Source organism: Euphorbia lathyris, chromosome 2 (assembly GCF_963576675.1).
Source record: "Euphorbia lathyris chromosome 2, ddEupLath1.1, whole genome shotgun sequence".
Lineage (NCBI taxonomy): Eukaryota > Viridiplantae > Streptophyta > Magnoliopsida > Malpighiales > Euphorbiaceae > Euphorbia > Euphorbia lathyris.
This window is the reverse complement of record NC_088911.1, coordinates 118,583,363-118,655,451: the sequence shown is the minus strand read 5'-3', so window position 1 is coordinate 118,655,451 and position 72,089 is coordinate 118,583,363. Positions and strand designations below refer to the sequence as shown.

Sequence of the window (72,089 nt, the reverse complement as noted above, 5' to 3'; positions counted from 1 at the left end):
CTCTGCTAGATAATGTACGCATCACTGGGCTGCTAAGGATACTTGATGTTGCTACGGCCATTTCTAATTTGAATTTCAATGAAATTCAAGCTCTACAGTTAAGTAAGAAAATAATGTAAATTAAAAACTTTGCAATTTCTAATTTGAGATACTGATTATGAAGAGGTGAGGGAGAATATATATAGGCTGATGATGAGCAGATGATATTTTATTTATTTATGGTCCACGTCGATGATATATGTTAGTGAAAAGTTTAAGTTTTGAAAGGGAAGACGTGGACCTATTTGTCCACACATATGGGAAAGTAGTTGACGTGGATACTTTACTTGTCGGCCGTGGGTGGATACGTAGCCCACTTGGCAAATTAAGAAGGTAAAGTATTACCATGGCAATTTATTTTTATTTAGACCAAGGCTGGTCTTCATTCCAGATGTCGACTGTGATCAGGGTTTAAACGACGTGGAGTTTGCTGTATAGCAAGAAAGAAATAGTGATAATTTTAACTCAGATCAAGTTAAACTTGAAAAAATTGTATAAAATCTCCAGATTGAAGACCTTATAATTCTCCTCTAAGAGAATTGTGACAATTTTATTGATAGATTATAAAATTATATATGAAGAAATGAAACCAAAGGTATAATCATAGAGTTATATAAAAAGTTAAAAACCACAACTTAAAAGATACAGAACACACAAGTAAGGGTACAAGAAGAAAATATTTTTTTAAAAAAAAATTATGGCATAGGTTACTCCACATACTTTTGAAATAATGAACTTATAATTAATAGTCTTTAATTTGATTCGGTGATTATCCAAGAGTCATTTCTGTATCTGTATTTATAGAGTGTCCAAGAGTTATTTCTGTACCTGTGTCTGTATCTGTATTTATAGAGAGTTAATGTGGTTTACTAAGAGTCATGTTTGTAATCTATAAATACCTATCAATACAAAGTAGTAAGGCAAGAGAATCAGAAGAGAATTTCTTCCAGCAATTATACTCTTCCTCTGTAACTCTGAAAGTTTATTTATTTGGTCCAACAAATTGGTATCAGAGCCAGCAAAAATTTTCTACAATGTTGAATGGAATGATCCCATTCAAATATCCACAATTATCAAAGGAAAATTATGATAATTGGTGCATTAGAATGAAGGCTTTGTTGGGTTCCCAAGATGTATGGGAAATGGTAGAAACTGGATATGAGCAGCCAGAGAATGAGGAGGAATTGACGAATGCTCAAAAAGCGAAAAGGAAGAAAGACCAACAAGCACTCTCTCTAATCCACATGTGTCTGGATGAGAATATGTTCGTGAAAATTTCGACTGCAACAACAGCCAAGGAGGCATGGGAGATTCTCGAAAATTCCTTTAAGGGGAAAGATAAAGTAGTCAAGGTGCGTTTGCAAACCTTGAGAAGTGAGTATGAGAAACTCAAGATGAAAGAGTCAGAGAAAATTGATGAGTTCTTTAATAGAACTTTGGTAATTGTCAATCAGTTGAAGAGATATGGAGAAAAAATGGAGGATGTTCTTGTGATAGAAAAAATCCTTCGTTCTTTGACTCAGAAATTTGATTACGTGGTGACTGCCATTGAAGAATCAAAAGATCTGGAGACTATATTTGTAGATCAACTCTTGGGTTCGTTACAAGCCCATGAGGAGAGATTAAAAAATAGAGAAGATTTGAATGATAAAGAAGAAAAGAAGCAATTTGAAGGTGGATATGGAAGAGGAAGAGGAAGAGGAAGATCAAGAGGTAGAGGCCGTGGCCGTGGCTGGAATCGTGGATATAATGGAAGAGGTAGAGGTGGCAGAAATTTCCACAATAATGAAGCCACAAATAATCAGCAATGGAATGCAAGAGGACGTGGTAGAGGCAACAATTTCCAAGGCCATGGAAATAATTGGCATGGTCGTGATAAATCTCGTGTGCAATGTTACAATTGTCAAGAATTTGGGCATTATGCTGCTGAGTGTAAATCTGAACCTTTTAAAGACGAACATGCCAATTTTACCGAGGAGGAAGATGAAGAATCAACTTTGTTACTGACATATAGCGAAGATGAAGTAAGGAGCAAGGAGTCTTGGTATCTAGACTCGGGAGCAAGCAATCATATGACGGGAAATAAAGAACTTTTTTATAAGCTTGATGAATCTAAGAAAGGAAGTATTTCTTTCGGTGACAAAACAAAAGTTCCAGTTGTGGGAAGTGGTGACATTCTTATCAAACTGAAGACTGGAGATCATCAATTTATTTCTCATGTTTATTATGTTCAAGCTTTGAAATCCAATATTTTGAGTATTGGACAACTTTTGGAGAAAGGTTATGAAGTGGAGATGAACAGGAATGGGCTGGTTATGAAAGATGGAAAGAAAAAAATGATTGCAAAAGTTCCTATGTCTGCAAACAAGATGTTCAAATTAAAAATCAGCAGTGATCGTCCTATGTGTTTGAAAGCCTCATCAGATTCTGCATGGCTGTGGCATCTCAGAATGGGTCACTTGAATTTTGGTGGACTGGAGCAAATGTGCAAGCAACAAATGGTGTATGGATTACCTTCCATAAATCATCCCAATCAGATTTGTGAAGGGTGTATGTACGGGAAGCAATTCAGAAGGAGTTTTCCAAAGGAGTCTTTGTCAAGCACATCAAAACCACTTGAATTGGTGCATGCAGATATTTGTGGTCCCATTAATCCGAGTTCACATGGAGGAAGCCGGTATTTCTTATTATTTATTGATGATTATACTCGGAAAACATGAGTTTATTTTTTGAAGGCAAAATCTGAAGCATTTGAAGTGTTTAAAAAATTTAAAGCACTAGTTGAGAATGAAAGCGGTTTGAAGATTCAAGCATTGCGAACTGATCGAGGAGGAGAATTCACATCTGAGAAATTCAATCAGTTCTGTGATTATAATGGTGTTCGTCGATTGCTTACTGTTCCAAGATCTCCTCAACAAAATGGTGTCGTGGAACGGAAAAATAGAACCATTCTTAACATGACCCGAAGCATGATGAAGTGCAAAGGTATGCCAAAAGAATTTTGGGCAGAAGCAGTAACATGTGCAGTCTATTTGAATAATAGAAGTCCTTCAAAGAAGCTTTTGCAAAAGACCCCCAATGAAGCATGGTGTGGAAAGAAACCAAATATTTCTCATGTAAAAGTATTTGGTTGTCTTGGTTATGTTCATGTTGCTGACGAATTGAGAAGAAAATTGGATGATAAAAGTGAGAAGATGGTGTTTATTGGTTATGCAAAAAATTCCAAAGGTTATAAATTTTATAATCCTCGGAATGAAAAAGTTGTGATAAGCAGAGATGCAGAATTTCAAGAAGAAAGCTTTTGGAATTGGAAGATTCCAGAAGATGAAAATTATGATTTTCTTCCTGTATATGATGATGATTTTGCAGGTCAAAATGAAGATTTAATTATCACACCACCAAACTCACCTTCCACATCTCAGACAAATGTGACAGACTCATCCCCAGAAAGTTCATCAGAGAGGCAGCCTCGAATGAGAAGCTTGAGTGAGATTTATGCAGAAACTGAAGAAGTAGATAACGCTACTTTATTCTGTTTGTTTGCTGATACAGAACCTGTACAATTTGAAGAAGCTGTTCAGGAAAAGAAATGGAGACAAGCAATGGATGAAGAAATAAATTCCATAAAGAAGAATGACACTTGGGAATTGGCAACACTGCCAATGGGAAAAAAAGCTGTAGCAGTGAAGTGGATTTTCAAAATAAAGAAAAATGCCAAAGGAAAAGTGGAGAAGTATAAAGCTCGCCTTGTTGCAAAAGGTTTTTCTCAAAAGGCCGGAATTGATTATGAAGAAGTTTTTGCTCCGGTGGCTCGAATTGAGACAATTCGATTAGTTATTTCTTTGGCAGCTCAACAAGGATGGAAAATTCACCAAATGGATGTCAAATCAGCATTCTTAAATGGAACTCTTGAAGAAGAAGTTTATGTCAATCAACCATTGGGTTATACTGTGAAAGGGCAAGAAGATAAGGTGTTGAAGTTAAAAAAGGCTTTGTATGGCCTTAAGCAAGCTCCAAGGGCTTGGTATTCTTGCATCGATGACTATTTCCAGAAGAATGGCTTCACAAGATGTCCATATAAGCATGCTTTGTATATCAAGGAGAATGAGGATGAAAAATAATGTATGTATGCTTGTATGTTGATGATTTAATTTTCACAGGATCTGATCAAAAGATGATTGAAGAATTTAAGAAGTTGATGACAAATAATTATGAGATGACGGATTTGGGGCTGATGTCATATTATTTGGGCATTGAAGTTAAGCAAAGTGATGAAGGTGCCTTTTTGTCTCAGAAGTCATATGTAGAAGCTATTTTAAAAGAATTCAAGATGGATAAATGCAATTCAGCTTCTACGCCAGTGGATTGTCGAAATAAGTTGTCAAAGCATGATGATGAAGAAAAGGTGAATCCAACTTTGTTTAGAAGGTTGGTTGGAAGGCTGAGATTTTTGACATGTACAAGGCCAGATATCTTATATGGAGTTGGACTCATTAGTCGTTACATGGAGGTTCCAACTTTAACTCATATGGAGGCAGCAAAATGAATACTTCGATACATCAAAGGTACACTGGATTATGGTTTATTTTACTCTTCCCAGAACAATTTCAGATTGTATGGATTCAGTGATAGTGATTGGGGAGGAGATGTTGATGATAGAAAAAACACAACTGGTTTTGTGTTTTTTATGGGAACTGCTGTTTTTGCTTGGAGTTCTAAAAAACAAGCAATTGTTACACTTTCAACATGTGAAGCAGAGTAAGTTGCAACAGCTTCTTGTGTTTGTCATGCAATATGGTTGAGACGGATGTTAAAAAGTTTGAAGTTTGCTCTAGATGGAGCAACTGATGTTTTTGTTGATAATAAGTCAGCTATTGCGTTGGCTAAAAATCCAATCTTTCATGATAGAAGCAAACACATTGACACCAAGTATCACTTTATTAGAGAATGCATTGGAAGGAAAGAAATTCAACTCAAGCATGTACCATCCAAAGATCAAGTTGCTGATATTTTTACTAAATCTTTGGAATTGGAAGATTTCAACAGATTGAGAGCTGTTCTTGGTGTTACTAAGGGATAAAAAAATTATAAGTTTAAGGGGGTGTGTTGAAATAATGAACTTATAATTAATAGTCTTTAATTTGATTCAGTAGATTATCCAAGAGTCATTTCTGTATCTGTATTTATAGAGTGTCCAAGAGTCATTTCTGTACCTGTGTCTGTATCTGTATTTATAGAGAGTTAATGTGGTTTACTAAGAGTCATGTTTGTAATCTATAAATACCTATCAATACAAAGTAGTAAGGCAAGAGAATCAGAAGAGAATTTCTTCCAGCAATTATACTCTTCCTCTGTACCTCTGAAAGTTTATTTATTTGATCCAACACATACGTAGTGCAGTTGTTACGGGCTCGGTCTCGGTCAGTACCATGGTTACTACGGCATGATTGGCTAAAATGCCTTCATAACCCTAAGTCTATGACGCTGGTAATTTCACATACATATATAGAGAGAGAGGGTAATCAGGTGGCAAACCTTTTGGCTAGCTACGGGATAAGCACTTCCAGTATAGTGTGGTGTGATATTTCCTTCTTTCTGTAATTCGGTTTTCTTTTGTAATTTAAGAGGTTTACCGATTTGCTTAGTTCCTGGATTGTTTCATGTTCCTTTTGTAATTTTTTCATTATTTTTAATAAATTAGTTTAAAAATCGGGTGTTTTTGGTAAAGGTGCCAATATAGTTGAGATGTCTATCTAATGTATTCCCTGATTGCTAACTTTTCACTAACAAAGATGTACTAAATTAAAAAATTAAAAAAATAATATTAAAAATATATTTTCTTTCAAAAATGATAAAAAAGATTAAAATTTATGAAAATTCATGAAACTCATATTATCAATAATTTTTCAAAAAAAAAAGGCTCCAACGTTTTCCACGAAAACAAAAATAAGTAATGAAACTCCATGTTTAGCCTTTTTAATTTTATTTATTTTAGATGTGTAATCTTAAGGTGACTTATGAATTGATTTATGTCATTCATCCTAAAACCTCTTATATCTTCTTTGCAACTCTCTTATTTTTTTGCTCTGCCCCCTCTCTCGACTGTGTTGGTTCTAACGATGTCGTTGCCATCTTGTTTGTCCTATCACTACTAGAAAATGACAGAATTTGCTGACAGGATGAATTTTGTTTGTAGATTTTGACGGAATTCCTTAAAATGCATTCGCCAACTATGATGGATTCTTTATGAAATAAAAATTCCGTCAAATATTATCGCGGGAACATTCTTGTTATTGCTTTTAATGTGATATTTTAACAGAAACGTATTCCGCTACTTACGATAGAATTGCTGATACGGTATACTTTTCTGTCAATAGCTTATGACACAGTTGCTGACAAAATTCCGTCAAAAAACAGATTATGATATTAGATTTTTAGTCAACTCCGTTTTAGATTTTTTTATTTTATTTTTGTTTAACTACTTTCTTTGGCTTAATACCTCCTCAGTCCCCTCAACTTGTCATTTTTTTATCACTTAGCTCTCCATATTGTAGTAGCCAACTTTTCAACCCCTACATTCAATAATTGTAACACATTTAGCCCATTTTTTCTTACATGACACATTTAACGTCTATAGGTTCTTTATAATTTTCAGGAAATGAGGCAACTACCCTGCCCTCTGCACCCCTTTCTACATCCACCATTTGAAAGGAGGGAAAAAGGGACCCACTTCCACGATTTATAAGCCAAACCATTCCCGAGTTTGTTGAAGAACCTATACTTCTCTAATAATTTCGAGACGAGCAAAACTTGATCAACCACTAATTTGTGGAAACTCTATAAAATTGCAGCATTACAAAGGAAACAAAGCCAGATGGTTGAGAGATAGTTGATTCTTTCGTTATTGTGAAAGAGAACTTGTGCAGATCAATTTTGATTTACGTTCACAAAAAGATCATTGTTTAAAACCATCAAAGAGCTGAGATGATGCTACTTCCAACCGGAGAGACCATATTGCTCCAATTTCATTCTATTATACCCATAGAAATCATATTTTTGTTTTAATAATGGTTTTAGAGGGGTTAGGTTGTTCTTGTCGGAGATAATAATAAAATTTACTCTTAGGTTTTAATTATTAGTAAGAAATGTATGACATTTCTCAGTATAATAAAAAACATTGCATTTTTGTTATTATCTAAGCGCTAAAAAATGGTGCTAGTATTTCATTTTATTGTGAGAATTTTATTCATTTTCGTCGTTAATTTTTTCCGGTGGCAAAATTAAAATTTTCAAAGATTAGACCTTACTTTGTGGCGAAATAAAAACTTCCCACCATAAATTATATTACCTATGGCAAATCATTGATTCACCTCTATCACATTTCTTTATGTGGCAAAAATTAAATTTTCCACCAAAAGTTTATTATTTAAGGAGAAAATGATTTACGCCACACGTGATAACTTTAGCCGGGAATTCACTTCCCCAACTAATTTCTCCCTACTAAAGATCTGATTTGTTTTAGTAACTTGAGCAAGTCTTGTTAGACGTGATTAACCAAAAAACAAAACCAACACAGAAAAATATACTAACAGTAAAACTGAAAATTAAAAGACAAGAGATAGACAAATCTGAGGCCTGTATTAGCAGTTTCCTTAAGACAGATGTCGTCGCTATTGACGATCGTCTTCGAGGATACAACAGATTATGCAAGCGAACTCAAACCGTGTGTAGTCTAGTTATCACCGGAGTAGGAAAACAAGAACAATGTGAACAGACAAAGAGTATTTGGAAAACTTCAACAACAGCTTTTTCAACATCTGTGAATTTGACAATCCATTCTATATTAATAGAACTTGAAAGGATATGTCTTTTCACGAACGAACATGATTGTACATGGACAGACATGACTGTTCACGACGGACACGACTGTTCATGAAAGGAGATGTTTGTTGGTATTTAAATTAATATATAATTTTATTCAAAATTTCCAACAATCCCCCACATGAATAAAATTAGAAACGAGACGATTACGAAATGGTGATAACTTTCTACAGGAGATATCTGCATAGGATAGGTAGCTAATGTGCCTTGTGTTGGTCCCTTATAACTTAACAAGTTATTTCCAATGGGGGGATAGGAACTATTTAAAATTTTAGTACGTTAAGGCTGACTTCTTTTTCTTTGAAAAAGGATTACACAGCGCGCTGAGTATATTAAGACACTAGCTTAGTCAACTGGTGACTAAGTCAGCTTCTTTTGTTAAGTCAGGAGATAGCACTTTAGTCTATTCCTGAACTTAGATACTCAATGTATACAACTCAACTTGACCTCTTTACTTGGTCAGTTTTGTTTAAGCAAGCAATATATAAATAAAGGAGTTTAAGGTTAGAAAGATATTACTCAGCAGATTTATCCAGGTTCGGCCTCCAAGCCTACGTCTTGTCCTCGGAACACGTTCCGAGATTTCGAATTCTCTACTGAGCTCTTTAACGGTAGAGCATCAAACCTTTTACAATCTTAGAAACTGAGTATAACAAGAGTACCTTCCTCTATACCTCTACTCAATCCTAATCTCTCGCTGAGTACTATAACCGAGTACTCAGCCTCTCCTTTCTAATTCTAGAAATGATAAGTGTTTGTCCTAAACAACGATTGCTAAGACACCTTAGATGATTGAATAATCACTCTAGACTTCTACACAAAAGATATGAAATTTAGTGTAAGATTGCTTTGCTTTTTCTTGCAGAACTTTGAGTAGAATTTTGGTCAGCGTAATGGCTTGATCAAGTTCTGTGTCGAATGAAGCAACTGAAGGGCTCTATTTATAGAGACGTCTGAGGCATCGGTCATTTCGAATTTCGAAATAACCGTTGGAGGGAAACGGCTTCCTGTCGTTGTCACCCAGTCTTGCTCAGAGCTCTCGGCCAATCAGATTTGAGTATCTTCTGTCCTCGGTCAGCTCGACAGAATGTCTCTCTATTTATGGTAAGGTCAACTAGACAGCGTTCTGTGTCTTCTGAACTTTACCCAAAGTGGAAACACTTTGTCTGGAAGTTGTTCTTGCTCAGTTGCTGTCTTGTACTCTTTGTCGAATCAACTCAGCGGCTTTGTCCCGAAGTTGTTCCACGAAGGTCTTCTAGATCCTTCTTTCGCTGAGCTGTGTTTTGTACATAATGACAGCGTTTTGACATACGCGGGCCGAGTTGCCTTAAACTGTTTGACTTGGGCTTTGACTTCCGTATTGGGCTTCGGGCCTTTTAATCTTTGTGTCTTATAAACAATTTAACTCAACATTGAACAAACACATTAGTAGAATAAATCAAAGCATTTAAACTTAGTGTGTTTAGAATATTTTTAATTACACTTAAACAATTTTGTCAAATCAAAATTATGTGGAAAGGTGTTTCAACAAACTCCCCCATTTTGATGTTGGCAAAACTATTCAGCGAAGAACTCAGTATTGAGCTCCCTCATGATAGTTGACCTAATATAACTTAGCAAACTCCCCCGTCAGGGTTGAGCTACTGACTTAGTTTTACTCTAAACATTTAAAGGTTTAATCGAGTAAGTCTAAGGTCAGTTTTCAGACATAGGTCAGCTTATGGAACATATTCTATTTTACTCAGTGTTTAAGCGGAAGTTTTAGCATTCAGAGGGTGCTGAGTAATTTGTTGTTCAATGAGTCTTATAAGACAATGTTTTATTATCATATAAGTCAATGTCAAACATATTATCAGCATTGGGTACAATCAATAAGTTTTATAAGCATTAAACATAGTTGATGTAATTGAAGATACATAATAACTTAATACTCAGCATCGTATATAATAACACATAACTCAGGTTTTGGATCAAAAGATGCAAGTATCGATATTAATAGAGGTAGTCAGCGTATACAGCAAAAGATATGAAGAAAAACATAGAGACTACACACTTAGCATATAGATATACTGAGCTATCCTATATCTATTTCTTTTTCTTTTGCTTAGACTGACTAAGCTCATGCTATGTTCTAGCTTGTTCTTTCTCCCCCGTTTTGTCAGCATCGGGAGGAGGAATCCTAAAGGCGTCGGTTAAGACGGCTCTGGTCAGTTCCGTGGACAGCTCCTTAAGTCTATCGGCGCTTTCATTGACGCCGTCAAAGACAGCAACTCCATCATTTGAGACCTCTTTGGGTATATTGAGTTCAGCAGCAATGGTCATGCTTACTATGAAAGCTTGAGATTTACCTACCCAGGTAATTGCATCGGACAGACCAGCAACGACTTGATGAAATGTCTTTAGCAAGGCTGTGTCGTAGTATTGACGCTGAACGTGCTGTGACGTACATGATTAAAGGTTTGTTTGGTTACAGACAATATCTCATTTTGCTTCATGGCGTCAGTGTCCATCTCTTGTTTGTTCAAGTTCAGCAATCGAACAACCTCTCCAATTTGCTCCACTGAGCATTGAGAATAGGAGACCATTTGCTCGTTGATCTTGATTTGCTCAGTGTGAAGCTGAGCAAAGAGCATTTTGACTTCATTAGAAGTTGTATATCGCGTGTTCGCAGCTGACAGGGTCTGAACTTGACCTTGAAGAGTATTGAGATGTTGAACTATTGTCAGCTGGAGCTCAGCCAGCTTTGTGATGGAATCCTGCTTAGGTTGCTGTGCTTGAATGGAGACTATAACACTCAGCAAATCCTTGAATCCCTTAACTTTATTGAGAAGCTGAGTTACGTGGGAGAGCTGAGTTGTCTCAACAGTAGAAGACCCAGCAGCAGGTGGAGTGGTTTGATGAAGGTCTTTAATTAATGTTTGCACCGAGTCGATGATCTTTTTACCAGGCTCGGTGGCATGCAAGTAGCTGAGAGAGCCTTCATGAACTTGCCTAGTTTCCTCAGTATGACCGGTTGGAAGAGGAGTCAGAGGAATAACATGGTCAGTGACTGGAAGTGTGTTTTCAATCTGCACTTGAGTCTCGGGTAGAGCTGATTGATCGGTAAAAGTGTTGATTGGAGAAGAAGTAATCCGAATGCTGTCTGTGCTGACTGGAGCAGGAATGTCCTGAGTCAGTACAATGCTTAACAGCATTGATGGGAATTTGCTCCATTTGGCTTGTAGAGTTAGCGGAAGCATTTAAGTCGGCGTGTTCCTTTGGTGAAGAAACAGAGGCTTGCTTTTCAAGAGAAGCCGATGGAGTAGAAGATGTTTGTTTTCTGAGAAATTTCAGCTTGAGTGTAGAAGGGTCTTTGGTCGGCTTCTTGATAACGAGGTCAAGGACAGTTGGTTGAATTGCCTTGACCAGTCTTCTCCTGCGATGAGGAGGAGTGTCAGCTTGGATGGACTCTATGGAGTGAGAGGGGGAAGTTTCTTCTTGATCAGCATTAAGCTGGTCAGCTTGTTCTTGTTCTTGATCAACATTGGGTTGGTCAGGTTCTTGTTCTTCTCCAGCAGCCAACTCAGTATTGGTTGGCTCAGCTTCAACCTCACTAGCTGTCTCCTCGGAGTCAGTATCATCACTGTGTTCTTCTCCTTGTTCATCATCTTCTTCATCATCGCCATCTAACTCATCCTCAACTTGTGCAATGAACTGATCATCCAGTTGCACATCATCTTCTTGTTGTTGCTCAGCAGTAGTTCCTTGACACTGTGTGTAGTGAGAATCACCAGGAACAACGATGTCAGTAGGGATAGCATCAATAGGGGTCAGCTTTAAAGACTTATTCTTCTTCAGGGGATGCTCTTCTGTTTCAGGCTCATCTTGCCTGCTTCTCTTTTCAGCTAACTTAGGTCTTTCCTGACCTTGATGAGCAGCTGACTTCTGCTTCTTAGTCATAGGCTCAGCCTTCTTCGAAGGACTCCCAACAGCTTTCCTTTTGCGGGCAGCTGGAGCCTTTGTCCTTTTGCTTTGCTTTGGAGCTGTTTCCTCAGCTTGTTGTTCAGCAACAACTTTTCCTTTCTTTACTGGCTGATTGAACTTCAAAGCCCTCAGCGAAGCAGCGGTTATCTCAGATCCTCTAGCCTTAGTTTCCTCAGATAGATCAATTTGATGATCTAAGAGGATTCTGGTGATGAGCGAGCCCAGCCTGAGAGTTCCAGTGCTCCTTTGGAAACCAGCAATCAAGAATACTAGCATGTTGATCGGCTTGTATGTCAGTATATGCCATATGAAGCATTGCTCAAAATTCGTTGCTGAGGTGGTGCAGTTGATCTTGGGATAAATGTAGTAGGTTAGCAGATAGTGGGCCATCTTTTGGTGCTGACCCATTGAGGTGCTTGAGATTTCTCCAGCGTGGCCAGCGGGCTTACAGAAGGTGGTATTGTACCCAGTTCCTTCATGATCCCCAGACCGCCTCAGTTTTGTTCCCTCATTCTTTAACTTTAGCAAGTTAGCAAGGTAGGTAGGGTTTATAAAAATGGTCTTTTCCTTTACCACAGTTACCAGATAGTCCTGGTTATCATCAGCAACTCGGAGATTGTGGTAGAACTCCCTCACTAGGTCAGGGTAGGTGTGATCTCTAATGGAGAACAGCTCGGTCCAGCCATTCTTTGATATCCATTCGCAGAAGGGTTGCTCGGATGTCACAAAGGCCTCAGAAAACCATCGTGAGAAGTCTATTTTGCATTCCCTAACGTCTTCGAATACCTTGGTATAGGTTCTGGCCTTGGTCGGCTTTCCCTTAGAGGAGGTAGCTTGGCCAGCTTTGCCTTTACTCGGCGTAGTGACCTTTGTGGTTTCAGGCGAAGTAGTTTGCCTGGAGGGTTCATCGGAACTGGTCTTAGGGTGACCGGCACCGAAGATGTTAACGGAAACTCTAGTCATAGTTTCAGAATAAGATTGGGAAGCTTTGCGAGTTTTTAGAGAGAGAATGCTTTGCCAGAGAATTCGATAAATGTAAAGAGATAACAATGGGGATTTGCCCATTATTTATAGCGGTGAAAAGTGGATCTTATCGAATCCATGTGTCAGTTTTTCCTTGGGATTGTGAACCGACAATAATCCTGGCTTTTATGACACATTCGGCGCATACGTCATCCTAGGTGGCTATTCGCGTGCTCTAGCATTAATTACAACGGATCTTATACTCAGCGTTTAGAATACTAAGCGTTTTAAATTCTGAGTGGTCAGTTCTATACATACGGATGATTTCTCAGTTTGAGACAACTACTCGGTGCCAATGTTTGCTCAGTATGTGATATTCATTCATTTAACATTAAACACTCAGCATGCATTTATTCACTCAGCAAACAATAGATCATTCAACATGTTAATTCACTTAGCATGAGTCTATATTAAGAGATGGAATTTACTGAAGAGGATTAAACATACCAATGGCTTCTCTCAGTATGCTGAACTGTTCACGAGCCAGTGGCTTTGTGAAGATATCCGCAAGCTGCTCATCCGTTGGGACGTAGGTCAGCTTTATCTCACCCTTGAGTACATGGTCTCTAATGAAGTGATGTCTTATGCTGACATGCTTCATCCTGCTGTGTTGAATTGGGTTCTTTGATAGATCAATTGCACTTTTGTTGTCGCATTTGGCCTCAATTGTCTTTGTTTGAACACCATAATCTTCAAGCTGTTGCTTAATCCATAGGACTTGAGCAACACAGTGTCCAGCAGCAATGTACTCAGCTTCAGTGGTAGACAAGGCTACTGACGCCTGCTTCTTGCTGAACCAGGATACAAGACAGCTTCCTAAGAAATGACATCCTCTAGAGGTGCTTTTTCGTTCTAGCTTGTCTCGACCATAGTCAGCGTCAGTGTATCCAACGAGTGTAAAGCCATGAGTGTTGGGATACCATAAACCTGCGTTCACTGAGCTTTGCAAATATCTAAGGATTCTTTTTACAACTATGTAATGAGATTCCTTAGGGTTAGATTGATATCTAGCACAGTAGCATACTGAGAACTGAATGTCCGGTCTACTTGCTGTTAAGTAAAGTAGAGAGCCTATCATACCTCGATACAATTTGCTGTCTACCGACTTACCATTCTCGTCAGCGCAGAGGACAGTGTCAGTGCCCATAGGAGTGGATATTGGCTTGCAATTTTCAAGATCATATTTCTTCAATATCTCCTTGGCATATTTAGCTTGACTGATGAAGATGCCATTTTTCCATTGTTTGATTTGAAGTCCAAGGAAGAAGTTGAGTTCTCCCATCATCGACATTTCAAACTCAGTCTGCATTTGCTTGCTAAATTCCTTGCACATTGACTCATTAGTAGCACCAAAAATAATATCATCAACGTATATTTGAGCCAGCAGGGTATCTTTACCTAGATAAGAAATTTGCTCGGTTTTCGGAAATCCTTAGTAGACTAGAAATCAATATTCCATTAATGGAAGCATTAGAGGAGATGCCGAACTATGCAAAATTTCTTAAAGACATGTTGTCGAAAAAGAAAAAGTTTGGGGAAAATGAGATAGTGGCTTTAACAGAACAATGCTCGGCCATAATCACCCATAAATTACCCCCCAAGCTTAAAGATCAAGGGAGCTTTACCATCCCGTGTAGGATAGGCAACATGCACATAGATAGGGCATTATGCGATTTAGGAGCAAGTATTAATCTTATGCCTTTATCAATTTTCAGGAAATTGGGACTCAGAGAGCCTAAACCAACAAACATGACACTGCAGCTAGCGGATAGGTCGATCGCACGGCCTAGAGGCATAGTTGAAGATGTATTGGTGAAGGTGGACAAACTGATCTTCCCGGTCGATTTTGTGGTCCTCGACATGGAAGAAGATGACTCCGTCCCCATTCTTCTTGGGAGACCGTTCCTTGCAACCGGTAGGACACTGATAGACGTCCATGGAGGTAAATTGGTCCTAAGGGTGCAGGACGAAGAGGTAACATTTAACGTTTATGAGTCTATGAAATTTCCTCAAGAACGCTCCAAAAGTTGTAACTTTGTAGATTCGCTAATAGATGAATGTATTGAGGAAGTTGACCTTAACATGAGAAAAACCTCTTTAGAACTCGGTCTAGGTGGTGAGGGATGTGAAAACTCGAATGAACCATTTGAAGATCTCCCACCTGAAAAATGTTATTGGGTCAAGGGTAGAAAAGAGGATCTTGATCACGAGATCAAACCTAAACCCAAAACCTCGTTAGAGGAACCTCCAGAATTGGAGCTTAAGCCCTTGCCCAACAATCTGAAATATGTTTTTCTTCAACCTCCCACAGATTTACCCGTTATTATTTCTTCTTTGTTGACAGTTGAACACGCTGTGTTAACAGCTTCTCCCCAAAAGTACTTTGGAAGCCTATGCTCACTCAGCATTGTCCTGGCTATTTCAACCAAGGTTCTGTTCTTCCTTTCAACAACCCCATTTTGTTGAGGCGTCCTAGGAGCAGAGAAATTATGGTCAATGTCGCTGGCTTCACAGAATTCAACAAACTGTTGGTTTTTGAATTCTCCACCATTATCACTTCGGATGTGAGCCAATTTTAGGTCTTTGTCATTTTCAAGTTTTCTAACCAAATTTGAAAATGTCTCAAAGGTCTCATCCTTGCTACTCAGCAAGATGACCCAAGTGTACCGAGAGAAGTCATCTACAATGACCAAGGAAAATCTTTTTCCACCCAGACTCAGCGGCTGGACTGGACCGAAGAGATCCAAGTGTAGTAACTCTAACGGACGCTTAGTTGAGACAACATTTTTACTATGAAAAGATTGTTTGGTTTGTTTTCCAGCTTGGCAAGCGTGGCATAGTTGATCTTTTTCAAATTTAAGTTTTGGCAGTCCCTCAACCAATTGCTTTCTTGCTAATTTGGCCAGGAGGTCCATGCTTACATGACCAAGTCTCCTGTGCCATAGCCAGGAATTTTCTTCCTTTGAAACTAAGCATACAGTTTTTGAAAACTTTTTCTCCAAGCTCAGCATGAAGACATTATCAATGCGAGGGACAGTTAAAATTAACTCATTAGTTTTACCCTCGAATATTTTACATCCAGTGTCATCAAATATAACTTTTCTCCCATTATCACATAGCTGAGCTACGCTGAGTAAGTTATATTTGAGTCCGCTGACTAGGGAGACTGACTCAATAGTAGGATTACCTCCAATGGTTCCTGACCCTACTATCTTACCGTTTTTGTTGTCTCCAAAACTTACACTTCCTCCTCGTTTACGCTCGAATGTGATGAATTGAGTTTCATCACCAGTCATATGCCTTGAGCATCCGCTGTCAATATACCACATCTTTGACTTCTCGGCACATCTCAGGCTTACCTGCAATGTAACTAGTTACTTTTAGGTACCCAATTCTTTTTGGGTCCTTGCTTGTTAGGTTCAACAGGTAAAGCATCATATTTTATTTTATGGCGACATACTTGGACGGTATGGCCATTCTTTCCACAGAAGTCACAGCTGACTTTTCGTTTAGGATTTTTCACTGACTGGTCAGCACCCCAGTGTTGGAAATTAGGCCAAGGAATAGCAGCGGAAATATAAAAATTTTAGCCTACTTCCTTTTAACCATAGGATCCGTTAATCGTTATTTCATATAAAGAGGGATAAGAAGAAATACCTTTTGAAGAACAATCTACCGTTGTTAAAGAAGCGCCCACAATTCTTCTCCGAGTTCCCAAGCACGAAGTATAACACGGTGAGGTTAAGTTAGAATCAACCGTATGAGATGCAACCAAAATAGATTGCCTCTAATTAACCAACACAAGATCAAAGAGAAAAGAAGATGAATGAAATTAATCAAATGATGAAAGCCGTATTAATTCTCGTCCACGAACTAGGGGAGTCGAATTCTTTTTCTCTCTCTAGATGTAGGTTTCGAAAATCACATAGAGGGGAGGGTTCGAGCTTAGTCGAAATTCATGTATAGAGGGGTATATATAATCGCTTGTATCTAAACCTTAGTTAGATAGGAATAGGTTACTTAATAGGAATTCAATTCGGAATAGAATTTCCAATTATTATCTCATTATATATCCAATATATCTAGGATAATAATAAATAACCTAATTGGATAATAATAGGAGTATATTAATCTAATTAAAACTCCTAACTTAATTATCTCTAAATTAATTTAATTCACAAACCTAATCAAATTAGGATTAATGGAATTAAAATAATTCCTTATTTATTATATATAAATTTCGGCCCCCTCTATTTAAATGGGCCTTACTGGGCTCAATTGGGCTTCCATCTATTAATGACATCCATCTCTCTTTTGGTTCCAAGTCTTATGTGTGATCCATTAGGTTCTTACTACTTCTGGCCGTATGCAACTATTAAATTAATTTCTTCAAGAATTATATTTAATCCTTGCATAACGGAATGATGTACTGAGTATGTTATTGGCAAGTCTGTAATCATTCCCCCAGAGTCCGTTAAGAAGACAGGTTGATTCTGTCGTTAACCTTTCCGTATTAGTTACGGTATAATTCGATCCTTTATCAACTACATCCTTGAACTGAATCTTATGACTATGGGTGATGTCAAGTCACATATAGCGAGACGTTCATTTTACTTGTATAGGCCGAGTCAACTCAAATAGATAGGTTAAGTGAAATCTGTATTTCTTACTCTTAAGCTATCACCTTGCAAGGATTTAGAGTCGAGTCTTCCACAAGCGATCCTTGGATGTATCTCCCATTAATCGGTAGTGATAAATGCTCAATCCAATGTATAACTACCCTGACATTACCTCCTGTGACACCCAACCTTTGCAGTTCACACCCCAGAGTCATCTCTGTTAAGGATCGTGGGACCGCAGGATCAAAGTCTCACATTCAGTAATTCAGGATGACCAATTAACATTCCTTTGAGTCTGAGGATTAGTTATACCTATTAATACCAATGAGATGAACAGGTGACAATGATGAATCTACTCATCCTGTTATCTCAAATCGGATCCCCAATCCTAATGAACGACGTTTCATCGGATCTATGTAACTGTCCAGATATCTATATATATGAAGCTTGTGAGATCAGCTTTCTGTCGGACAGAAGACATTGTTACATACAAGTCTCAACCGTGATATATCAATCCTAAACATATCACTTGACTTGGGGTGGTTTTAAGTTTATTAGTTTATTATAAAGTTTTGTCTCACTTCATGCTTGTATGAACACTTTATAATCACTTTAAACAAACTTACGGATTTCCTTTTATTAGACTTTATTTAATGCTTAAAAGGGATTGCCTTTATATAGTTATAAAACATACATCTCATTAAGACAAATGATATAAAGAACAATTCATTTACATTAAGTTTGTATCCTGCAACAATTGTCTATAGGACACTAAACCCCAACATACTCCCACTTGGACTAAAGCCAATTGTTTCTAAAAATTATCCCAGTAGAAGTTAAATGACGATCATGTACTTTCTGGGTTAAAGGCTTTGTCAACGGATCTGCAACGTTGTCCTCTGTAGGTACTCTTTCTATTCTCACATCTCCTCTAGCCACAATCTCTCTTATGATGTGGTATCGCTTTAGGTAGTGCTTGGATGCATTATGAGACCGTGGTTCCTTTGCTTGCGCAATGGCTCCATTGTTATCACAGTACAGAGTAATGGGATTAACAATGTCAGGCACCACACCTAGTTCTGTAATGAACTTTCTAATCCAAACTGCTTCCTTTGCTGCTTCCGCAGCAGCGATGTACTCTGACTCGGTCGTAGAGAAAGCTACGCTTCCCTGCTTGGAACTCTTCCAACTGACCGCGCCCCCATTCAAGATAAACATGTATCCTGATTGGGATTTAAAATCATTCTCATCTGTGAGATGACTAGCGTCTGAAAATCCTTGTATTTTCAGATCTCCTTCTCCATACACTAGGAACATATCTTTAGTCCTTCTCAAGTACTTAAGAATGTTCTTGACGGCAATCCAATGCTCGTCTCCCAGATTCCCTTGGTAACGACTCGTTACAGATAACGCGAACGCTACGTCAGGTCTAGTGCATAGCATAGCATACATAATCGAACTGATCGCGCTGGCGTACGGGACTACAGCCATGTGTCGTTTGTCATCATCAGTTTTAGGACATTGATTATTGTTTAACTTTACTCCATGTAGCATGGGTAAGTTACCTCGTTTCGATTCAAGCATGCTAAACCGATTTAACACCTTTTCAATGTATGTAGCCTGTGAAAGACCAAGCAGTCTTCTCGATCTATCTCTATAGATCTTTATACCAAGTATATAAGCTGCTTCACCAAGGTCTTTCATTGAGAAGTTACCGGATAACCATACTTTTACCGACTGTAATAGAGCAATGTCATTTCCCATTAACAGTATATCGTCCACATATAGTATGAGAAATGCTATAGAGCTCCCACTTGCTTTCTTGTAAATGCAAGCTTCTTCGCAATTTTGTTCGAAACCAAATTGTTTTATGGTTTCGTCAAAACACTTATTCCAGCTTCTAGATGCTTGCTTGAGTCCATAAATGGATCTCTGAAGTTTGCAAACTTTATTTGCATCCTTTGATATGAAACCTTCAGGCTGCATCATATATACATCCTCAAGCAGGTTTCCGTTCAGGAAAGCTGTTTTCACATCCATTTGCCAAATCTCATAATCAAAATGAGCGGCAATTGCAAGCATGATTCTGATTGATTTGGACATAGCAACAGGAGAGAAGGTTTCATCATAATCAACACCTTGTTTCTGACGATATCCTTTCGCTACCAACCTAGCCTTGTAGGTGCTAACCTTTCCATCCATGTCAGTCTTCTTTTTGAAGATCCACCTGCATCCAATGGGAATTATCCCTTCGGGTGGATCAACCAAAGTCCACACTTGGTTAGTATACATGGAATCCATTTCAGAATCCATGGCCTCAAGCCATGCTTTAGAATCTAGACTAGTAAGAGCCTCTTCGTAGTTTTCGGGTTCGTCGTCTAACACGGGAACCTCATTATTATCTCCCACTAGAAAACCATATCTAGCTGGGAGTTCACGAACTCTTTGTGATCTACGAATAGGTGGCACTAGAGTCTCATCTAATGGGACTCCTTCGGGTACCTCAACCGCCTCTGTCGTTTCAGTTGGTGTTTCTTCTTCTTGAACTTCGTCAAGTTCAATCATGCTTCCCTTTTGTGTTTCTTCGAGAAACTCTTTCTCTAAGAAGGTTGCGTGCTTGGATACGATTACTTTCTGATCATCTGGATGATAGAAGTAATATCCCATAGTTTCCTTATGGCATCCAATGAAGAAACATTTATCAGATTTAAAATCTAGTTTGTCGGACGCAATGCGTTTGACAAACGCTGAACAACCCCATACTCTCATTAATGAGAACACGGGTTTCCTACTAACGAACAATTCATATGGTGTGGAACTAGTGGATTTAGTTGGTACTCGATTCAGGGTGAAGAGGGCAGTTTCTAAGGCATAGCCCCAGAACATTTTTGGAAGTAAGGCCATGCTCATCATGGATCGTACCATATCTAATAGGGTACGGTTTCTCCTCTCGGATACACCATTGTGTTGTGGTGTATAGGGAGGTGTCCATTGTGAGCATATGCCACATTCAGTTAGATAATTCAGAAAAATCATCAGAAAGATATTCACCACCTCGATCGGATCGAAGCGTCTTTATTTTCTTTCCTAATTGATTTTCCACTTCATTTTTGAAGCATTTGAACTTGTCAAAAGCTTCTGATTTGTGCCTCATCAAGTAGATGTAACCATATCGAGTATGGTCATCTATGAAGCTTATGAAGTATCTGAATCCTCCTCTTGCTTGGACCGATATAGGACCGCATACATCTGAATGAATAAGTCCTAGAGTGTTTGATACACGCTCACATTTATTGCTAAAGGGTGTCTTTGTCATTTTACCTTTTAAACATGATTCGCATGTTTCCAATGATTCAGAATCGATTGGATCTATAAGCCCATCTGAATGTAGCTTTAGCATGCGTCTCTTGTTTATATGGCCTAAACGACAATGCCACAAGTAAGTTGAATTATCTAGCTTATGTCTTTTGGTATCAATTGCAAAAGCAGGAATTTTGTTATCTAACACATAAATCCCATTTTGTGAAATTCCTGAAAAATAAAAGATCGAATCTTTATAAAAAATGCAACTCTTGTCTTTTATTGAAATATGAAAACCGTCGTCTACAAGACGGCTAATAGAAATATTGTTACGAGACATCTCAGGAACGTATAAACAATTCCTTAATTCTATTACAAGCCCAGAGGGCAAATGTAAAACATAATCTCCAATTGCGAGGGCGGCAACTCTTGCTCCATTTCCAACTCGCAAGTTTATGCTTCCTTTCTTTAGTTCCTTAGTCTGATTTAGCTCCTGCATATTTCACAGTCTGAATCTTGGGTACTTGATACCGGATGTGGATCTCATATTTGTACAAATATGAGATCCACATCCGGTATCAAGTACCCAAGATTCAGACTGTGAAACTGTATTTATTTCAATATAAAACATACCAGATGTAGAAGCACCGCCTTTTCCCTTCTTGAGGGTGGCTAGATACTCCTTGCAGTTTCTCTTCCAATGCCCATCTTTACCACAGAAGTGGCACTCTCCTTTGGGCTTCTTCACTTCCTTTCCCTTGGACACAGCTTTCTTACCTTTCTTGGGATGTTTAGGATTGGGAAAATTCCCTTTCCTTTTCTTCGATCCCTTAATTACAAGAGCCGATATGGTCTTGTCTTTCTTCATATTGGGCTCAACTGACTTGAGCATATTCGCAAGCTCTTCAAGAGAGGTTTGCAAGTCATTCATCTGATAGTTCATAATGAACTGTGAATAACTTTCTGGGAGGGATTGAAGAATTAAGTCAACACTTAATTCGTTATCCATCGCAAATCCAATACTAGAAAGTTTGGTAATGTAGCCAATCATCTTGACACAATGTGTCATGACTGATGTGCCCTCTTGCATCCTGCAACGATATAACAGCTTGGATATCTCGTAGCATTCGCACCTGGTTTGTTTCCCAAACAATTCCTTTAGGTGCATGATGATGGAATTGGCATTCATCTCCTCATGTTGCCTTTGTAATTCCGATGTCATCGATGCAAGAATGATGCATCCGGCATGATCGTCATCAACCTTGTGCTTCTGATAAGCATCAATTTCCTCGATGGGAGAATCATCTTCAGGGACAGGGGGTATCGGTGTATCAAGTACATACCCAATTTTCTCGAACTTCAAAACAATTTTGAGGTTACGAAACCAGTCGGTGAAGTTTGAACCATTCAGTTTGTTATCGGTAAGAATGTTTTGCAGATTGGTTTTAGTCATGATTTTAAGAGTGTGTGTTTAAACAAAACCTGAGAGTGAGAAAGAGTAAACGTATGTCATTCATTTTCTTTAAAGTATAACAATCTAAAATTATAGACCTTTTAATTTATTTCAGATTGCTCCCACTATTTTGCCAAATTAATAGCCCTCCATATTAATTCGAAGAATTTCACAAATCCTTTAGTGAGCTAGGATCCTAACTCCTGAGATTTCTCCTTGAGTTTACTCAACAAGCTAGTCTCATTCATTAGGTAGATTCATATAATCAATCATATCTCTAATATGATTCCTAGGTTATTGGGTTACTAACCACATTAGTAACTAATATGTTATTCATATTAATCCCAACCATCTTGCCCATTAGTTTATGACAACATGAGTTTACTCATCCAATTATCATAATCTAATTTAAGTATTACCCCATATTCATGAAAAAATGATTTTCGATAATTCAGGTGTTACCATAAGACCCCGAGCTTGAGTTTACTCAACAACCCAAAGGCCCCCAGTACTGCCGGCTGAATTATAATATTAGGGAGGGGCAACCGATTTTAATAACTTACTTATTTACTTAACATTTTAATGAGGGATTTTATTTTAGGTCTCATAATCTAACTTAGTCTTGATTTGCTTTAGCATACATCAAACACATACATTCACATACATTGGCGTTATGGACATATCATCTAAATTATTCCGTCGAGCCAGAGACGGAATAAAAGGGCAAACCTAAGGAAATACTAACTATTACATATTTCTCTTTAGGTCCTCCGTCTTCTCCATGGCGCCTTGAAATTACATATTAATTTCTATACTACTAACGAAAACTTCAATTGAATTGAAGGGAATCAGATGAGAGGAGAAATTACAATAGATAGTAGAAAGGCAGGACTCGCAGACCCTATTTCAAAAATACCAAAAGACTAAAGAGAGGGTCCAAATATGTCCATAACTCCAAACATGCATAGACTCAATTAAATAAATTTAATTGGCTGATTACATAACTATCTTATGTAATATTTATGTTAATCACATTAACTTATCAAATTAACTTTCATCCAATTTTACTTCTAATAGTTTCGTATCCTTTTATATTAAACTTTTAGGTTCATATAACTATACAAAACTTTAATGCATGTTCCAATTATTTAGATTTTAATTCATTTAACATTTTGATTTACAAATTGGTAAAACAAACTTTTAAACAAATTTTCATTCGATAATCAAAACAGAAAACTATCAATTTCTGAAATATATATATATTTAAATATAAAACGATTTTAAACCATTTAAAATCAAGTGGGCATCGGCAGCGGCCCTTAGGGCGCGCGGGACGCCGCTGCAGCTGCTGCCGCGCGCGACAGCGGCCAGTCGCGCCGCGTGGCGCGACTCGGGCTGCTGTCGCGTTATATTTTTTTATTTATTTATTTATAAATATATATATATATATATATATATCAGAATTTAAAACGGTTTTAAAAACGACTTTCAGAAACACGGAAAAACTACAATAGGTTTCCGTTTTATCTTTAGTATTAATAAAACTGATTTTATTAACCTGACTATAAAACTAATAGATTTTGTTATAATGATTATCAACCGAAATAATTAGGAATATACGCATAATCAATTTTAATTAACAATTAATTAAAACTTATTTATCCTTAGGATTAATTAATCAAAACTATTTGTTAATTAATCCTAACCATAAATATTTATTCAATCCTATTGAAAAACTTCTAAATTTTCATATATGAAATAACGGATTTAACGATGGCTCTGATACCACTGTTGGAAATTAGTCTAAGGTATAGCAGCGGAAATATAAAAAATTTAGCCTACTTCCTTTTAACCATAGGATCCGTTAATCGTTATTTCATATAAAGAGGGATAAGAAGAAATACCTTTTGAAGAACAATCTACCGTTGTTAAAGAAGCGCTCACAATTCTTCTCCGAGTTCCCAAGCACGAAGTATAACACGGTGAGGTTAAGTTAGAATCAACCGTATGAGATGCAACCAAAATAGATTGCCTCTAATTAACCAACACAAGATCAAAGAGAAAAGAAGATGAATGAAATTAATCAAATGATGAAAGCCGTATTAATTCTCGTCCACGAACTAGGGGAGTCGAATTCTTTTTCTCTCTCTAGATGTAGGTTTCGAAAATCACATAGAGGGGAGGGTTCGAGCTTAGTCGAAATTCATGTATAGAGGGGTATATATAATCGCTTGTATCTAAACCCTAGTTAGATAGGAATAGGTTACTTAATAGGAATTCAATTCGGAATAGAATTCCCAATTATTATCTCATTATATATCCAATATATCTAGGATAATAATAAATAACCTAATTGGATAATAATAGGAGTATATTAATCTAATTAAAACTCCTAACTTAATTATCTCTAAATTAATTTAATTCACAAACCTAATCAAATTAGGATTAATGGAATTAAAATAATTCCTTATTTATTATATATAAATTTCGGCCCCCTCTATTTAAATGGGCCTTACTGGGCTCAATTGGGCTTCCATCTATTAATGACATCCATCTCTCTTTTGGTTCCAAGTCTTATGTGTGATCCATTAGGTTCTTACTACTTCTGGCCGTATGCAACTATTAAATTAATTTCTTCAAGAATTATATTTAATCCTTGCATAACGGAATGATGTACTGAGTATGTTATTGGCAAGTCTGTAATCATTCCCCCAGAGTCCGTTAAGAAGACAGGTTGATTCTGTCGTTAACCTTTCCGTATTAGTTACGGTATAATTCGATCCTTTATCAACTACATCCTTGAACTGAATCTTATGACTATGGGTGATGTCAAGTCACATATAGCGAGACGTTCGTTTTACTTGTATAGGCCGAGTCAACTCAAATAGATAGGTTAAGTGAAATCTGTATTTCTTACTCTTAAGTTATCACCTTGCAAGGATTTAGAGTCGAGTCTTCCACAAGCGATCCTTGGATGTATCTCCCATTAATCGGGAGAGATAAATGCCCAATCCAACAATTGTCTATAGGACACTAAACCCCAACACCCAGTGATGAGCGTGCCAGCACACCTTTGTGGTGTGTCCTTTCTTCCCACAGAAGTCACACTGGATATTCCGCTGGGGATTCCATCTCTGCTGACCAGTACTTCGGTACTGAGCATTCAGAGGAATATTTCTTTTGTTTTGAACCTTTAGTTGGTTCTGGATATTTGTGACGTCCTTTCTCAGTTTCTTTGAATCTGATTGGACTTCAGAGACAGACTTATGTATGATCTCCATGTTATCATGCAAAGTTGAGTTGTCCTGAAGAAGGAATCTGAGGTCACTTAGCTTGACCTCTTCAACCTCGTCACAGCGCCTGCTGAGTGCTCTAATTTTCTTATTACACTTTTTGACAAGTGTATAGAGGTCACTCAGGGCATTACCCATTTCGTTTCTGAGCTGGGGAAGTGATATTACCTCATTTGATTGCTCCTCATCATCAGATGCAATGGAGGGGTCAGCATGCTCAGAAATGCATGGCTCAGCAAGTTCGTCAGCCATAAAACAGAACTTTGCTGACTCAGTGGCATCAGCTTCTGATGATGAAGACTCATCACTATCGGTCCATGTTGCCACCATTGCCTTTTTGCCGTTCTTCTTTTCTTTCCTCAGCGTGGGGCAGCTTGACTTAATATGGCCAATTTGATGACATTCAAAGCATGTAATGGGCTTTGAATTGTCCTTCTTGTATTTGCTGTCGCTGGACTCAGCTTTATACTTATCAAACTTTCTGTAAGGCTTCTTAGAATATTTGTCATTCTTTTTTAATAGCCTTTTCATCTTCCTGGTGAACATAGCCATCTCCTCATCATCTGTTGAGCTCCCATCAGTGGAGTCAGCTTTCATGACAAGAGATTTTTGCTTCTTGTCTTCAGACTTTTCCTTCACCTTAAAATTCTTCATCGAGATCTCATGGGTCAGCAGTGAGCCGATGAGTTCATCATATTTATAGGTGGTTAAGTCTTGAGCTTCCTCAACAGTTGTCTTCTTTGCTTGCTAGTTTTTAGGAAGACTCCTAAGAATCTTCTTGACTTGTTCTTCTTCGGTGAAGATCTTACCAAGTCTCTTGAGCTCGTTGATGATGTTTGTAAACCTTGCATTCATGTCAGATATACCTTCATCATCGTTCATTTCGAACAGCTCGTATAATCTCATCTGCTGGTTCACCTTGGACTCCTTCACTTTGTTGGTTCCTTCGTAGGTGACTTCCAGCTTCTTCCAGATCTCTTGCGCCGACTCACAACCTGATATCTTATTATATTCTGCAGCATCAAGCGCACAGTGAAGCATATTTATAGCCGAAGCGTGATTCTGTAGCTTCTTGAGATCATCCTCTGTCCATTTGGCCTCAGCTTTGACAACTATTTGGCCAGCCACAACTTCAACAGGAACAAACGGGCCTTGGACTATTGAAAGCCATGCACTCATGTTTGTTGCCTGAATAAAGTTTTTCATCCTATTCTTCCAGAAGGTATAGTTAGACCCGAAGAATAGGGGAGGCCGAGTAATGGACAGCCCCTCAGGTAAGATCTAAGTTGTTTGGTTTCCTAGGAGAAACCGAGTGCTATTTTCAGCCATAGTGGGGATCAGCTCAAGGTAGTTAAACCTTTAACAGTGAGCTTTTAAGCTTTGATACCACTTGTTGGTCCCTTATAACGTAACAAGTTAGTTCCAAGGGGGGGATAGGAACTATTTAAAATTTTAGTACGTTAAGGCTGACTTCTTTTTCTTTGAAAAAGGATTACACAGCGCGCTGAGTATATTAAGATACTAGCTTAGTCAACTGGTGACTAAGTCAGCTTCTTTTGTTAAGTCAGGAGATAGCACTTTAGTCTATTCCTGAACTTAGATACTCAATGTATACAACTCAGCTTGACCTCTTTACTTGGTCAGTTTTGTTTAAGCAAGCAATATATAAATAAAGGAGTTTAAGGTTAGAAAGATATTACTCAGCAGATTTATCCAGGTTCGGCCTCCAAGCCTACGTCCTGTCCCTAGAACACGTTCCGAGATTTCGAATTCTCTACTGAGCTCTTTAACGGTAGAGCATCAAACCTTTTACAATCTTAGAAACTGAGTATAACAAGAGTACCTTCCTCTATACCTCTACTCAATCCTAATCTCTCGCTGAGTACTATAACCGAGTACTCAACCTCTCCTTTCTAATTCTAGAAATGATAAGTGTTTTTCCTAAACAACGATTGCTAAGACACCTTAGATGATTGAATAATCACTCTAGACTTTTACACAAAAGATATGAAATTTAGTGTAAGATTGCTTTGCTTTTTCTTGCAGAACTTTGAGTAGAATTTTGGTCAGCGTAATGGCTTGATCAAGTTTTGTGTCGAATGAAGCAACTGAAGGGCTCTATTTATAGAGACGTCTGAGGCATCGGTCATTTCAAATTTCGAAATAACCGTTGGAGGGAAACGGCTTCCTGTCGTTGTCACCCAGTCTTGCTCAGAGCTCTCGGCCAATCAGATTTGAGTATCTTCTGTCCTCGGTCAGCTTTTGGTCAGCTTGACAGAATGTCTCTCCATTTATGGTAAGGTCAACTAGACAGCGTTCTGTGTCTTCTGAACTTTACTGAAAGTGGAAACACTTTGTCTGGAAGTTGTTCTTGCTCAGCTGCTGTCTTGTACTCTTTGTCGAATCAACTCAGCAGCTTCGTCCCGAAGTTGCTCCACGAAGGTCTTCTAGATCCTTCTTTCGCTGAGCTGCGTTTTGTACATAACGACATCGTTTTGACATACGCGGGCCAAGTTGCCTTAAACTGTTTGACTTGAGCTTTGACTTCCGTATTGGGCTTCAGGCCTTTTAATCTTTGTGTCTTATAAACAATTTAACTCAACATTGAACAAACACATTAGTAGAATAAATCAAAGCATTTAAACTTAGTGTGTTTAGAATATTTTTAATTACACTTAAACAATTTTGTCAAATCAAAATTATATGGAAAGGTGTTTCAACACCTTGAACCTTCCCTTGTGAAAGTATATTTACTTTATTGGCTGACTAGTAGACGCGATGTCTTTGAACTATTCTGCCGTTTGTGTAAACGATGATATACCCCACACAGATACAAACATAACACGGTATGGTTCTCATGGTTATGTTCGTTATGGTCATGAACATCGCCTGGTTCTGCGAGAGTTTAAGAGAACTAGGCCCCACACTAGTCTCCATCGAAGCGACCCCACTTCACTCTGACATAGGTGATTTATTTGCTAAGAATACTGACGCACAATGTATCATTAAAAGCATATAGCTTAACCTTTTTCCGTTGGTGTCACTGTTTACATCTAGGAATGGACGAGGGTTTAACCCCCACAGTGAACGCGCAAGGTTTATGCAATTAGGTTGTCCCTTTAAACCTAGATCTTGGGATCTCCAGTCAACTAGGTAGGGTTTTCCTTCACATAACACCTCTTCTCTATGGGCTTTAGTCGCATTCCTTTCGATGATTTTTCAATTTGATCTCGGTTTAACCTCTAGGTTAGCGGATCCGCTGTGTTATCCTTTGATTCTACAAAATCAACAAGGATGACACTCGTTGAGATCAATTGACTAACGGTGTTATCACACAGAAGCTTTTCTACCTGTAACTCATCATACAAAAGCTTTTTATACCGCATATTCACCGACTGATATGATATTTTTCTTCGATTCCATCATTGAGACGTACTTATTTTAAGGTGATTTGATTTACTACATTTTTAGTGACTTTCATAAATTAAATCTAGCCAACTAATGTTCATCTACCAGCGTCTAACTCGGCTAGATAACATCACTGCTCAGATTTGTCAATTTATGACATTTCACATTTCTAATGTAAATCCACCCTTACGCCACTACAAGAAAAGCAATTTTTTTATGGGGAAATTATTTGCCACAAAAGGCTAGAAATTCGCCACTAATGGTTTTTGTGGCGAAAATAATTTTAGCCACTAAGAACGCGACACTAAAGCCTTTAGTGGCTAACAAAATTGATTGCCACAATACCATATTATATAGTGAGGAAATAAAAAATGCCACGAATGATAGTCTATAGTGGCCTTATATTATCGCCATTATACAAGATATTTTGTTGCAAAAAATATCGCCACAATATAGAAGTATTGTGGCAAAATCTCACGCCCCAAAAGCATATAGTTTGTGGCATAGTTGTACGCCACAAAAATACGTATTTTTGTGGCGTAGTTGTACGCCACAAAATATGTATTTTTGTGGCGTAAATTTACGCCTCAATAGCATGTATTTTATGGCGCAATAGGACGCCACAAAAGTATAGATTTTGTGGCATAATTATACTCCACAAAAGCATGTATTTTGTGGCACATATAAACGCCACAAAAACATATATTTTATGGCGTGCAATATTGCCACAAAAGTATATAATTTTGTGGCAGGAAATAATGCCACAGTAGAGAATCTTTTGTGATGAACAATTACTCCATATTTGAGTATATTTTATGGCAAATCATTTGTCATTATATCATGGTTGTTTCCATATAAGGCTTTCGTGGCACAAATTTTGCCATTGTAATATTTTATTTATATATAAATTTCAATTATAGATTCTATTTAATAGAGATCTTCATTTCCCATTATATGTATGTATTTTGTAAAAAATACACAATTTAGTGAAAATTAAAAATTATAAGTAATTATTGTTATAGAAATTAAGCTATAAGACTAAATATAATTTTGAGAAAATACATAACAAGAAATAAGCTATAAGATTAAATGTAACTTTGAAATTAAGCTCTAATGTTATGAGTTATAGGTTATATCCATTACAAAGTTACTAACTCAATCAAAATAGTATATTATAATTAACATACAAAATTAAATTCCTCAAGAGTTTGGTTGTTTGGATAACTTGTGAAAATAATAAAGTAATTAACAATTAAAGAATAAAATTGTTAAATTGAATGTAAAAGTTTATGGTTAAAAGCAAGAAACATTACCTTGGTAATAATAAAAAACAGCTAGTTTCCCGACCAATACTTGTCTATATTTTCACTTTTCTTTCTTGATCCTTTTGTCAAAAGTTAATTGTTACGATAAGATACTTTAGTTGATAAATCAAAGCCCCAATTTCTATAATTAATCATACCTTGTCACTGATTTGATTCGCCCACCTAATGTACCTAAAATTATGTGATCATGATAATAACAAAGAAGAACATTAAATTTGTCCAAAGTTTTAAAATTACACACGTTTGATATCTTTCATGTGCTTCATATATGCTTCTATATTTGGCATGTTGATTTGACAAACTACACAAAGCATCCCAGCCTGACAACAAAAAAGGAAATAATTCAAGTAAGATGAAATAAAAAAAACTACATGTAATAAATAGTAGAGAATGTACTTTACTTCATCACTTTCTTTTGTTGTACAAGTTGCATCATTAACAAGTTTCGGTGTAGATTTGATAGTGTTCACAACAAGAGTTCCGTTCACAGGGACTTTAGCAGACTTATTTTTAGGAATTGAAGATGAATTTTTAAGCTGTAAAATTGAAATATAGCTTCTGAAGTCAATAATTATACACATACCATAATTGAAGAAGACAAATGAATGATAGTACAAAAATATCAGAACCAAAATATGTTTGTTTTCATTTATGAGTCAATAATATACACTATTGAAATAACTTCTTTCCCTCTGAGTGACACTTGATGCAAATTCACTAAGCCACATGAATTATACTGTATATAAATACTTAAATCCATTATCTTTTTCCACTCCTACAACATGTATTGTGTTGTCAAGTACATATTCCATATTAAAAATTCCTCTGCTACTCAAAACTAATTAAAACACTTTCTCCTAATCTGCTAGTATAAGTTTATGTGCAAAAAAGTGAAGCAGATAAATCATTAAGAGAAAAATCGAAGTTGGAATTCATTAAGAGACAAATCTATAATGCAATCCAAGTAACTTACTCTGAATTTATCTGAACCCCAATAGCTCACCAACCACTTCCATTGTTTAGGATCAATGCCAGATGGACATTTACTCAACCGTTCTTTGTCAGTTTTGCATTGGCGATAAATAGTTCTCAAATTAAAACGCCATCCTCTAAATCATCTCATAAGAACCAGCCAGATAGCACGATCAACATGAGGTTCATTTGGGAGTATGTAATTTTCCTAATGTTCAAATTTAAACAAGTTTTTAGATGTATAACTCTATATGGTACATTTTTCTAGACAAAAAATCAGATTCTGAAAATTATTAGTAAGATTAGATTTTTACCTTCACAGTAGTCATCAATATATCTTTCACATTTTGATCAATTTCGGCCCAATTTTTTACATCAAGTGGGCAATGATGTCTCACCCAATAACCAGTTTCAGTAATGAATTGTTGGGTCCAACAACTCGTTGCAAACACTTTGGTATCTCAACCTCTACCCTTCCTTTTGCCGACTCCCTTTGCTTCTTCTATTTTTCCGCCCTAGTCTTTCCACGTTTAGCTTTTGTAACTACAAGATAATTAAATATATATGCAATCACTTAAGTAGTTACCCCAATATAATTTTCATGTCAAATTATCAACTATTTAAATCAATTACCTGCTTGAGAATGATCACCCTCCATGTTAAAAGAATCCTTTGAGACAGTCAGTAACTCTGCCATATTTAACAAGCAACAATAAGAAATGAGAAATACACAATAAGCAACAAGCAATAAGCAATAGACAATAAACAATAAATATATATTTGTTTACTTTATACATATATTCATATTGAATAAACGCTCATTCATCAATTTAAAAAATTATAAAACATTTGTGTCTATTTAAATATTAATCTCACCCTGGTATGTTTTTTTTATTAAGAATCACTATCAATTGCATCACTTTCAAATTCAACTTCATCACTATTTTCATGATCATCATGGATAGACACCCCATCTTCGTCAGTTGAATACATGATATCTCTCTTTTTCATCCTCGTTGACATGTCATCCACTATTTTTGGCTCCATATCCTCTCTCACTAAAGGCATTTCTATATTTTCTTCATCAACTCTATAATCTAAAGTTTCACCATTGAGTTCAACAGTATCCATATATAGTTCCATGTCATCATCATTGTCATTACCAATAGGCATATCATAGATATTTTGAGGTGTTGTTTTCACAACAACTCGCCAATTTGGGTTCAATTGGTCATTCACATAATAAACTTGCTCAGCTTGGTTTGCTAAGACAAATGGCTCATCACTTTGCAAGAATTTTGAGACATTTAATGTGATGACCCCATTTTTTTCTTTCTGTATACCTCTTTGATCATCATAAATGTCATACCATTCACACTGGAATAATACAACTTTGAAATGATCATTATATTCTAATTCAACAATTTCTGTTAGTATACCAAAGTAATCTTTCTCTCCACTGCGGTCATCACCCCTTACAAGGACACCACTATTTTGAGTTTTTCGTTTGGATGCTCTTTCCCTTGTATGAAATCTTAACCCATTAACTACATATCCATCATAGCAAGTTACTCTACTCATAGGACCTTGTGATAATACTAAAAGTTGTTTGCTTATACTTGTATCACCCCCATTCGATAAGCTTCTCACCTATTCAATGCATAAGGTTAATATTTATGATATTAGTTATATTAATGTAATCAATATAAACAAAACTGATGTTCTAGTTACTTACAGTGTTTTCGAACCATTTCACGAAGTCCTTATCTTTCAAAATGTTCCCACTTTCATACAACCTATCGTTTAGGTATGATGTTTTATCATTTATCTTGTAAATATGAGGGGAAAAAATCAATCAATTTTGAAAAGAGTACTTACTCTAGATATGGTTGTACCTCCTCACAATTTCTTAGAGCATATAAATGGGCTGATCTAGAATCTTTATAACATAATTCTCTAGTCTTGCCTTTACTCAAAGGTTTTCCTTTGGCTGAAAAAATAGATATGTCCGAGTTTTGAACCTTTGCACCATCAGAATTTCGATCCAGCCTATTAAACCTTGTCTCTGTCCTTTCTAAATACCTAGAACAAAAAGTAAGGCACCCATTTGCTATGTAGCCTTCAGCTATCGATCCTTCAGGACGAGCCTTGTTACATACACTAATCTTATATGTTTGCATGTCCCTATTCAAGAAAGAACATTATTTAAAGTACATGTCATATGACTTTTTAAATTGTATGAAAGAAACTAATATATTATAAAGCATTACCTCTCAAAGGGAAACATCCAATGATATTGAACTGGACCAGTAAGCTTGGCCTCATCTGCTAAATGTATTGGCAAATGAACCATTATATCAAAGAAAGATGGAAGAAAAGCCTTTTCAAGCTTGCAAAGTGTTTTTGCGATGTTATCTTCTAATTTATCCAAAATCTCCAATCTTAATGATTTGGAGCACAATTGCTTAAAGAACATCCCCACTTCAACCAATGGCTCATATACATGTTTGGGTAAGATACCACGAAATGTTGGAGCAAGTAAATCTTGTAAAAAGATTTGACAATCATGACTTTTCATGCCGCCAATTTTTCCCTCAGTAACATTTACCCATTTGGCCACATTGGATGAGTATCCATCAGGAACTTTGACATTAGATAAAAAATTGCATACATCTCTCCTTTCTTTCAATGTCAAAGAGTATGAAGCTACTGGCATTTCAGCTTTTCCACAACTTTTGGGTATAAGATGCAAATCTTTACGAATACCCATCAATTCAATGTTCATTCGAGATTTGTCATTATCTTTAGTTTTCCCAACAACTCCCATTACTGTTCCCAAAATATTATCACAAATATTTTTTTCGATATGCATAACATCTAAGGTGTGACGGATTAACAGCTTACTCCAATAGGGCAATTGGAAAAAGATGCTTTTTTCTTCCAGTCATATTTCAGTGTGGAATCAATTTTCTTCCTTTTCTTTGTAGACTTGCCAAATGTTATATTTTATCTTTCCTCCAATTATGATCTTCTTCTAAGAATCTACGGTGCCCCATATAACAAAATTTGTGACCATGTTTTAGATATTGAGAGCATGTGTCAAGATTGCAAGAAGGACAAGTAAGAGCTCCTTTAGTACTCCAACCTGACAAGTTTGCATATGCTGGGAAGTCACTAATGGTCCATAACAAAACTGCATGGAGTTTAAAATTACTTGAACTTGAAGCATCATATGTCTCCACACCAGCTTCCCATAACTCTTTTAATTCTTCTATTAGAGGCTCTAAGTAGACATCTATATTATTTCCAGGAGCCTTCTCACATGGAATCAATAAAGATAACATGATGAATTCGTTTTTCATACATAACCAAGGTGGTAAGTTATATGGAACTAATACCACTGGCCATATGCTATATGTGGAGCTCATATTTCCAAAGGGGTTAAACCCATCGGTGGATAAACCAAGTCTCACATTACGTGGTTCCAAGGAGAAGTTAGGATACATTTCATCCAACGATTTCCATGACTTTGCATCAGCAGGATGCCTCAAAACTCCATCATCTATGCGTCTTTCTTTATGCCATCGCATATGAGTTGCTAATTTAGATGACATATATAACCTTTGAAGTCTAGGTACTAATGAGAAATGGCGCAGGATTTTCTGGGGAATTTTTTTCCTTTCGACCACCTTGGACGTCCCATGAGTGGTATCAACTTCATTAACATCCTTCCACCTAGAGCAATCACAAACTAGGCACCTTTGATAATTAACATACTGCTTGCAAAACAAAATGCAATCGTTCTTACAAGCATCAATCTTGACATAATTTAATCCAAGATCACGTGAGTACTTTTTGGCTTCATATGCACTACTTGGGAAATTTTGATCATGAAGGAACACTTGCTTTAATAGTTTGAGCAACATGGTGAAAGAATTATCGCTCCAACTATTAATGCATTTTAGATGGAGCAGATGCACTATGAATTCTAACTTTGAAAAGTTTTTACAACCAGGATACAATTCTTCATTAGCATCTTTCATCAACTTAACAAATGTTTCACGGCTCTCATCATTTTCTGTTGTTTCACAACCAATCTCATCTCCATCTTTAGATATATGTGCATCTCTAATATTAGTAACATCATGAATCAAAGAAATTGTGTCATCATAACCTATTGTCTCTTCATCACCCTCTACCTCTCTCCTATGTGCTTCAACAACACTCACTTCTCCATGTAAATTCCATATTTTGTAGGTCCTCAATATACCATAAACAATCAAATGGTCAAAAATCGAATCTCGTGTTTGAAAGACATTATTGTTACAAAAGTTGCACGGGAACCTTTTTTTTGCATTCTCTTCCTACTTTATCAAATGCAAAATCCAAAAATTTGACAACCCCATCACGATATTCAGATTTCATTCTGTCTTTAACGGAGATGTAATCCATCCATTGTTTATCATCCATTTCGCACGGGTGGAATTAATCAAATCTTGATAAACAAATGAAACAAGCATATCTACAAAAATAAGTAAGGTTTCGAAATTTGACCATCCTGCTTATAACTAACCATTAACAATTAATTTACATATGACAAAACATCAATAAATAATTTACATAGGACAAATTATATGAAAAATCACTCTACACTCATTTTATGAGATTTGGTCACTTTTTTTTGTTGCTGTTTCTTTTTTTTCCTTGTATCTTACAAATTAATATGTTTGCTATTCATACTAGTTTCAAACAAACAAGACTACTAACGTCCAAAATGGTGCAATTTTACCCTAACGTCCAAAATGGTGCAATTTTACCCCTAATATCTAAAATGGATTAATTGTATCCCTAACGTTGGCCGTCCAGAGCAATTGTACTCTTAACGTCCAAAATGGTGCAATTTTACCCCTAACATCTAAAATGGTGCTCATAAGGACAAAAGGGAACTTTGTGATCTGATATTCATTATATTTATGTCGATCATTTGGGAACTCAAGTTAAAAAAAAGTTTGCTATTGTCAAGTCTCAAGTAGTTAAATGGTATGAACTATTGTCTGCAAATTTAACAATAACATATTTATGGTTCAACTAGTGAAATTGTATGAACTATTGTCTATTGTTTTCCTATCATAAAACACCTCTCAGTAGCACAATTAGAGATAATTATTAATTAACAACAAGTCCAATTAGCATTAGTTAACGTTCCTAATTAATTACTAATAAGGAATTTTAAGTCCGGTATGATGAAGTTCCAATGCAAAAGATATCTTAAGGGCTTAGTATTAATTACGGTTTGGTAAAAGTCATCTGTTATGTCTTTTTGACCAGATGGAAAAGAAAAAAAAACAAAAACCTTAGTTAAGTTGGGTCTAATTCCAAACCTAAAAGCATACAGCAAACAAATACTTACTAACTTAAGATTGAATTGAAGAATATATAATAAACAAAACAAAAATAAAGAGGTTCTAACTGTACTTTGCCCATTTTCATTAATTACATAGGAGAAATAACTTTACACTCAAGTCTAAACGCGCGCACAGGAAATCTTTCCTCGAGGCTTTTGCTTGCTTGGGTAATCGAAGAAACTAATCTATTCCGAACAGATTGAAGATGATTTCCGCCTAATTTGTTCGATCCATCTTATCTCCATGCTGTCAATGAAAATATATAACATGTTATTTAGTGGATTAACAAATTAAAGATCAATGGTATAGGAGTTAAAACAATAGCTAATTAAGGTTTTCCTAACTAATCAAAACATTCAACAACGTAAATGTCTTTAAAGTGGTATCTCGATCATCACTCATTAGCATCTTGCAAATAACAGAGCCAAACCCTTTGGGTAGTTAACAGCTATAGAAAAGACTCGACTAAGTTTGCTTCCAATTAATATCTTTTGTTATTTCGAAATCTACTTTATCTGCAACCTAGGTAATGTACCTAGTCATATTGCTAAATCAATGGTTGTTTACAAACATGAATGAATTTGAATTTGTAAACTTGAGATTCTAAATTGACATTGATTTTATAAACTTGCTTTAACTGCAGGTTTATCAACATGAAAAAACTTCCCATCAAAACCAAAAGAGTATTAAAGAGATAAAATTTCTACTTCTATATGAACTAAATGAATATGCTCAATATGTAACACTTTAGAACAAAGAACCCCAGATTGACAGGAAAATGAAAAATAGAAAATTACAATTAAATGGAACCCCATAGCATATGTCTCACCATTGATGGAAGACTTCCTAAGATAAATTTGGAATCTGCAATGGTAAATTAACAAAAAAAAAATATGTCATGTAATTGATGACTTAAAGAAAACTCTTTGTGCTGTAATCTGCATTGGTAAAAAGAAACCCTAAACTTTCGTCTAATCTACATTGATAATTTACCCCAAAAAAATCCATAATCTGTCCGTTGATAAATTACCAAAAAAAAACCCCTAATTTGTCCTGTAATCTACATTTGTAACCCTAATATGTTCTGTAATCACCATTGGTAACTTAGGAAAAGGAAAACCCTAATACAAAATTACTAATCAAAGGACTAATAGTAGAGTAGGGAAGCAACATAAAACTCAAAAACATAAATCAGAATAAAACATGGAGACCCAGCAAAGCAATAATATCACACAAAACCATGAAACCCCAAGTCAAAATTACGTGAAGATAATCCAAAATAGAAAATCACTAACTCTAAAGCACGCAAAGGACAATGAAGAGATTGAGACAATAATATATAAACAAACCCAAATTCATCCTAGTTTGTTCTCATCGCACTCAAAACAGGGAAAATGTAAAACCGACGCACCTTATTTTGAGACATCAAAGCTTTATCGTGTTTTTTACTGATAGAGAAATGAGCAAATGAGGGGTCACGTTGGATGGCAAGGGACCATGTTTTCAAAAATCCAGAATCAATAATGGAGGAGAGGGATTTTCCTAGAGACTTAAATGGAAGAGAGAGGGGGTGAGCCTTTCGATGTATCAGTTTTTAGCTTTTTTTCTTTTTGATTTTTCACCAAATTTTTAGCGCTTAATTTTGCCGCCTTCTTTTGTGTGGCAATTTTATGAAATTTGCCATTAATTAGTATACAATTTAGTGGGGAGCATAAAAAATCCCACAAAATCCATAGTCTTTTGTGGCAATTTATAAATACCCCACAATATATGGACTTAATATGACGAATTTTGAATTCGCCATTAAAACTTTAGCATCTGTGGGGATTTCAGTATGCGCCACAATTGCTTTACATATAGTGGGGAATTTCCCCACTAAATTTTCCCCACAAAAAATCTATTTTGTTGTAGTGCGCGCGAGAATATCAAATATGGAATTTTCGCATATCATCATCATTTTGACCATCTCTGAAGAAAACCTATTTCTTTCATGGTCAAGTTTTAAAATTCATACTAATAAATTTTCTAGACTTTCATTGTGGCTTTCACGTTGCCACTGGTACAAGTAGGCTTACTGCCTCTAAAGTGACCGTTGTAGACACCGAGTCGGAGGACCTGTGACGAAAACCTATAACAAGACGGTTGAAGCGGTTGGTTGCGGGAGTTTTAAAAGCAAAAAATATATAATAAAAAACGAGAGGTCAGTAAGAGGTGCGGTCGTCGAGTGGACGGCTCGCGAGTGCTCAGCGACGTGGTGCGAGCGCCTAGCGGCAGTCGGCGCGCGCACGACGACAGTTGGACGCGCGCCCGACAGCGCGGGGCGCACGCCCAACGGCCGCTGGGCGAACACGCCCGACAGCCGTTGGGCGAGCGCCCAACGACGTGGGGCGAACGCCCAACATCGTTGGGCGGACGCCTAATGGTCGTTGGGCGAACGCCCAACGTAAGTTGGGCGCGCGCCCAACATATGTTGGGCGTTCGCCCAACTGACTTTGGGCGTCCGCCCAACATTTTGGGCGTAGGCCCAAAACATTTTGAGCGTAGCCCGACGCCCGTCGGGCTACGCCCAAATTTTTTTGGGATCCGTGCCTATAAAAGGCATGGATCCCCATGCATTAGAGGGAGGATTTTGGAGAGCTTTCTCACTCTAGACATTTTTAGAGAGAGAAAGTGAATTTTTTTGAGAAAAATATTTTTTTTCTCAAAAAGTCCGAATTTCCTAAAAGTTAAATTTTTACTAAAAACCCGAAAACACCGAAAAATCACGATTCGCGGAATCAACCGACTTCGACTATCAGATACCGATCTTGAGGTATTATCCGAGGACTAGACTCGTTTTATTTTATTTAATTTATTTCCTTTATTTTTATGTTATAATTTTATTTATTTAGTTATTTATTTATTTATCACGTTTTATTTAATTTTTCGTATTTATTTAATTTTCGTCTCGTATTAAATAAACGTTCGGTTTTGTTTTAAAATAAAAACCTCGTTTTACTATCCCAATACGAACCATGATCCGATTCAAAGGTAGTTCGGGATTAAAAAAAATGTTGCAATTATAAGTTTTGAAAATATTTCTAAATAACGTTTTAAAATAAAACATCGTTTTAGGAGTCCCCGTTATAGACTATGATCCAATTTTGGTAGTTCGGGGACCCAAAACGATAGAATAGATCTAATCTAAAGCTTTTGAATAAATCTGGAAACTGTTGGACTAATTCTGTAATTTTCCGTTTTCTGTCACTAAAGGTACCGACGGATTTTCCGTCGGTAAAGCTGAATATAAAAAATGCTGTTTTGATCCCTCTTTCTCAACTTTTAGACTTTTGGTCCTTGTATATATATGTGTATAATTATGTAATGTATTTATGAAAATTATTTTGGGTTATATAACTATTAATTACATATTATTTATCTATCTAATTTATATTTTAAACTTAATTTACATCAATTTAGTTTTGCAAAGTAACATATTTGTACATATATATATAGTTTTTTGGTTTATTTGAGTTATATTAGCCTTTATTTAAGGTGGGAGTTATTTTCTATATATTTATTATGTAAAACTATTTTGGGATGAATTTAACTTTCTTATTTATGGATTTTATTCTCTATTTTTACATTGTTTCTTAAATCAAAATCAAAGTGTATTTTAATTAGTATTATCTCTATTTTCACTTATATATATGTACTATTATTTTGTTTCTTACCATATATTTAACCTACATATATTATTACTATTTTTACCATTCTTGTATATATGTATAAATATGTATATTTATTTTCCTTTTAGGTTTTCTATATGTACATATTCTATAAATATATTTGGGTTGATTTAGACTAAATTTCTTAATTGTTATGATTAGAGGTTAATTGAGTGAAAAAAGGGAAAACAAAACCACAAAAAGAGAGTTTAATTTGCTTATTTAAACTAAAAGTTTTTCTAGATATTCCTAAAGAGTAAATAAAAGGCTTTTTCTATCATTTCAAACGATCTTCTTAAACATCACGTTTTAAAACCTTAATTCGTTCCAACGACGGATTAAGCGAACCTTGTATTTAAAATTGTTTCTTTTCATTGTAAATAATGAAGTTTTGAATCGTTTTCCTAACTAAACAGTTTTATACAAAATGAATGAACTTGTATGCTTAATCACGTTTTTGGTTAAAACTTCTTGTTCTAACGTTTTCAAACGCTCGAGTCGATGTCATGTAAATTAACGGGGTTTTGAAACGTACCTAAATCGTTCCAATGGCGATTAAGGTACGAACCGTGTAAATAAACTCGTTTTTCGGGGAGTGAGATTAGCTTAGAGTTAGTGTATAGTCTAAAGCATAAAATCACACTGTGAATAAATCAATTCTCTCTTCTCCCCCTCTCTCTCCTGTATACTTTAAATTTATGCAAAATGGGTGATTCTTTACTAAAATGGCTTTCAATAACATGCTCAAAACGGTTTTCAAAGCGAGAAAGAAAAGGTTTCAAATGAATTTTAAACTTAAAGAAATATGCGATTAGTCCGTTATCGCCTAACACGCTGAGTAGGAGGCCGGTGGTTCATAATCGGGCGATGTCGGGGTGCCTAGTAGCCTTTCTCTGGAAAGGAGCTAGCCTTCTCGGCTCGTACCTAATTTTCCCGAACCCTCACCGGTCTCCCGCAAGGGATCGGTGTTCATTTTCCCATTCGTGGGTGGCGACTCTTCCATACTCCGAGCTCCGGTCCTACCGAGCAGCTTGATTCCACGATTGGTTGCTTTCGGTGCCAATCACCGCTTACGTTGCCATAAGGTGTCCACCCCCCGGTCCGCCCGGGCGAGGCCGTTCGGCACCTTGTCTAACAAGTGGCGACTCTGCTGGGGAAGCGAGAAATTTGATTCTGGAAGGCGTGTATTAAGCCCTTAACGGGGACGGATCGTATTATTTCTTTTCGTATGCATTCATAAGCATTATTGCAAACCTTTTGGGTAATTTCCGCGAAACCTCTAGCGAGAGTCCATTCGTCGCTCAAAAGAGGCTAGTGTAAGTTCCCCCTTACAGTAAGGCGCCAAAGGGTCCCCATCCATTCGTTAGGGGTGAATTTGTGCTGTCCTGTGAGGTCTCGCGATCATCCGTGTCAGCATATAGTAGCCTTAGAAGTTGCCATAGGATTACCCGTTACCATTTTTGATGTGATGAATGAATCAGTTCGTGTTTTCAAATTGCCATGATACGTGTCTAAATCCTAAAATATGTAAAGGAAATGAAACGATACGTTAATATATACTCTTAAACCGATATACAAACTACCCCAAAACATCGAAACGATTCGAACTAAAGACGACTTAGTCATCTCGTATGAATGAACTTGTGCGACCCGCCTGGTCCCTTTTCGTGTCCCGAAGAAGGCACATGTTCAGGAAATACGTTGTGACGTAAGCACGTATTAGTTCAAGTCGGTTTGATATTAAGGATAGTTATAGCTCGATTCAAAAGACTATATTAACGACATCCGTTATTCACATTCTTTAAATACGTTGGGAAAAACGAGATTATGACAAAATGAAAATGAAGAACATTTCTGTTTTGAACGACCCTGTTGTAACGTAAAGAGTTTCATGAACTTGGCCCGTCTCTTCCGAATATAAAATGAGCTCTTACGTTATGCCTTGCGTCGTTCTAAGGAGAAATGGACGTATCCGCCAAAGTGACTAAGACAATAAAAGAAAAATAAAAATAAAAACGACCAAAATCATTCCGTATCTACGATATATGTCAATCCCGACGGTAGTTAAAGAAAATGAACCAATGCCGTTAAATACGTGCCTCGAGCCGGTATGTACACCGTTTAAAATCATAAAGCCGAATTAAGCTAAAACCGCATAATTGCGCCATATGGACGAGACTGTGGGTTAGATTAATGGCTCGATCATTTCGACCGTTACCAAAACTACAAGAAGTATGGCCCGATCTGCGTGTTTGCTTGACTCGTGCCTAACTGAAAAAGAACGGTAATATCCCCGATTCGAATAAGCATGCGATTCAATGAAAAGTTGATTTTCTATAACCACGCTAGGGTGGTATATCCCGTAAATTGGAAGAAATGAAAACTTGTTGCTAGCCGAAAGATTAACGTGCGCTCAAATAAGACTCGCCGTCTTTTTACGTAGCCAAAACGAGCAAACGGATTCTTAACGCTAAAAACAAACACGTTACGCGATGAGTCCGTTCCTTAAAATAAAAAGTGCTTTCATCACTAAATGAACACGTGGTTACGTCTCTCGATAGATCCAAAAAGATCCCGTTGTAATCCAAAAATCGAGACACGAACCCACGCAAATAAAAGGGAACGAGTCATTATCAATAACGAACGATTGAACCAGAAAAATAACTCATACCACGTCTAAATCCGATATACGCTCAAAAGGGAATCAAAACCCGAACTAATGCATCTCGCGAAATGACAAAAGACGAGTTATTCGAAAGGACAATCCATTTGGTCGATATCTTAGTCACTGGATATTGATACGTCAAAAACAAACTGTATTGTCTGATGGATGATTTACTTTTCCGCAATAATCGACTGCATCACGCGTCCCCTGGACCGCAATGTGAGCCCCAAACCAAAATCCTAGGAAAGAGACTTGGACCATCGAGTGTGTGGAGGAATAAGGGTGGAAGAGAGATGCTGTGATACGTGTAATTAGACTGACGTTTGTTCTTCTTATCTTATATATCCATAAATAAATAAACGCACACACCACGAATCATGCATATAAACCATGCATACATACTAATGGATACCGTTCGCGCAGACTTCATCATTAAGCGGTTGTGGTTTCGCGAGAGTAACCGGCTAGTCAGGCAGTTTGATCATCTACAGATTGACAATTCCGAATCGGTAGTTGTGGCTTCTGAATCATCTTCATCCGAGTATACTCAGTCTTCTGCCAGTATGTCTACGACCGACGAAAAAGTGGCCGAATTAGAAACCTCTGTGAACAACATTAATGATCAGTTGGCCGCAATTTTGGCCCAGCTCGCTGAGCTAGCGTTGAAGGATAACAAGAGTGGTAGCAAACGTGCTGAGAATAAAGTGAACACTGGTCCCCGCTTTGGGAACGAGGATGACTATCAGGATTATATCCAGAAACAGCTTGAGAAAGAGAAGGCTAAGGAAGAGGAGTGGAAGCAGCACATCACTCAAGAAGTGCAGGATCTGCGTGGGGGAAGTTCCGGGAGGCAGGACTTTTATAATTTGAAAAACTGCTTCTCGGCAACTGCTTTGCCTTTGAAATTCCGGCTTCCGGACATGAAGAAGTTCGATGGAACTGGAGATCCCGCGGCTCACATGAATCAGTATGTCGCGGTAATGAAGCACACGATCCTGACTGAGGATCAAGTCCTGGGGCTGTTTAATACTTATCTGGAGGGGGCTGCCCTCATATGGTTCCATGCGTTGCCGATGGTTACGAAGAGAGATTGGAAGGAGTTAGCGAAGTCATTCATCGCTCAGTATAGCTTTAACACCATGCTTGAGGTTACTCTGAAGGAGCTAGAGAGCACTAAGCAACAGACTGGGGAATCTTTTTCCGATTTTGTGAGGAGATGGAGGGCCAAGGCCGCAGTTATGAAACAGAAGCCGCTTGAGCAGGATCAGATCCGAATGGTAATTGGCAACACGTTGCCATATATTAAGAATGAGCTGCGGTATATGCCTTTTACCGATTTCAGTCATATGTATAGCTGCGCCTTGACAGTTGAGGGGGATGGAGAGCCGAAGAAAGCTTATACCAAGTGGACAAAATCTGGATATAGTGCCGGAGGGCCAAGCGTGAGTACAGAATCGGCCGCAGTGAAAGTGCTTGATCTTAATGCTATCGAGAAGAGGCAGTTTGCCAAATTTGATCAAACCTATGCAAAAGTTTTCGGACGGTTGCAAAAGAAGGGATTGTTGAAAGCCCTCACTCATTATAACAAGGCACCGCCTGCTCCGCAGATACAAGCTAGGGGATACTGCGAGTTCCACAGTAATTATGGGCACACCATTGAGAACTGCGAGAGACTGAAACACGAGATTCAGGATTTGATTGAGGAAAAGAAGATAGTTGATCCTTCGTCAGCAAACCCTTCCACTAGGCATAATCCATTGCCTAACCATAGGGTGAGCATGATCGGGTCTAGGCTCGAAGAGAGTTTGGTGATGGAATCCTTCGAGGCAAACGAAGAGGAGTTGTTGGTTTCCGATGAGCAGAGTAATGTGGGAAATGGTTTATATGTATCCTTTCTGGGCAAGGATAAGGAGGATGAACCGATGGATGAAGAATTAGATGGTGGAGCGCCGTATGACGAAGATAGTACCGAAGAGACTGGGGAAGGGTCGTCTTGAACTATTGTGCCAGAGTTGAGTCTATTCAGTGGGGTGGAGGATCCCGATGTGCACTTGCGCGAGTATATGTATGATATGTTTGTTGAATCATTCGGGGTGGACGAGATTGCTCAGTGGTTCCACCATTCGCTAATAAGCGAGCCTTTGGGGTGGTTCCACTCATTACCCGACTCTTGCAAGCATGATTGGGAACAGTTGTTCGATCTATTCCTTGAAAAGTACAAGAACACTAAGAACAGGATGGCAGAGCGCTTCGCGCTGCAGATTGGGCCTATCAAACGCCCATTGCCGATGGTCAGTAAGTATAATGGCAACAAGGATCCAATGGAGCACCTTCACTTCTACTTATCGACCATGGGGACTTTGGGTTTTAAGGAGGAAGAGATCACCAGTCTGTTTTGCAATTCACTGATGGGGGGAGCCGCTGATGTGGTATATGTCTCTCCCGATGCGTATTAAGTGCGATTGGGCCGCGATGACTAAGAGGTTCATTAAGGAATATACATTATGGATGCTTGCGGAGCAAACCCCGGACTCACCCTCTTATGAAACACCCGAAGCGGTGTTGGTAATGCCCTGGTATGGTGGATACCAGGATCCTGTTGAGCATGCAAGGTTGTTCCACAACCATATGTATGACGCTGGATTCCCTCAATGTGAATTACATGAACACTTCCCGGAAACTCTCATGGGAGAAGCCTTGTTGTGGCACCAAGGCCTATCAAAGGAAGAAATGGGTCATTGGATACCTCTTAGGGATGCTTTTGTGTCGAGATATGAGATGTACGTTCCATGGACGGGATCCCTGGAAGATCTGGATAGGATCAGGCAATTCCCCGAGGAACCATTCGTGGATTATGTTAGGAGGTGGAGGTACCGCTACGAGTTATGTCATGAAACGATGAGCGATAAGGTGCAACTCATGTGCATACAGAGAGGTGCTATTCCGATAGCAGCAAGAAGAATGAACAGGGTGTTTCTCCAGAACTATGATGAATTGATAGGCTGGGCTATGTATGGATCGGCATATCCCTTGTATTTAAATCTAAATGTCCCTCACGTGATGGACCTAATGGTTGTGGACATTTGGGAAAGTTCCTCGGACGAGGAGGACGCTGATTGGAGGATTCCTATCAATATTTGGGATGAATCTGATGATGAGCCGGAAATTGCCGTTATGACAAGATCAGGTCGAGTGGCCGAAGGGAAGGCGCCTATGGTTGAGACGGAAATAGGGGAAGGATCGGCTCCCAAGCCAGATGACCAAGTCCTCGAGCAGTTGAAGAAAACACAAGCTAAGTCTACGGTGTGGGAAGTCCCATGCCATTCTAAGTACCACCGTGAGAATCTGATGAAGGAGCTGCAAAATTTGGTCATTTCTACCGAAACTGAGCCGGCGACGTTAGTAGGGGAAATTATGGCCCGGAAGAAGACTGAAATCACTTTTACCGACGAAGATCTCCCGGAGGAGGGTAAGGCTCACAACAAGCCTTTGTACATCCGAGCTGAAATTAACGGGAAGAAGACTAGCTGTGTGATGGTTGATGATGGATCGGCCATTAATGTTTGCCCACTGAAACTCTTGTCCAAGTTTGGAGTAGAAAGAGGAGATCTGACGGCCTCGGAAACCGTGATCAGGGCTTATGATGATAGCCGTAGGCACATCGAAGGAGTCTTCAAGGCTAAGCTGAAAGTAGGGCCGCATGAAGAGGAGACTGAATTCACTGTGCTGGATATACCGGTGACGTTTGCCGTGTTGTTGGGACGTCCATGATTCCACAAGTTGGGAGGTGTGCCCTCCACGCTCCACCAAATGATCAAATTCCCCTTCGGGGAGGAGATAGTGACAATCAGAGCTGAGAAATTGAGTTCAGTGGCGGCATTGGGAATTGAGCCTCAGCTTTTCTCCGGATTCCAAGTTTCTGGGATCTACGAGTCTAGCATGACCACCGATGTGGTGAAGATGATGAAAGGAGGCTTCATCCCCGGTATGGGCTTGGGAGCACACCATCAAGGGTTGCCAGAGTTTCCGGACTTCAAGAGTCAGAAAACCCGGAGGGGTTTGGGATATGAGCTGGGAGGTCCGTCCAACACAGGTGGTGAAGGAAAGTTGGGCCTAAAGAAGTATTTTGTGAATGAGGGGTACGGAAAGGTTTATTCGGGGACTCCCGAGTCATGGACTAGCACCGAAGGAAAGATCCTGCCAGGTTTTGAGATCTTCAATGATGTTACCAGTTGGGGCAAAGGAGAGGCGAGCTGCTTCGTCGAGGAGATCATGATGTTAGATCTGAATGCTGAGGAGCAGGTCATCACTATTGAAGCAAATGTGGGAGCGGTGGACGAGACCAGTACCTTCAAGGCCTATGAGAAACTCGGGAACCCCGATGATGACAATTGTATTACTGCTTTATTTGAATCCGATGATGTACTCGCCAACACTATCAATGAAATGAATTCTGATTTTGCTTACTTGCTTGATGTTGATTCTGATCATTCCATGCATTCTCATTCATATAACATGCCTACATTTGAAATCAATATAATAGAAATGTCAACTTTCAATCTTGGCACGGATGAAAATCCTAAACTTATACAAATTGCTCAAGAATTAACTACTGAAGAGAGGAAAGAATTTGAGAGAATAATTAAAAAATACGAAATAGTTGCTTGGACATACGAAGACATGCCAGGAATCGATCAATCAATCGTAACTCACCGTATTCCGACATACCCCGATGCTAGGCCCGTGAAACAGAAACTCCGACGCATGAGGCCGGAATGGGCAGATAAGATCAGAGAGGAAGTGAAGAAACAGTTAGAAGCGGGGTTCATCGAAGTAATTGACTATCCCCCTTGGGTCGCAAATGTAGTGCCCATCGCGAAGAAGGACGGCAAAGTGAGAATGTGCGTCGATTATAGAGATCTTAACAAGGCGTGCCCCAAAGATGAATTTGCATTGCCCCACATCGACGTATTAATCGACAGTGCAGCATCGAGCGTCTTGCACACAAATATGGATGGCTTCATGGGCTACATGCATGTTCAAATGGCAGAAAAGCACAAGGCAAAGACCTCGTTCACAACTGAGTGGGGAACGTACTGCTATAGGGTAATGCCGTTTGGTTTGAAAAATGCCGGGGCAACTTATCAACGAATGGCCACGGCACTGTTCCATGATATGATACATAAAGAGGTAGAAGGTTATGTGGACGACATGATGGTCAAGTCGGAGACAAGAGAGGGGCATTTCGCGGCACTTGAAAAGTTTTTGGCCCGAATTGCAGAGTTCAAGCTAAGGTTGAACCCGAAGAAGTGCTTCTTTGGCGTTTCATCGGGGAAGATCTTAGGCTATGTGATCAGTAACAAGGGGATTGAGGTGGATCCCGATAAGGTAAAGGCCATACAGGAAATGCCAGCACCCAAGAATGAGAAAGAAGTGAGAGGATTTCTGGGGCAGGTTCAGTATATCAGTCGGTTCATAGCACGACTCACTGCGATCTGCGAGCCGATCTTTAAGCTGCTATGGAAAGATCAACCCACGGTTTGGAATGATAAGTGCCAGCAAGCCTTAGAGAGTATCCAGAACTATTTGTCTAATCCACCGGTTCTGAGACCGCCTAAACTTGGAAAACCGCTTCTCCTCTATGTAGCGATCGAGGAGCGATCTATTGGGGCAATGCTGGCCCAGGAAGGGGACACTGGTGTGGAGCACGCAGTGTATTATCTGAGTAAGAAGTTCCTGGAACATGAGCTTAAGTATAACATGATCAAAAAGACGTACGTGTCAGTAGTATGGCTAACAAAGAAACTACGACACTATTTTCAATCTTACAAAGTGATCATTATTTCTCGGATGGATCCCGTGAAGTATCTGTACCAAACACCGTCTCTAACAGGGAAGCTAGCCCGATGGTTGTTGCTCTTGTCCGAATTTGACATCGAATATGTAACGAAAAAGGTTATTAAGGGAAGAGCCGTAGCGGAATTTCTGGCCAATCAGCCTCTAAATGCGGAAGAGGAAGAGATAAACTATGATTTCCCCGATGAGCACTTGAACGCGATAGAAGTTATACCGTGGAAAATGTTCTTCGATGGAGCGGTTAACTCAAATGGAGCCGGAGTAGGAGTGCTACTTATCTCACCAGAAGGAGAAAGGATCCCAATGGCAAAGAAGCTATCCTTCCCTCTCACCAATAATATGGCCGAATATGAAGCGTGCATCTATGGGTTGGAGTCATTAGCAGCACTGGGAGCATCATATGTTGAAATCTGGGGCGACTCAAAACTGATTATCGAACAAGCGCAGGGAAACTGGGAAGTAAGGGAGGAAAGGTTGTGTCCATACCTAGACCAGTGTTGAGCGATTTCCGCAAGTGCACGGTATACGCTTGTAGTAATAAAAGATATCGAACCCACAGGGAACGCTTTTTAACTAAAACTTTATTTAATTCGGTTTTAATCACGTGTTTAGGTTTAATAAAAGAAATACGTTTTAATTGATGGAATTGGTTTTGGTAAATTAGGATTAGATAGAAGGATTATATCGAGTTTAGAGAACAGTTCTGTTTTGGAATTTTGATTACAAAACAGATACTTCCGTGATTGGAATAAATAGAAGGTATAAAACTTATTTTCATAAAGCAAAGAAAGCAACTTTAACTTTGTAAAGATTATGGACATGTAACAATATAGCGATTTATTCAATTAAATGGCTTTGAACCGTAGAAATCTCTCTGGATCGGAGCAGATTGCTACCTTAATCAAACTAGTATTTTATGTCTGATAAGCCGCGATCAGCGATCATATCATCCATAAAAACTAAATATGTCAAGTGTTCAACAAAGTTCTTATATGAATAAGATGGAATAGAACGTTTTAATAAAAACACCGATTTATCATTTTGAAAATCATTTTGTCAGAACAATATCAAAATAACAACAGTAAGAATTTATTGAATAAATAAGTATATCATTAATGAAATGTGAATTTTCACAAGTTAACAGAGAAGTAAAAACTTGGATAGCATTGCAACGAAAACTTTGAGATCCGGGTTGTCAATCTTTCTCTCAAACTCCGTAGGTGCGTCAAACCTCATGCGCTTCAGCCGTCAATTCTTCTCGCTGGATCTTCGGAATAGAGACTGATCTCGTCTACTACCAAAATGAAAACTAAACTAATACTGTTTATAACTAATCTAATAACAATTCGTGTACAGTACGATTGTTTACACAGAAATGAAATCTAACTTTCTGATTCTTTTCTGAATCAGAAACTCGACATAATAACTTTCTTCTCTAATTTCTCTAACTTTTTCCAACCTTTTCCAACCTTGATTTCTGAAATGGATCACTTATTTATAGTTGTCGAAGGGTTGTAAATGACGGGTCGTGTCCGCTGGTGAAGGGTCGCTTTTATCCGAACGAACAGATGCGTTTTTCCGATTTAAAACATGTGTTTTGTGTGCAGAATGGTTCGCTGTCGCGACTGAGATTCTGAAAATCTCAGTCGCGACAGGGGGTATAGGGACGAGTGAAAACTTCATTTTTCTCCCGAGCTGGCTTCCGTAGGTCGCGACTGAGATTCTCAAAATCTTAATAGCGACAGAGAGAATTTTCCCTGTCTCTCGACTGCTTTTCGTCCTTCTTGAGCGTTCTTCTGGCCGTTATGCGTTCTCGGTACGTTTTTTAGGTTTTTCCTCCATTTTAGCTCCGTTTTCGCTCCTATTTGGATTTAACCAAATAATTAAGTACCTTGCATCAAAGAAGTAAATAAAGACGTAAAAGTATTCCAAATGAATATAATTAGCACGATTTTAATGTAATTTAAACGTATTTATGTATGATATTTTAGGTATATTTTGGGCTTAACAAACTCCCACACTTAAGCTTTTGCTAGTCCCGAGCAAAATTTCACTGAATTTATCCTTTAATCAATCTCTTTATAAAATAGAACATATATCCATATATTCCTCTTTGAATTAGTTAAACCAAAAGATAAACTTTTCATGGCAAATTTATACGCAAAGCATCAAACTAGCTAGTGTAAAAGAGATATATTACTCGTCTTGTATTTCAATTTTTATATTGAAGTATTCGGGACGGTGTAAGCACGCATGTTTTCGAATCTTTCGTCTCAAGGCATTCCTAAGCACAAAATTTCCTTTCCCAAACCTAAACTATTACAAATATAGATTTAAGGACTTAGGTTTAATATATTTGCTTAGTTACGCCCAAGATAAGGGTGGTCTCGATCGTAACTTTATACGCATTAATTTGCTTTCGTGTTCGTTTAAGAGGTACCGACTATGCCATGGGTGGACGCAATTGTTACTTAAAACTTTAAACACATTTAATTTTTGCTTTAATTTCTAACGTTCCTTTCATACCTCGACCGTGATAAGGGTGGTCGCAATCGTGGCCAAAAGTAAACGGTACTTAATGTTCTTCTCTTTCATACCTCGATTGTGATAAGGTTGGTCTCAATCGTGGCCAAAAGTTAAGAATACGACTACTTGATTTAATTAACATGAAAATAAAATTGGGAAAGAAAAATAGCACATTCATCCTATATTGACTTGAAATTCAACATGTATTATGGCTAAAGTTTCCTTAAAAACTTCAATTGGTTTTTAATGTAAGACGAAAAATAATATCGAGCTAAAAAGCTAAAGTTGTTAGTTTGATTTATGCCTATAAATCTAATTGAAAATTAAAAATAAGATTTATATTTATCATGAATTCATGATATAAAGTAGAGATTTGAAACTAAAGAAATTTTACTTATACACATTCACTCGAGACGTTTTTGATAAAATCGTATCGGAGATTTGTAAAAATATTTGTAAAGAATATTGTCCGTATAGAAATATTATTTCTAACAATAATAATAACCTTAAAATATGTTAAGCATTATTTTGAAAGTAGAATTTATTTGAAACATATGAAATATATACTTTAACAAAAATTATATGTTTATGAAAAATTGCTATTAATTTTGAAAAGTGTTGCACTTTATATAAAAATGTTGCATTTGTTTTTTGAAAAATGTTGCATATTATACTTTACTTAAAATTGAATAACAATATGCAAAATAAATAGCATTCATTCTTGTTCGTTGCATTCATTCGTACTTAAAAAATAAAATGAATATGAAATACCTCCTCCCACACTTAATTTGGACCATGTCCTCATTGGTGCAAAAAGCGATAAAACACGAAAAATAGTACGAAATAAACCATACGAATTAGAAATGAAAAATATAGTACGATAACATTCAAACATAATAATAATAAAGAAAATTATATCAAACATAATTTTAAATATTGTACCAAAGTAACAAGACATAATAAAAAGAATGGAAATGAGTTAAAGATAGAAAGGATAAAACCTATCAAGGCGAAGGTGGTGGAGAAGGCGTAGTCTCAACTCCTTGGCGTCGGAAGAAAGAGAGCAACCGGCGATGAGTAGATTTGTGCTCACGACTCAACGTAGTGATCCTTGAACTCATTTCGGCATTATTGGCAACGACTTCATCTAACCGCAAATTCATGTGACGGTTATGCTTGTTCATTTGTGTCAAAACACGTTGCCATCCAACTTGTTCTTCTTCATTGGGTTCCACATTTGCTTGCTCGGTGGCATTAACATCAACATTCTCCTCCTCCGCTTCCTCTTCATCAAATTCCTCTTCATCTTCCTCATCATCATCTTGGGCACCTAAACCTTGAGAACCCGAGGCTTCACTACCCATGGTAGCAAAAACACGTCTTGTGCGATCCGCATAAGATATAAAAGCGGGGGGTCCCATTTTCTTCAATAAATTGGCCCTTTGAAGTGCCGTGAGATCCAAGAAAGGTAAACCAACATGAGGCATATTTTGATAATCTGCTAATTCACCTCGAGCGCCCAAAACAATGCCGGTAATTAAATTACACATAGGCACTTGCTTATTGCGGGACTTGGAAGCTCGAACTAAATTAGTAAATATCATCTCAATACTATCAATTGTCAAACCTTTAAAAATAGCATCTAACACAACCAAATCACGAACTTGCACTTTGGAACTTTCAACCCGACCAAATAAGGAGAATGATAAAAACTTGTGAAAGAAGAATATACAATCATCCTTAAGTAGCTTACTAGATGTATTCTTTGGACTAAAAACATCTAAACCGGTTAAAGTATTCCAAACCGTGTGTGAATCAAAAGGCTTTGGCTTTGAATAAAAATTCCGAGTAGGAAAACCAAACCAACGGTTCATGGCCGCATACCCAACATCATAACGGACTCCATTACTCCGAAAAGAGATAACTCCTTTCTTCTTGTCATAGGTTAGAGTAACCAAAAACTCAATAATATGCGATTTAAGACTAGGAAAACGCATACTAGAAAATCGTTTCCAACCAAGAACGGAAAGATATTCATCAATACGCTCGGTAAAAGAAAGTGTGTTTACCGTGTCGGTGTCAAGAAAAAGCATGTCGACGAACTCTATTTGGATATTAGAAAATCGGCGATATTTGCGTCCTTCGGCTTCCGTAGTAATATCGAACGGTGCTCCATATTGAACTCGTAATCTAGTGATCTCGGTGGCCTTAGCTTTGTTTGCAACGGTCTTTTGTCTTGGCATATTTTGTTTGTGAAATTGGTGAATGGGATGAAGAAAATATGAAAGGATAAAAGGAAGAGTAAAAGATAATGGTGGTGAATTGGGGAAGAAGAAGATGAATAGGGTAAATATTTATGGGGAAGATGAGTAAATCTTGGTATTGGGAAGAGAAAAGATGATTGATTGGTGTAAAAATAGGTGATTTAAATAGGTGTAAGTAATAGGTATTGATTAGGATAGGTGAATAGAGTAGTAAATAGAGTAGGAATAGGAAAGAGAGTGAAATTTCGCCCCTAATCCCGTCCCTGTAGGTCGCAAGTCGTGACTGAGATTTTCAAAATCTCAGTCGCGACAGCAAGTAGGGAGAGGGACGAAATTTTGCTGAAAATTTTTTCCTATGCTGTCTCAACTGAGAATTCGTAATCTCAACTGAGAATTTGAAAAATCTGGGTAAAATTGGGACTGTTTTTGGTGATTTTAACACTTCTAAACCAATTCCTCTTAGAAGTAAGTGACATTAATGTGAATATTAATACCTGAAACTGAGATAAACAAAACTGAAACATTAAATTGAAGGAAAACCAAGGGTTGTTCCTTAAATAAAAGAAATAAACTAAAGAATTAATGCACTTTTATTTATTATAATCTAAAATAGAAACAATACCATAATATATATATTTACATAGAAACATTAAAAAACATAAATTAGAAACAAACACTCATATATATTATAACAACAGAAACTCAAATTATATCCCTAAGTAGATGACAGACGACGTCCATTGGCCCTGTTAATCTTCGTTTGAATGAAGACTTGCCTCTCTGGTGCAGAAAGGAATGTTGGACCAGAACGGAAAACTCGTTTGACAAGTCCCCTGTTCTCCAAGAACTCGTAGTCTAGAATAGAGAATGGTTATGCATCAGTCCAAGGGACAGAAATGGTTCCCTTGGCTCCTAATATGATGCCACAAATGATGTTGGCGAACCCAATCTCCCGTTTCTTCGAACGGGAAGCAGCAACTAACCCCTCCATTAGAATCTTCGAGGAGTTCACTGAGTTGCCTTGGAAAATGTCGCCCAACACATAGAGATCAGTATCTTTCACAACATTGCTACTGACTCGACCAAAAAGGCTGTGACAGAGGAATTTATGCAGATACAACATGGAATTAGAATTAATGGATTTGTTGAAGGCAAGACGTGGATTGAATCGCCAAAATCCTGTTAACATCCTCCATATATCTCTAGAAGTCATATCCCTTCCAAGATGATGTTGAGTTGTGTCTCGGGGTGGAAAACCAAACCAATTATGAAGTTCTGGATATCCAAAAGTGAATACCTCCCCCTCACAACGAAAAGTGAGACGAAGACGTCTCTTGTTGACGAACCTAACGGTGGAGAAAAATTCCAGAACCCAATCTCCAATTATAGGAAATTTCATAAAAACAAATTTGGACCAACCCAAATTAGTCAGATAGCGATCAATGTCTTCGCTTATCCCGAGTTCCTCGTTCAGAAACTCGTCCAGATACAATATGCTAAAGAATTGAGCATATCTGAATTGCAGAAAGCGTTTCCCCTCGTCATGGTTATAAATGGGAAACCATGCACCATATCGATCGGAGATATCAACTTTCCCTTTTTGAGAAGAAGTGTGTTTTTGAACATTTTTCAAAGACTTAGTCATGTCTGTGAGAGAAAAGAAAATGAAGTCTGTAGGATTTGAGAATTTGAGAAAGAAATTCAGAAAGATGAAATGAAATGGAAGAAGTCTGATCCTACAGGAATATATAAATCCTATAAGTGAAAGGTTGTGTCTGTTAGAAAAAAAAAAGGTGTCAAAGTGATACCTCTTTGATTCAACTGACAGAAATTTTAAAGAAGGAAGACTGTAATCCCTTACAGTTATTTCAATTGTAAAAAGATAAAAAATTTCAATTGAGATTTTCGGAATCTCAACTGAGATTTCCAAATCCTGGAATATGAAAAATCTCAACTGAGATTTTGGAATATTTAATTTCTCAATAACATTTAACACTTAATGAAACTTTCAAAACATGACTAAATTAAAATTTTAATGCGAACAAAACTCATTTGTACACAAAAATAAATATATAAAAATAAATAAAAATTAAAGTAAATAAAATTAAAAATAAAAATAAATAAATTAAAATTACGAATAATAAAAAAAACTATAAATTAAAACATGAAAACTAAAGAAATTAATTTTCATAAAATTTATCCACGGATTCAATTGCTTGAATTGGAGCTCCGTCGAAATAAATCTTGCAACGATTACCATTAACCTTAAATCGTTCGCCATTAGATTTTTCTAGCTCCAATGTTCCGTAATCAAATGTTTTAACAACCAAAAATGGTCCAGCCCATCTAGATTTTAGCTTACCTGGAAATAATTTTAATCTCGAATTAAAAAGTAAGACTTTATCCCCAACATTAAAGTTTTTAATTTTGATTTTGGCGTCATGCCACTTTTTAATTTTTTCCTTATAAATTCTTGCATTTTCGTAGGACAAGTAGCGTAATTCATCCAACTCTTTTAAGTCAAACAAACTCTTTTTCCCTGCGCTTTGCAAATCATAATTAAGGGTTTTTATAGCCAAATATGCTTTATGTTCTAACTCAACCGGCAAATGACAAGCTTTACCATAGACTAATCTATAAGGTGTCATTCCGATAGGTTTTTTAAATGCAGTACGGTATGCCCATAATGCATCGTTAAGTTTATGTGCCCAGTCTCTTCTAGAAGACGAAACTGTTTTTTCAAGTATCCATTTGAGTTCTCTATTTGAAATTTCTGCTTGACCATTCGTTTGAGGATGGTACGGTGTAGAGATACGGTGGTGTACTCCGTATTTTCTCATAAGTGACTCAAAAGCTCTATTTACGAAATGAGTACCACCGTCGCTTACCATAACTCTAGGAACTCCAAATCGATAGAATATTGAATTTAAAAACTTAACAACTACTTTAGAATCATTTGTCGGGGTTGAATTGCTTCAACCCACTTTGAAACATAATCTACGGCTACTAATATATAATTTTTGCCAAAAGAAGGAGGAAAAGGACCCATGAAATCAATTCCCCATACGTCGAAGATTTCAACTTCCAATATGTTCGTAAGAGGCATCTCATCTTTCCTTCCTATATTCCCTGTTCTTTGACATTTATCACAGCGGATAATAAATGAACGGACATCTTTAAACAGAGTAGGCCAAAAGAATCTGCATTCAAGTATTCTAGCTGCTGTTTTGCTTATGCTATTATGACCTCCGTAAGTGCTAGCATGACATTCTAACATTATAGAGTCATGTTCAAACTCACTAACACATCTCCTAAGTATTCCATCGCCGCATGTTTTGAACAAGAACGGATCTTCCCAAAAATATTTCTTAACTTCTGAAAAGAATTTCTTCTTTTGCTGAGAACTCAATCCATCTGGCACAACATGTGCGGCTAAGTAATTGGCTATATCTGCATACTATGGAGCTATGACACTTTGTACTTGCATGAGATGTTCATCGGGGAAATCATCTCGAATGCCTGATGTTTCACCGATGGGACCGTTTTCATCCTCAAGTCTTGATAGATGATCGGCGACCAGGTTTTCAACTCCCTTTTTGTCTTTAATCTCAATGTCAAATTCTTGCAATAGTAAAACCCATCTAATAAGACGTGGTTTCACATCTTTCTTAGCAAATAAATATCGTAAAGCTGCATGATCAGTATAAATGATGACTTTAGATCCTAACAAATAAGATCGGAATTTATCACATGCAAAAACTACTGCTAACATTTCTTTTTCAGTTGTGGTGTAATTTAGCTGTGCACCGGACAAAGTGTGACTCGCATAATATATAACATGAAGTTTCTTATCCGTTCTTTGACCTAATACACATCCTACAGCTAAGTCACTCGCATCACACATAATTTCGAAAGGTAGATTCCAATCGGGTTTCGATATTATAGGTGTACTTACTAAAGCCGTTTTCAAGGTATTGAAGGCTTGTAAACAATCCTTATTAAAATCAAAAGTTGAATCCTTCATAAGAAAATTAGTAAGTGGTTTGGAGATTACAGAAAAGTTCTTTATAAACCGTCTGTAAAAACTTGCATGACCCAAAAATGATCTCACTCCCTTAACAGTGGTTGGTGGGGGTAATTTTTCTATAACTGAAGTCTTTGCTCTGTCCACCTCTAAACCTTTTTCAGATATCTTATGACCTAAAACAATTCCTTCGTCTACCATGAAATGACATTTTTCCCAATTTAATACTAAATTCGTTTCCTCACATCTAGACAATACTTTATCTAAGTTCTGTAAACATGCATCAAAAGAATCTCCATAAACTGAAAAATCATCCATGAAAACTTCCATTATATCTTCAATGAAGTCATTAAATATTGCTGTCATACATCGTTGAAATGTTGCTGGTGCATTACATAGACCAAAAGGCATTCTCCTATATGCAAATGTTCCGTAACGACACGTGAAGGTTGTTTTATCTTGGTCATCCGGGTAAATGTAAATTTGAAAAAATCCGGAATAACCATCTAGGAAACAATAAAATGCATGCCCGGCTATCCTTTCGATCATTTGATCAATGAAAGGTAGAGGAAAATGATCTTTCCTAGTAGCTTTATTTAGGTTCCTATAGTCTATACAAACCCTCCAACCGGTGGTGGTTCGTGTAGGTATCATTTCACCTTCATCATTTCTTACAACAGTTATGCCTCCCTTTTTAGGTACACAATGGATTGGACTAACCCACTCACTATCCGAGATCGGATAAATGATTCCATTGTCTAAAAGTTTAGTAATCTCATTTTTGACTACTTCTTTCATGTTCGGATTTAAGCGTCTTTGCCTATCCGCTTTAGGTGGCTTGTCCTCTTCTAAGTGAATTCTGTGCATTACTATACTAGGATTAATTCCTTTTAAGTCTGAAATTTTCCATCCCATACTTCCTATCCTATTTCTAACAACTTCTTTCAATTTTTCTTCTTGATCGTTTGTTAATTTGTTAGAAATAATTATAGGTAGAGAATCGCCTTCGCCTAAGAAAGCGTACCTCAAATGACTGGGTAACTCTTTAAGTTCTAATTTAGGGGGTGTTACAATTGAAGGCGGAACTGGTCCATCTTCTCTAATCAAAGGCTCTGGGTCCTTATCATCTAATTCCTCACCTATTATAGGTTCAATTATTTCTTCACTTTGAATTACATCATTGACACATTCCTCGACTAAATCAAGTTTCATACAAGCGAATTCCTCCATAGGGTATTTCATTGCTTTGTTCATATTAAACTCGACCTTATCTTCTCCTATCCTTAAAACTACTTTCCCTTCCGACACATCTACTAGAGCGCGTCCCGTGTTCATAAACGGTCTACCAAAAATTAAAGGGCAGTTTACATCATATGCAAAGTCTAATATAACAAAATCGGTAGGAAAAATAAATTTATCGACTTTGACTAAAACATCTTCAATTATACCATATGGCCTTTTAGTGGTTTGATCCGCTAATTGCAAAACCATATTGGTACGTTTGATATCTTCTTCTAAACCTAACTTGTTAAAGATAGACAACGGCATTAAGTTTATACTTGCTCCTAAATCACAAAGACAACTTGGGAATTCAATATCTCCCAATTTACACGGAATGGTAAAACATCCGGGATCCTTGAGTTTTGTGGGCAAATTACTTGATACTATTGAACTACAGTCTTCAGTTAACGAAATAGATGAAATTCCTTCCCAACTGATTTTCTTCGAAATCAAATCCTTTAAAAACTTACCATAGTTAGGAATTTGTGTGATTGCATCCATAAATGTCAAATTGATGTGCAAATTTTTGAGTTTATCCAAAAACGTTAGAAGTTGTTTATCATAGTCCTTATTTCGGACTTTGTGCGGAAAAGGTGGCTTGGGTATAAAAGTTTTGGTACCTGCGTCAAATGGTGAACTATTTGTGTTTAAGATATCTTCTTTGGACTTTGGTAAATCAGTTCCTGGTAATGTTGCATCTTTGGGCATTTCAGGCCCTTGATAATTTTTCCCTGAACGAAGAGTAATAGCCTTCACCTGCTCTTTCGGATTTTCTTCCGTATGGCTGGGAAGACTTCCCTCTTTTCGGGATGGAATTGATTTAGCAAGTTGACCAATTTGAACCTCCAAATTATGGATGCTAGATGAGTGGTTTTTAATAAGCTGATCGAATTTATTTTCGATCCGTTTAAAACCATCGTCGTGATTACTTATTTTTCCACTGATAGCATCTATAAACTTGTCGATTTTAGAAGATAAAGTGCTAATCGTATCTCTTGACTGATTTTGATAATTAGTGGTACGATTTTGATTAGCACTTGTATTATTGTTATTGTTATCTTTCCAGTTAAAGTTAGGATGATTCCTCCATCCAGCATTATAGGTATTAGAATAAGGATTATTAGTTTGGTTTTGCCCTTGGACAAAATTTACCTGTTCGATCTCACTCATATTTTCGTAGTCCACTTCCGTTTGGAATGGATTACCATTGGTATCGCGTGGTGCCATAAATTTATCAATTTTGTACGATAAAGCAGAAAATTGGGCTTGTAGCATCGCGACTGGATCAAGTTGAACTATACCTTTAACTGATGGTGTGGTTGAGGATGATGGTTTTGCCACCGGCATATGTCCACGTTCCGCGGGCCACATACTGCTGTTGATTGCCATTTCCTCCAAAAGTTCTCTCGCTTGGGCTGATGTTTTCTTCATAAATAGCCCTCCCGACATTGCATCTAATGAACCCCTAGTTGTAGGATTTAGTCCATTGTAAAATGTTTGCATTAAAAGTTCAGCGGGTAATTGGTGGTGTGGGCATAAACGTTGAAGTTCCTTAAAACGTTCCCAAGTTTCATAAAGAGTCTCATTGTCATTTTGAGAAAAAGATGTTAACTCCTTTATGACTCTTGCGGTTTTTGCTAAAGGAAAATATTTAGATAAAAATGCTTGGGCTAATTGTTCCCAAGTGGCAAAAGTTGCGGCTGGCATAGAAGTTAACCATTCTTTGGCTCTATCCTTCAAAGTGAAAGGAAAGAGGCGAAGTTTGATTGCTTCTGTAGTCACATCTGGAATTTTAAAAGTATCACAAATTTTAAGGAAATTTGTTAAGTGGGTTTTAGGATTTTCGTTAGGTAACCCGTAAAATGTTACATTATTTTGCAACATATTAAGCAAAGCTGGCTTAATTTCAAATTGATTTGCGGTGATTCTGGGTCTAACGATAATATTGGTCACACCGGCCACACCTGGCCTAGCGTAATCCATAAGTGTTGGTGGGTCTGCCATTTTTTCTGGCTCGGTATATGTTTTTACTGGGGTCTTATTTTTGTTTTTCTTATTTTTCTTGTTCTTCCTAATGGTTTTCTCAATTTCTGGGTCTAAAGGGTCTGGTAAAATGCCTGAACTTCGAGAACTGTGCATGAACCTGAAATCTTGCACGAACCGAAACTACCTACAAAACAGAATTTGAAAAATAAATAAATTAGTAAATGAAAATTATTAAATTATAAAAGTTAAAATAAGTATGTTTAAACCTAGATTCGAAATAAAACACGAAAAATTTAAAATTTTGTCAAAAATTTTGGCGCTCCCCGGCAACGGCGCCAAAAACTTGTTGAGCGATTTCCGCAAGTGCACGGTATACGCTTGTAGTAATAAAAGATATCGAACCCACATGGAACGCTTTTTAACTAAAACTTTATTTAATTCGGTTTTAATCACGTGTTTAGGTTTAATAAAAGAAATACGTTTTAATTGATGGAATTGGTTTTGGTAAATTAGGATTAGATAGAAGGATTATATCGAGTTTAGAGAACAGTTCTGTTTTGGAATTTTGATTACAAAACAGATACTTCCGTGATTGGAATAAATAGAAGGTATAAAACTTATTTTCATAAAGCAAAGAAAGCAACTTTAACTTTGTAAAGATTATGGACATGTAACAATATAACGATTTATTCAATTAAATGGCTTTGAACCGTAGAAATCTCTCTGGATCGGAGCAGATTGCTACCTTAATCAAACTAGTATTTTATGTCTGATAAGCCGCGATCAGCGATCATATCATCCATAAAAACTAAATCTGTCAAGTGTTCAACAAAGTTCTTATATGAATAAGATGGAATAGAACGTTTTAATAAAAACACCGATTTATCATTTTGAAAATCATTTTGTCAGAACAATATCAAAATAACAACAGTAAGAATTTATTGAATAAATAAGTATATCATTAATGAAATGTGAATTTTCACAAGTTAACAGAGAAGTAGAAACTTGGATAGCATTGCAACGAAAACTTTGAGATCCGGGTTGTCAATCTTTCTCTCAAACTCCGTAGGTGCGTCAAACCTCATGCGCTTCAGCCGTCAATTCTTCTTGCTGGATCTTCGGAATAGAGACTGATCTCGTCTACTACCAAAATGAAAACTAAACTAATACTGTTTATAACTAATCTAATAACAATTCGTGTACAGCACGATTGTTTACACAGAAATGAAATCTAACTTTCTGATTCTTTTCTGAATCAGAAACTCGACATAATAACTTTCTTCTCTAATTTCTCTAACTTTTTCCAACCTTTTCCAACCTTGATTTCTGAAATGGATCACTTATTTATAGTTGTCGAAGGGTTGTAAATGACGGGTCGTGTCCGCTGGTGAAGGGTCGCTTTTATCCGAACGAACAGACGCGTTTTTCCGATTTAAAACATGTGTTTTGTGTGCAGAATGGTTCACTGTCGCGACTGAGATTCTGAAAATCTCAGTCGTGACAGGGGGTATAGGGACGAGTGAAAACTTTGTTTTTCTCCCGAGCTGGCTTCCGTAGGTCGCGACTGAGATTCTCAAAATCTTAGTCCCGACAGAGAGAATTTTCCCTGTCTCTCGACTGTTTTTCGTCCTTCTTGAGCGTTCTTCTGGCCGTTATGCGTTCTCGGTATGTTTTTTAGGTTTTTCCTCCATTTTAGCTCCGTTTTCGCTCCTATTTGGATTTAACCAAATAATTAAGTACCTTGCATCAAAGAAGTAAATAAAGACGTAAAAGTATTCCAAATGAATATAATTAGCATGATTTTAATGTAATTTAAACGTATTTATGTATGATATTTTAGGTATATTTTGGGCTTAACAACCAGTTGGAGGGATTGGCGCAGAGATTCAGCGAGTGTCGTTTTTATCACATTCCTCGAGCGCAGAACCAGGCAGCGGATGCTTTGGCCACTTTGGTATCAGTATGGGATAACCCTCGGAACCTTGCCTCGAAGCCTTTGGTATTGAAGAGGTCTCACAAACCATGCTATGAAGATGTAATGCTGTTGGGGGCAGATGAAAAGCCTTGGTATTTTGATATCGTAAACTTCATGAAGAGTGGAACATACCCGGCAGAATCAGAACTTAGGGATCAGGCTGTGATTAGAAGGTTAGCTCAGCAGTTCGTCATCCACAACGACTTGCTTTACAAAAGGCACACCGATGGTTTACAACTGAGGTGCTTGGATGTGGGAGAAGCCCGTGAGGCAATGGAGTCAGTACACTCGGGAATTTGTGGGGCCCATATGGGAGGAGTAGTATTGGCAAAGAAAATCATAAGGCAAGGCTTCTATTGGCTCACCATGGAAAGGGATTGTAACAAGTATGCGAAGAAATGCCACGATTGTCAAATCCACAGAGATTATAATCACTTACCAGCTATGGAATTGCACGTGTTAGCACCCATTTGGCCGTTTGCGGCTTGGGGCATTGATATCATCGGGGAGGTGAGGCCTAATGCGTCAAACGGACACAAATTCATCGCAGTCGCCATTGATTACTTCACCAAGTGGGTAGAGGCAGAATCATTTAGCAAGTTGGGGTCTAAACAGATGAGGAAGTTCATTGAAAAGCACTTGATCACCAGGTTCGGAGTGCCTCATCACATGATCACGGATAATGGGGTCCAGTTTCAAGGAGAAGTGAAAAGTCTATTCCAAGAATACGGTATTGAGCATCATAGGTCTTCTCCATATCGCCCGCAAGCTAATGGGGCAGTAGAAGCAGCAAATAAGAACCTTAAGAGGATCCTTGTAAAGACAGTGGAGTCGCATCGGAATTGGCACGAGCAGCTTCCACTTGCTTTGTGGGCCTATCGCACCACCATTAGAACATCTACCGGGGCAACGCCGTTCTCCTTAGTATATGGTGCGGAAGCCGTTCTCCCAATTGAGATAGAAAAGCGATCGTTGAGAATCGCAGTAGAAGTAGAGATTCCTGAGACGGAATGGGTGAAGAAGCGATGTGAGCAGTTGGCATTGGTGGACGAGAAGAGGATGGATGCTCTTTACCATGTGCAGTTATATCAGAGAAGGATCGCCCGAGCCTTCAACAAAAAGGTCAAGGTCAGCCCTATCAAAGAAGGGGATATGGTGCTGAAACAGATCCGAGTGACGCACACCGACCCTAGGGGCAAGTTCAGGCCAAACTAGGAAGGGCCATTCCTCGTGAAGAAAATCCTAAGCAAAGGGGCGGTTAAGCTTACTACTATGGACGGCATGGAGTTCTCCGAACCTACCAATCTGGATAGGCTTAAGAAATACTTTTCGTAAAAAAAAAAAAAAAAAAAGAAATGAAAATTCCCGATAGGTTGAAAACCCGCAAAGGGCGACCTATGAAACAATAAGGGACATCCCAATGGGTGAAAACCCGAAAGGGCAATCATTTGAAAATTCCGGGATAGTAAAAGGAGAGATGAAAAATCGCTGGAATCTGAAAACCGAAAAAGGCGGATCCTGGTAACAGTAGTTATATTTTGAGCAATTATGAGAATAATGTATAAGCGGCTAAGTATTTCTATTGTTTGTAAATAAATAAAGGCATGAATATATTCGAAGAGGATAATTGGAATCATTACAATCTACTGAATGCATTGTATTATAAATCATGAGTTATACATTTCCTACCTCTCTCACATAAAAAGCCTACATCCTATCCACCCCTCTCCCTATATACAAGCTATACATCGGGGTAATACTAATGAGAAAACTACAAATAATAAGCCTAATAAGGAGGAAAATCCCAGACGTCCTCAAAGTCCCTCAGACGAGAAGCCCGCTCCGCGGATAAGGCCTCCTCAGCAACCCGACGACCCTCCTCGGTGGCAAGGCGCCCCGCGGTCTCCATTCGCGTCCTCTCCTCGGCAGCAAGATGCCCCTCGGTCTCTGCTCGCATCATCCCCGACCAATGGGCATTCCTCTCCCGATAGACCTGGCCGACCCTGGCATCGACATCCCGCAGTGACTCGCTCCGCCTCAGCTCATTTGCATGGAGATCGCTCTGTAAAAAATATATGTATAAGAAAAAAAAGGAAGAAGAACAGACAACAACAGAAGTCATACATACATATGTGCATACATTCCACTACACTAAAATAAAATAAGAATACTCACCAGGTGGCTGGTGCAACGCAGGCTGAGCCGATCTCTGAGATAACCAAACAACCCCACGTAATCAGTGCATGTCTCCCTCGAAGTATGGAGGGCATTCGGGGGATCAAACGGCACCCTCGATGTGAAAACAGGAGGAGCTATCTCAACGCCGGCATAGGCCACTCCTGTCTCGTCATAATGAACTACCGAGAAATCCCTCCCAAAGTCAGGGATAGGTACGCCTAAGTCGGGCCGCTCTGGCCGGGCGGCGCCTGAGGACTCACCCGCATAATAGGAAGGCTCGCTTGCAGGCGTCCGGGCTCGAGTACCATCGAAAAAGTCAGACATCCGAGCGCTCCTCAGGGAACCCTCCTGCATATAAAGATACAATAAACATCCCTAACCACCTCGTGAATAAAGAATAAAAAATGGTCAAGCACTCACCGGGATCTCCTCTCGACCAAAACCCGCAGCAACAGCCTCCGCTGAAAACACGCCTGTCCTGGGGTCCACGTCCATCGCAACTTAGGGAGCGTCCGCCGGAGTCAACAGCGTCGATAAATAGCGAGCACAGCCCCCTGCGTGGTCCCACACATCTCGAGGGGCAAACTGGCGGGTCAAGTCGTGACGAATGTGTTGGGGTTTAGTGTCCTATAGACAATTGTTGCAGGATACAAACTTATTGTAAATGAATTGTTCTTTATATCATTTGTTTTAATAAGATATATGTTTTATAACTATATAAAGCAATCCCTTTTACAGCACTAAATAAAGTCTAATAAAAGGAAATCCGTAAGTTTGTTTAAAGTGTTTATAAAGTGTTCATACAAGCATGAAGTGAGACAAGACTTTATAATAAACTAATAAACTTAAAACCACCCCAAGTCAAGTGAGATGTTTAGGATTGACATATCACTGTTGAGACTTGTATGTAACAATGTCTTCTGTCCGACAGAAAGCTGATCTCACAAGCTTCACATATATAGATATCTGGACAGTTACATAGATCCGATGAAACGTCGTTCATTAGGATTGGGGATCTGATTTGAGATAACAGGATGGGTAGATTCGTCCTTGTCACCTGTTCATCTCATTGGTATTAATAGGTATAAATAATCCTCAGACTCAAAGGAATGTTAATTGGTCATCCTGAATTACTGAATGTGAGACTTTGATCGCGTGGTCCCACGATCCTTAACAGAGATGACTCTGGGGTGTGAACTGCAAAGGTTGGGTGTCACAGGAGGTAATGTCAGGGTAGTTATACATTGGATTGAGCATTTATCACTCCCGACGAATGGGAGATACATCCAAGGATCGCTTGTGGAAGACTCGACTCTAAATCCTTGCAAGGTGATAGCTTAAGAGTAGAAATACAGATTTCACTTAACCTATCTATTTGAGTTGACTCGGCCTGTACAAGTAAAACGAACGTCTCGCTATATATGACTTGACATCATCCATAGTCATAAGATTCAGTTCAAGGATATAGTTGATAAAGGATCGAATTATACTGTAACTAATACGGAAGGGTTAACGGCAGAATCAACCTGTCTTCTTAACGGACTCTGGGGGAATGATTACGGACATGCCGATAACATGCTCTGTTCATCATTCCGTTATGCAAGGATTAAATATAATTCTTGGAGAAATTAATTTAATAGTTGCATACGGCCAGAAGTAGTAAGGACCTAATGGATCACACATAAGACTTGGAAACAAAAGAGAGATGGATCTGATTAATAGATGGAAGCCCAGTTGAGCCCATGGATAAGGGGGGTCGAAATTATATGTATTAAAGGAAGGGAATTAATTTATTCCACTCTTCCTAATTGGATTAGGATTGTGAAATTAAATTAATTAAGAGATAATCAAGTTAGGAGTTATTAATTGGATTAATGTCCTCCTATTATTATCTAACTAGGTTACTTATTATTATCCTAATTATATTAGATATATAGTAAGATAATAATTAGAAATTAAGATAATAATTAGAAATCCTATTCCGAATTGGATTGCTATTAAGTAACCTAATCCTATCTAACTAGGGTTTAGAGACAAGATAATATATATACCCCTTACCTAGTGAATTTCGAGAGACACTCTAGCCCCACCCCTTGTGATTTTCGAAATCTACTAGCTAGAGAGAGAAAGTGAATTCCATCCCCAAGTTCGTGGACAAGAATTCATTCGGCATTCCATCGATTGATTAATCTAATTCATCCCTCTTTCTCCTTGATCTTGTGTTGGTTAATTAGAGGTAATCTATTTTGGTTACATCTCATAAGGGTTGATTCTAATTTAACCTCACCGTGTTCACGAAAGAAGAAAAACAATCAAAAGGGAGAAATTCGTTTTTCTTCGCCTACATCAGGTCAGTTCACTATTTCGAGGATTCCCGGAGATTGAACCGTCGGATCGTCGCGATTTTTGGACAGTAGCTTCTAGACACATTCTTCCACGTTTCCACCGAAGGGATCGTCATTCGGAGGTCTGGAAGGTCTATTTCGAATAGGGGCAGATTGGTAAACAGTTTACATCTCCTTTGAAGTTGTGGGCACTTCGTTTGCAACGGTAGATTGATCATCGAAAGGTATATCTTCTTATCCCTCTTTATATGAAATAACGATTAACGGATCCTATGGTTAAAAGGAAGTAGGCTAAATTTTTTATATTTCCGCTGCTATACCTTAGCCCTATTTCCAACAGAATGTCCGATAGAGGCAAGGTCCTCACTGCAAACATGGACATTGGGATCTCGCCGGGTGTCCAATGCGAGGCGCTAACCCCGGTGATGCCCCGATCACCCAAGTACCATACCCGCACACAGGGGCCTGTAAGTACGCACTGCTGCCCCTGGATGCGGGTAACATAAGCGTAATCGGGACCAAAGTCAAGGTCGTCCCATCTGAATCGAATCTGAAAAAAAAAGAGAAAAGTCAGGTCTGATCAAGCGAAAATCCAGCATAGTTAGAAGATGTTCACCTGCCCCAAGGTCCGCGAGTCAATCCACGCTAGGAATCGCGCCACTGTCCGCCTCTCCTCGGCGCCTAAATCAAAATCACCCCACCGAGCCATAAGTGGAAGCCTAACCACCCGAGGCCTGCTCCTGCGTGTGCACGGAAGAATCCGCATCTCGTAGGCCCAAACCTGCTCGTAGGAACGAAGGTTAAAAGCAAAAATCGCGAAAAGAATAAAGAAAGAAGCCAGGGATGAACGACGTACCATGAGAGCAAAGGTGTAACCACCAAAATCCTTGCGCTTCCGGCAAGTCAAATCCAAAAACTTGTACAGAAAAGCTAAGCCGGCTCCTGCCCAATCATAAGACGATGCCGCATCCAAGTCACGGAAGGCTTGGATAAGACCCGCATGTACCGTCCCGCTCTGGATGCGGAAAATCGTCTCGCCCAAAGCGTATAGAAGGAAGCTGCGAACGGCCCGATCCGTATCATCTCGATCGCAGAAGTCCCTGCGACTCAGTAATCCGTAGGTAGTGATAAACCTCGCCAGGGTGGACTTGACCCCCGTGTAGACTCCTGGTCCAATCAGAGCAGCTAACTCGTCGCGGTCAACCCGGGGACGCACCATGTCAAAGAAGAGAGGAACCGGGATACCGCTACCTCACAACCCAGTCAACAAGGAGAAGTCGCGGGGCGAGATCGTCATCTCCCCGAATGAGAAGTGGAAAGTATGGGTCGAGTCCACCCATCTCTCGCACAAAGTGCGCAGGCCGTATCGGTCGCATACCCCGTTGGCGCGAGGCAGCGCCATGATAAAGGGCTCGAAGCCCAACTCTCGTACCCGGGCTTTGGCCGTCGGGCTAAGCATGGCGTGCCAAGCGTGGATGTCCTCCGTGGTCCCAGAAATATCTATGATCTGAAAAGAGCAGAACGGGTAAGTTTAAACCTCGCTCCTAGGCTCACGTCTAATAAAGGTTTGTTAACCTAGTTATTCTTTCGGTCATGTTTAAATCTAACCTAGAGACTCCTTGTCAATTAGGACCGTCATTTTGTGAGATTTCGTTCTTAAGGTCGTTTGTACAAGATTTGATTAATTCATTATTCTTCGATGTTCCACTCTCCCGCGTGTTGGCAAAGAGATTGATCCAATTTTAGCATTTAATTTGGTCATTTATGTTTTTTTTACTATTCACGTGCACTATTCACGTTTTTACCATTCACGTGCACTATTCACGTTTTTACTATTCACGTGCACTCTTCACGTTTTTACTATTCACGTTTTTACTATTCATGTTTTTACTATTTACGTGCACTATTCAATGTTTCACTATTCACGTGTTATTCACGTTTTTACTGTTGATATGCATTGTTCGTATTTTTACTATTCACATGCATATAATTCACATTCTTTCAAAAGATAAATAAAACATTGCTTGCGTGCATAGAAATTCGCGTTTTCTAACTAAAGGTCTTCTAAACAGACTTAGAGGTTGGCATGCAAATCACGTTCAAAGCAGGGCTACTAAAGCCTAGAAGTCTAGTCAAAGGATAAAAGGGTAGAAGGGTACTTACCTGGTTAATGTGGGTCCGGCTCAGATGAGAATCAGGATCCTGAAAGGGGACCACTCTAGTCAGGTCCTCGAAGCCCGCATCCATGCCCTTCGTGCCATCGTATTTATCCGAATCCATCACGAGAATGCTCAAAGTTAGAAGTTAGAGAGAGAAGAGAGAGAAGGTGTGGGGTTGAAATGAAACTCCACCACCTTATATAGGAAGAGGGAATGACATTCCCGTAAATAGTGAAAAAAGTACGATGTGACATAAAGGTGAAAAGTAAATAATTAATTACCAGGTGCACAGACCTCCGATTCGCAGTCCGTTTCAGCCTGCGCTTCTGCCAGACGGTGACCAATACCACAGAGATATAACTCCAGACGATAGCTGAAATTTTACAGAACAGTGGCACCAGTCAAAATACAGACAACAGTTGACAGAAAAATGATTTTAGTCAAAAGCGTTCCAAACAAACGGGTAAGCGCGTTCCTACCAAACAACTCAAAATGCCCGAGACAATAGCTCCAATGAAAATACAGACGACAGTATCTTAGAATTCAGAATTGCTAGAAAAAACCTTTTTGCTTTCAAGCCATCTTACCTACGGTCCACGACCGAGGTTGCCTTTGAGCCATCTTACCTACGGTCCACGACCAAGGTAGCTTTTGAGCCATCTTACCTACGGTCCACGACCGAGGTAGCTTTTGAGCCATCTTACCTACGGTCCACGACCGAGGTTGCTTGTGAGCCATCTTACCTACGGTCCATGACCGAGATTGCTTTTAAGCCATCTTACCTACGATCCACGATCGAGGTAGCTTTCGAGCCATCTTACCTACGGTCCACGACCGAGGCTGCTTGTGAGCCATCTTACCTACGGTCCACGACCGAGGTAGCTTTTGAGCCATCTTACCTACGGTCCACGACCGAGGTTGCTTGTGAGCCATCTTACCTACGGTCCACGACCGAGGTTGCTTTTAAGCCATCTTACCTACGATCCACGATCGAGGTAGCTTTCGAGCCATCTTACCTACGGTCCACGACCGAGGTAACTTTTGAGCCATCTTACCTACGGTCCACGACCGAGGTTGCTTGTGAGCCATCTTACCTACGGTCCACGACCGAGGTTGCTTTTAAGCCATCTTACCTACGATCCACGATCGAGGTAGCTTTCGAGCCATCTTACCTATGGTCCACGATCGAGGTAACTTTTGAGCCATTTTTACCCGCAATCGATTTAGAGACTAGGGTCGCTAGAAAGAGCTGTTTACCCGCGGTCGATTTAGGCTAGGATCCTTAAGGAAAACGTCCGCCGGCAGCCGATTCGAAGGCAAAGACAGAGGGGATCGAAGACGAAGCTGGAGCGCGCAGCGCATAGATCAGGTATTCTTCCTCCTACTCTATATGTGCCTTTTACTTTAATATATTTCCATTGCATGTGCCGTGTTAGCAAAAAAACGTTTTCAAAACACACACATCACTGTCAAAATAGAAAAGTAAGGGCAACTGTAGACCCCGAGTCGGAGGACCTGTGACGAAAACCTATAATAAGACGGTTGAAGCGGTTGGTTCCGGGAGTTTTAAAAGCAAAAATATATAATAAAAAATGAGAGGTCAGTAATAGGTGCGGTCGTCGAGTGGACGGCTCGCGAGTGCTCAGCGACGTGGTGCGAGCGCCTAGCGGCAGTCGGCGCGCGCCCGACGACAGTTGGACGCGCGCCCGACAGCGCGGGGCGCACGCCCAACGGTCGCTGGGCGCACACGCCCGACAGCCGTTGGGCGAGCGCCCAACGACGTGGGGCGAACACCCAACGGTCGTTGGGCGAACGCCCAACGTAAGTTGGGCGCGCGCCCAACATCAGTTGGGCGTGCGCCCAACATCAGTTGGGCGTTCGCCCAACTGACTTTGGGCGTCCGCCCAACATTTTGGGCGTAGGCCCAAAACATTTTGAGCGTAGCCCGACGCCCGTCGGGCCACGCCCAAAATTTTTTGGGATCCGTGCCTATAAAAGGCACGGATCCCCATGCATTAGAGGGAGGATTTTGGAGAGCTTTCTCACTCTAGACATTTTTAGAGAGAGAAAGTGAATTTTTTTGAGAAAAATATTTTTTTTTCTCAAAAAGTCTGAATTTTCTAAAAGTTAAATTTTTACTAAAAACCCGAAAAACACCGGAAAATCACGATTCGCGGAATCAACCGACTTCGACTGTCAAATACCGATCTTGAGGTACTAAAAGTTTAATTTATTTCCTTTGTTTATTTATTTTTATGTTATAATTTTATTTATTTAGTTATTTATTTATTTATCACGTTTTATTTAATTTTTCGTATTTATTTAATTTTCATCTCGTATTAAATAAACGTTCGGTTTTGTTTTAAAATAAAAACCTCATTTTAATATCCCAATACGAACCATGATCCGATTCAAAGGTAGTTCGGGATTAAAAAAAACGTT

At 38.3% G+C, this 72,089-nt stretch overlaps 1 protein-coding gene, 1 long non-coding RNA gene and 1 other non-coding gene across 3 annotated transcripts in view; 1 reads left to right on the top strand and 2 right to left on the bottom strand.

Annotated features, from left to right (window-relative positions):
* Nucleotides 1-140, bottom strand: part of LOC136216567 (early light-induced protein 1, chloroplastic-like) — an 819-nt gene extending 679 nt beyond the window's left edge. The window contains exon 1 of the mRNA XM_066003111.1: nucleotides 1-140. This exon is cut by the window's left edge and continues 83 nt beyond it. Coding sequence (XP_065859183.1) covers nucleotides 1-61 — 61 coding nt within the window. The 5' untranslated portion in view covers nucleotides 62-140.
* A 36,591-nt stretch (nucleotides 141-36,731) lies between these two features.
* LOC136216568 (uncharacterized) lies at nucleotides 36,732-38,229 on the bottom strand. The gene is made up of 3 exons (XR_010683338.1): nucleotides 38,093-38,229; nucleotides 37,511-37,545; nucleotides 36,732-36,927 (listed from the first exon to the last, which is right to left on the bottom strand). It is a non-coding gene; the product is annotated as an uncharacterized lncRNA (long non-coding RNA).
* A 22,294-nt stretch (nucleotides 38,230-60,523) lies between these two features.
* On the top strand, nucleotides 60,524-60,630 carry LOC136221218 (small nucleolar RNA R71). Its single transcript, XR_010684997.1, has one exon. It is a non-coding gene; the product is annotated as a small nucleolar RNA R71 (small nucleolar RNA).
* Nucleotides 60,631-72,089: the final 11,459 nt, after the last annotated feature.